Here is a 72,089-nt window from a genome sequence, read left to right as displayed (position 1 = left end):
ATGAAATGCTGTCCTACGAAGAACTCCATCTCTTGAAGACTCTGAATATTCTTCCTCCGCGGCAACGGTAAATGCCAGAGTGATCAATGATGAAGATGATGCTACTTCACCACCTCCTACTACTACTGCGCACATCGACACTGCACCAAGTTCATCTGCATCGCCACCCAACGACAACAACCCTGCTGCTTCACCTACTCATCAAGAAGACGAGTAGATGCTCTATGTCTTCAAACCTTTTTGGTCCTTACTGACAAAAGGAGGAGAAGCGTATGAGTTGATAGTCTTCAAGCGGGTTCATATGGGCGGTTGCGTTATATTTTGCCTCATGCTTACAACTCTTGCGTTTTGAAACAGTTGGTTCTCTGAGTTGTAACACTTAAACTTGATGGTCGTCTGCTACTTATTTGCATTTCCATGTGCGATGATAACTTCCGCACTTAGATCATCCTGCAGACGTCCATTTTTCATTATGCATGTCATCCTATATGCTATATCATTTCATGCATGATGAATTATCTTCATAAGTTGAAGTGGGTCTCCACAAGTACAACCTGCCATGTGCATTTGCATTCCAAAAGCAAAATTATTTATATGCACATCTTCAGGGGGAGCCCTTGCTACTTATGAAGACAAATTCCTATCCTTTACAATTTCACATACTTTATCCCCGTTGAAAACTTCAACCAGTTTGTCATCAATCACCTAAAAGGGGGAGATTGTAAGTGCATCTAGTGCCACCCCTAGTTGGTTTTGGAGTATTGATGACAAAGTTCGTTGAGGGACTAATGCGTTTGTGAGAATTGCAGGATAACGCAGGTAGTGTCCCTCATTGATTCGGTTTACCTACCGGAGATGACCCCTAAAAACGTATGAAGACATTGACAACAATGGTGGTATGAGAAGATATTCATATTGAAGACTATGACATGAGAAGACATTGCGTGAAGACTTTGGAGCACGAAGACTGTGTGGTTTCGTTGCTTCCTTTTCTTCTTTGTTGAGTCATAGGAACCACCGTACTGTTAAGTGGGGTCCAAGTGAACTAAGTCAGAGTGACTGAAGTGATGCTCAACCCAAATCCTATGTCTTCGAGCGAAGACATGGAGAGCAAATCTTATCTAGAGTTGGATGAGTCAGCTTTGCTTGTAGCCCAAGTAAAGTTGCCGTGTGTGTTTGAAATCTGACCGTTGGAACACGTGTCAGTTCCTTAGTGACCCAGGGTCATTTTGGACAAATCAGGTCGGGTTGCCTAGTGGCTATAAATAGCCCACCCCCTACACCATAAATTGGTGGCTGCTCAGAGTTAGTATATGGCATTTGTCGTTTGAGATGAACCCACCTCGAAGCATTTGAGAGAGAGAAATCCTTGCGAGGACAAAGCCCAAACACCCAGAGCCAAAGAGTGTTAGGCATCACTGAAGTCTTTCTGTCTGTGTGACCTGAAGACTTATTACACTTGAGGACTGTGTATCCTCCAGCCGGTTAGGCATCTTGTTCTGAGCATCCAAGAGTCATTGTGGATTGCCGGGTGAACGGAGTCTGTGAAGGTTTGGAAGTCTACCTTGAAGACTTACCAGAGTGATTGGGCGAGGACTAAGTGACCTTAGCTCAAGGGGAATAAGGTGAAGACACGGTCTTCTGAGTTGAATCTCAGCCTCCCTAACCAAACGTACAGTTGTCACAGCAACTGGAACTGGTCCAACAAATCCTGTGTCTTCAACAAGCATCTGGTTCTATCTCTTCCCTCCTTTACTTTGAGTTTGTCTTCGTGAAGTCATTGCTTATTGTCTTATCTGATTGACTTCATTGCGTGACTACTATTGTTGATTGGCTTCAAACTATCCTGATCCTACTACCTAGCTGCTATTAATCTTCGAACGTTAATGCTATTGCATACTTGATTATGGCTTGCTTGTTGTAGTTTATCTTCCGCTGCATATCAATTAGGTTGTTTCTAGTGTTTGTCTTTGAAACTTCCATGTTTTGAAGACTTTCATAAAACTCGCCTATTCACCCCCCATCTAGTCGATAACTAGCACTTTCACTGTGGCTGGGTCTCTGTCGAGGTTGGGTTTGGCACGACGCTTACGCCGCCGCTTTGATTGCTTTTCGAGGGAACGATCCCTCGTTGCGCCCCTTTGTTCCTCGCCGTCGTTTCTTTTATGTGTGTCCACCATGTATACATCGTGAGATGAGGTGGTTGTCCAGTGCCCTAAAGGCGTTGATTCCTGTTCATCTCCTGCATCGTCGTCCATATCGTCGATGTCTTCGGAGTCGAAGTTGAGCATGTCGGTTAAATCATAGACAGTGGCTATGAAGTGGGTGGTGGGTGGGCTTTGAATTTCTTCGTCATCCGCATCCCATCCTCACTGACCATAGTCCGGCCAGGGCTCTCCTGATAAAGAGAGAGACTTTAGTGAATTCAGAATGTCGCCGAAGGGCGAGTGCTGAAAGATGTCCACAACGGCAAACTCCATGATCGGCGCACAATCGGGTTCGGTTGGTAGGGGCGCGGAAGGTTCGGAATCTGGAGAGGAGTCCGGCACCTTGGAGTCACGAGCTTCGCAAAGGACAAGGCTGGTGTTCGGCTTGATCGCCGTATAGATTGCAGCCCCCGAGGCGGTGTCCAGCCACCCGTCCTTGATTGGTAAAGTCGGCTCCGAGCTAAGGGTCGGAGCGGACACTGGGGCGGCCTCGTGGGCACTGTTCGGCGGTAGAGCTAGATCATGCCCATCGTGACAGTGCGGCGCGCTCGGCTGTGGCTCGAACCCGTTGAAGATCAAGTCTCTGCGGACGTCAGCCATGTAGTTCAAACTTCCAAACCTCACCTGATGGCCAGGGGCGTAGCTTTCGATCTGCTCCAGATGGCCAAGCGAATTGGCCCACAGTGCAAAGCCGCCGAATACGAAGATCTGTCCGGGGCGAAAAGACTCGCCCTGGACCGCATCATTGTTGATGATCGGAGGAGCCATTGGGCCTAAATATGATGACACAGAGGAACTCTCAATGAAAGCACCAATGTCGGTGTCAAAACCGGCGGATCTCGGGTAGGGGGTCCCGAACTATGCGTCTAGGCGGATGGTAACAGGAGACAAGGACATGATGTTTTTACCCAGGTTCGGGCCCTCTCGATGGAAGTAAAACCCTACTCATGCTTGATTGATATTGATGATATGGGTAGTACAAGAGTAGATCTACCACGAGATCAGAGAGGCTAAACCCCAGAAGCTAGCCTATGGTATGATTGTCGTTCCTCCTACGAACTAAACCCTCCGGTTTATATAGACACCGGAGAGGGCTAGGGTTACACAGAGTCGGTTACAATGGGAGGAAATCTACATATCCGTATCGCCAAGCTTGCCATCCACGCCAAGGAAAGTTCCATCCGGACACGGGACGAAGTCTTCAATCTTGTATCTTCATAGTCCAGGAGTCCGGCCAAAGGTTATAGTCCGGCTATCCGGACACCCCCTAATACGGGACTCCCTCACCTATCCTAAAGTGATTTCCATAAGAGTGCCTCCTGCGGCCAAATCTAAAAGATTTCTAGAAGCAAAATTCAATCCGGCATAAATTTTTTGTATAATCATCCACAAATTCAAACCATGCGTAGGGCAATTACGTATCATCAATTTCATCCTCTCCCAAGATTGTGCAACATGCTCATGATCAAGTTGCTTAAAATTCATAATATCATTCCTAAGGGAGATGATCTTAGCGGGAGGAAAATACTTAGAGATTAAAGCATCTTTACACTTATTCCATGAATCAATACTATTTTTAGGCAAAGATTAGAACCAAGTTTTAGCATGATCTCTAACCGATAACAGAAATAGCTTTCAATTTAACAATATCATTATCCACATCTTTCTTCTTTTGCATATCACACAAGTCGATGAAATTGTTTAGATGGGATGCGACATCTTCACTAGGAAGGCTAGAAAATTGATCTTTCATAACCAGATTCAACAAAGCGGCATTAATCACAAGATTCAGCATTAGTAGAAGGAGCAATCGGAGTGCTGATAAAATCATTGTTGTTGGTGTTGGGAAAGTCACAAAATTTAGTATTATCTTGAGCCATCATGACAGAGCAATCAATCCAACACACAAGCACACAAGAAGCAAGCGAAAAGAGACAAACGGAAGAGAGGCGAAGAAAAGGCAAAGGTTTTTGAAAATCATTTTAGAAGTGGGGGAGAGGAAAATGAGAGGCGAATGGCGAATAATGTAATGCAAGGGAGAAGAGTTTATGATGGGTACTTGGTATGGCTTGACTTGACGTAGATCTCCCCAGCAACGGCGCCGGAAATCCTTATTGCTACCTCTTGAGCTTGCGTTGGTTTTCCCTTGAAGATGAAAGGGTGATGCAGCAAAGTAGAGTAAGTATTTCCCTCAGTTTTGAGAACCAAGGTATCAATCCAATAGGAGACAACACAAAAGTCACTGAATACCTGCACAAACATTCAACAACTTCCACCCAACTCGATAAAGGGGTTGTCAATCCCTTCATGGTCACTTGCAAAAGTGAGATCTGATAGAGATAGATAAACGACAAAGTAAATATTTTTGGTATTTTTGGTTTATAGAATGGAAAGTAAAGATTGCAAAATAGTAGATCGAAAACTAGCAAGATGTAAACGAGATTCAATATAATGGAAAAGAGACCCAGGGGCCATAGGTTTCACTAGTGGCTTCTCTCGAGATAGCGAATATTACAGTGGGTGAACAAATTACTACCGAGCAATTGATAGAAAAGCGCATAGTTATGAAGATATCTAAGGCAATGATCATGAACATAGGAGTCACGTCCGTGTCAAGTAGACCGACTCCTACCTGCATCTACTACTATTACTCCACACATCGACCACTATCCAGCATGCACCTAGAGTATTAAGTTCATAAAGAATGGAGTAACGCATTAAGCAAGATGACATGATGTAGAGGAATTAACTCAAGCAATATGATGAAAACCCCATCTTTTTATCCTCGATGGCAACAATACAATACGTGCCTTGCTGCCCCTACTGTCACTAGGAAAGGGCACCGCAAGATTGAACCCAAAGCTAAGCACTTCTCCCATTGCAAGAAAGATCAATCTAGTAGGCCAAACTAAATCACAAATTCGAAGAGACTTGCAAAGATAACAAATCATGCATATAAGAATTCAGAGAAGAACCAAATAATATTCATAGATAATATTGATCATAAATCCACAATTCATAGGATCTCGGCAAACACACCGCAAAAGAGTATTACATCGAACAGATCTCTAAGAACATCGAGGAGAACATGGTATTGAGAATCAAAGAGAGAGAGGAAGCCATCTAGCTAATAACTATGGAGCCAAAGGTCTGTGGTAAACTACTCATGCTTCATCGGAGAGGTGATGGTGTTGATGTAGAAGCCCTCCATGATCGAATCCCCCTCCGGCAGGATGCCGGAAAAGGTCCCTAGATGGGATCTCATGGGTACAAAAGGTTGCGGCGGTGGAAAAGTCATTTCGTGGCCCTCCTGGTTGTTTTTAGGGTATAAGAGTATATATAGGCGAAGTACTAGGTCAGGGGAGCCACCAGGGGCCCACGAGGGTGGGGGCACGCCCTCCTACCTCGTGGCTGCCTCGTTGCGTCTCCGACTTCATCTCCAAGCCTTCTGATTTGCTTTCGGTCCAAGAAAGATCATCTTGAAGGTTTCATTCCGTTTGGACTCCGTTTGGTATTCCTTTTCTGCAAAACTCTAAAATAGGCAAAAAACAGAAACTAGCACTAGGCCCTCGGTTAATAGGTTAGTCCCAAAAATAATATAAAATAGCATATAAATGCCTATTAGACATCCAAAATAGATAATATAATAGCATGGAACAACCAAAAATTATAGATACGTTGGAGACGTATCAGTCCTCATGAAGAAATCGTGGTAGTTGATAGGAATTCCATGCATGATGTTCAAGAGAAGATTCTTCATGATGCCAACAACTTCTTCATCTGAGTTGTGGCCCTCTATTGGACTGAGAGTTTTGACCAATATGCGATACACTATCCTTGGCACATATATCAATTCCTTCATGAGGAATGTGATCCTTGGAGCTTGGTCAGCCTTCAAAGGCTTCATCAGTACTTGCATCAGGTGATTTGAAAGTTCAGGTTCCTCATAAAGTTTTAGTGCACCTTCAGTGGGAGGACTGACTGGGACGGCATGAAGCAATTCAGAGGCTGGAATCTGTCATCCAGTCCAGCACCCATGAATTCACATCTTCCACATTTCCTATGAGGTGCTAAGTAGCATAGAATTGAAGAATGAGTTCTTCATTCCAATCACATATCTCAGAATAGAAGTTTAGCAAGCCAGCATCATGAAGAACACTGAGGGCAGGCTAAAAACAGAGCAGTGATTCCATGTGCACATGAGGAATTTGCTGATGTTCAAAAACCTTGTCCTTGTCAAATAGAATTGTTGAGTAGTAATTCATCTGACTTGCTGTCCAGAAGCACTTGCGATGAAGTCTTGTAGAGTCATAAGGATTGAAATCCATGAAGAAATGATGATCAACAAAGAAATCATTAGCTTTGAATTTCTGCTTCTTGGGATGAGGATTCTGTTGTTTGGGCTGAAGATTCACAGCTGAAATCTTTGCAGCCTCTTGATGCACAATTTCTGGAGCCACGGGCTGAGGAATATCAACAACAGTTTCTTTAGCAGTCTTGGCCTCCATTTCTTCGGCATTAGAAGCTAGAGCTTCTTCAGGAATGGAATGAAGAGAAGCTTGTAGTCCTTCAAAACCCATGTGAATTTCTTCAGTTTGAGCAGGGGACTGAGGAATTTGCTGCAGAGGTGTGGTCAGAGGAGAATTGGATGATGTCTTTCCCAATAATCACTGTTCAGAACTAGAGTCGTAGACCCAATGTCCACATCCTAATCTTTAGCATCTATTTCTTCAACTCTTGCCTCTTTAGCTGTGAACCGATGCACGGGCGATGATACCAGTAGTGGTGAAGGGATCACATCCACTTCAATTTCTTCATCCAACTGCTCTGACGTAGCAGCAGAGGGATTCTCTTCATCACTGTCATCAGGGATGACATATTCCTCACCAAAGGGAACAATCTCCTTTGATGGAATGCTTGACAGAGGAACATCATCAATCGGGTTGGCGAATGAGCTTGTCAAATTCTTCACTTTCTTGGGAGCTGAAGACTCTGAGGTTGCAGATGCTTTCCTTTTCTTCATGGCTGCCCTTTCTGCAGCCTTTGTCTTCATCTCTTCTGATGCAGAAGGAAGGTCGATGCTTTTTATCTGTGATGACTTTGCAGGAGGAGCATATGAAAGAGGCACAATTTCTTCAGGCACAACCGATGCAGTTGCCCTGGCAGGTTCAGTTTCTTCAGGCACAGCAGCAGATTCTTCAGCTGGCCTGGGTTGATCTTCAGGTGCAACATTGGTGGTCGCCCTGACAGTTTTATCAGGAGCTGGAATATCTTCAGCATCCCTGGCACTCTCAGTATCTTCAACAACCTGATTTTCATCAGTTGTACTGGCATGTTCTTCAGTGGGCTGAGCGGATGCTTCACCCTAAGGAATTTCTTGTTGTGCTTCAGCAGTAACATTGGTCTTGAAGCCTTTTTCCAGTCTGACGAATCTGACCTTGGCGCCTAGCCAATCTGGATGGTATGCGTCAAATTCATCACTAAGAGCTTTGATCTCAATCTGAAGAGTCACAAGTTCTTCAGGAGACATGTTTACAACATTATTCTTCAGAAATTGCTCCTTCTTGTACTAGATTTCTTCACTTTCCTGGCCTTATAAAATTTCCATTTTTCTTCGGTGATAAAGGCAGTCAACATGTGACTTTCACCAGACGAGATATTCAAATCAGGCAGAGGTGTGTTGGGATCTTTGTGCCATAGATCTATGAAGTCCAGGATCTTCTTTGGATCCAGCAAAATTGGCACAACACTGCCTTTGACACTAGCGGCCTGGTGTTGGCGGTCTCTGATGATCTCAACAAGTTCATCATCATTAGCTTCATCACCACTTGATGGAATTTAAAAGGAGACCTGCTTATTGTGAGTACTTGGCCTTGTGCCACGTCCAGAAGCAGCCTTTTTCTTCAGCAAAATTGGAGCTGTTGAGGACTGAGGCTGAGCAGAAGAACTAGCAGTGGCTCCTGAAGCAATTGAGATGCCAGTCGTCCTTTGGCATGTGGCAAGATGCACATGTGTTGAGGACTTTGCAGGTGCAGCTGAGGATTTTGCAGGAGTAGGAGCTGCACTTGAGGATGTTGCTTGAGCAGTAGGCCATGAGGGCTTTGATGAGCTTGGCCATGAGGGCATTGCAGCAGAAGAAGGTGGTTTCACAGCATACTTCTTCGGCATAGCCTTCTTGGGCTTGCTAGCAGAGGCCTCAGCAGCAGCAGCAACATAATCTTCATTGAATTTCCTCACTGCTTCTTTTGCTACCTTGGCCAATTTCCTTTGGCGCTTGGCCCACTCCTTGGGAAATTCCTCACCTCTTTTGATGCTTGTGGGATCAGCTTCTTGGCCTGGAGCCAATGGGGGTCTCGGGCATGGAGGATTGATAGCAAATTTCTTCATGTACTTGGGAGTGACATAACGATATTCTCTCCCTTCTCTTGCTCATCTGCATTCAATCCGCTGAATGCGCACCTTGCAATGATTTTTGTTCCCCTTGCCATGCTTGGTTTCGTATGGAGTACAATATTCTTCGTATATTTCTTCGGGTATTTTGAAGGCAGTGTTTGTTTCAGGCCTCTTTCCTCCCTTCTGAGGACGCTTTCCATTAGCCGTTTTCTTCACCTGAGGGTTTTGAACAATTGAAGTGTCTAAAGAGGTATGCAATTTTTCTTTGAGGAACGCTGCAAATGAGTTAAGTTGATGAGAGCCTAGTGACTCAACAGCAAACATATGTACCTATGAACAGCGTATAGGTGCGAAGAATTTGGAGAGGTCATATGTGTTCTCAGAATTTTGTTTTAAAAGGAATCATGTTTGAGGAATTTGACCAAGGGAGTCTTGTGGAATTTCACTAAGAGTTCTTATCTTAGGTTCCAGAGTTGTATATATTGTAAATCGACACGATTGAGGAATCTTGAATAAAAACACATCTTAGGGAAACAAATCAAGAACAGAAGCAACTTTGGTGTTTAGGGATATGGAAGTTGAAGAATAAACACATTTTGAAGATTTTGTGGAAATCATCAGAATCAACAAGGGCAGTAAAAGTAATTTTTCTGTACCCTTGACGAAGAACATGACGAACTGAGAGGTGAACTATAGAAAGTTTATCCGTTCAAATCTTCCACGCCCTAACTTGGCGGAGGAAGACAGCTACGGTGGCGGCGAAGGTGAAGATTTCTGCGGCCGGCACGAGTACGCCGGCGACGAGGTCGAGGCAGTGAAGCTCTTCCTCACTGGCGATGATGGAATGTAGTGGCGGCGCTAGGTCAGAGAGCTCGAGCGAGGGAGAGAGATCGAGCAGAGTAAATGAGCTCAGAGGAGGGCAAGGGGTATTTATAGTCGAAGTGAAAAACTGCTCGTCTGAGGAAATTGGACGAACGTGCCCCTGACCCTTACTATCCTAGCGACATGTGTCACCCATGTACTAAGAAGTGGATTTTGTGTTAGATCATGGGTGAATAGATTAATCCTATCAAGGGATGCGGAAGGATTTGACCGGCAAAAGCCAAAAAATTGGATATGAAAATTTTAACATTTCGTTCGCAAATTCTTCAGCTGTGACACAGTGAAGATTTTGAACGGGGTTCAAATAGAACGCACATGAAGAATTTGTGAACAGACTGGATTGAGTTTAGCATAGAGGGGGAACGGGTCGGATCACATTCAGTTAGACGAAAAAGCAACTTGAAGAATTAGCAATAAGTGAATGCTGTAGAGGACATGAAAAAAAACATAGTCGGAAAGACTGAGGAAATTGCAAAGTTGAAGAACTTGAAAAAATGAAGAAATTGCAAAAACTCAAATTCAAAGATTTCATCTTTGGTTGGTGGCGTAACCCACCGTATAAGAATGATGATTTCAGACACCGCGTACAATTGTCGTAGGGTTCTAAGAATCAAATTCTTCATTAATTTCTTCACACTTAGAGGGGTAGTCTTCATTGATTGAAGAAAAATGTTACTTTGTGTGTTACACATCTAAGTCGTCAATTTTGCATAAGTGTTAGGATGTGTGTCATTTTCAAAGAACATTCGAAGATTCTAAGATATTTAGCTCACACCACAATTTGCTAAATCTCTTCTCATCCAATGGCTTTGTGAAGATATCTGCCAGCTAATCTTCAGTATTCACGTGGTCGATGGAGATGTCGCCCTTCAACACATGATCACGAACAAAATGATGATGAATTTGGATGTGCTTTGTCTTCAAGTGCTGAAGTAGGTTGTGAGCAATCTTGATAGCACTCTCATTGTCGCAGTAGAGCTGCACATTCTTCACACTGATGCCATAGTCCTTGAGGGTTTGCTTCATCCATAGCAACTGAGCACAGAAAGAACCAGCAGCAATGTACTTAGCAGCAGTACAGAGTGATACGCAGTTCTGCTTCTTCGAGGACCAACATACCATGGATCGTCCGAGGAAATGACAAGTGCCTGATGTTGACTTGCGATCCACCTGATCACCAGCATAGTCAGAGTCAGAATATCCAATGAGATCAAAAGTCGAGCCCTTGGGATACCATAATCCAAGTGTTGGAGTGTGAGCTAGATATTGAAGAATATGCTTCACAGCCTTATGGTGTGATTCCTTCGGTATAGCTTGAAATCGGGCACACATGCAAACATTGAGTATAATATCCGGCCTAGATGCACATAGATACAATAAAGAGCCAATCATGGAGCGTTATACCTTTTGATCGAAGTCTTTACCATTTTCATCGGTGCATAGATGGCCATTTGTGGGCATAGGGATTTTGACGCCTTTGCAATCTTGCATGCCGAATTTCCTCAACACATCCTTGAGGCATTTCTCCTGGGATATGAATATGCCATTGTGTCGTTGATGAATTTGAAGACCTAAGAAGAATTTCAACTCTCCCATCATAGATATTTGATATTCCTCACTCATCATATAGGCAATTTCGTCACTGTAAGGTTGGTTAGTGCAACCAAAGATAATATCATCAACATATATTTGGCACACAAACAATTCATCATCATAAGATTTTGTGAAAAGAGTTGGGTCGAGTGAACCGGGTTTGAAGCCTTTCTTCATGAGAAATTCATTCAATGTATCATACCACGCTCGAGGAGCTTGCTTGAGGCCATAGAGGGCCTTGTTGAGTCTGAAGACATGGTCTGGAAGTTTTGGATCCTCAAAACCTGGTGGTTGAGCAACATATACTTCTTCCTCAAGCTTACCATTGAGGAATGCACTTTTCACATCCATTTGATGTAAAATGATATTATGATGGTTAGCATAAGCAAGCAATATGCGAATAGCCTCAAGCCGAGCAACGGGTGCAAAAGTTTCATCAAAATCAATTCCTTCAACATATGTGTAGCCTTGAGATACAAGACAAGCCTTATTTCTCACCACAAGGCCATTTTCATCTTGCTTGTTATGGTAGATCCATTTGGTGCCGATGATATTGTGCTTGTGTGGGTCTGGTCGCTTGACAAGATCCCACACATTATTGAGCTCGAATTGATGTAATTCCTCTTGCATAGCTTGAATACACCCAGGCTCCAGAAATTCTTCATCAACTTTGGTGGGCTTTGTGATAGAGACAAACACAAAATGCCCACAAAAGTTAGACAAATGTGAAGCTTTTGAGCGGGTGAGAGGACCTGGTGCGTTGATGTCGTTGATGATTCTCTCAATCTGCACTTCATTTGCAACGCGGGCATGAGCAGGTTGACGACTTTGATTTGGCACAACATTTTCTTCCGGGCCATTTTCTTCAGTAGCACCAGCATGATTTTCTTCATGTTCTAGAATGACTTCTTCAGCAGATTCTTCAGTGGGAATGACATCCTCAGTAGGCTTGAACTTGATGGATTCCTCAGGTGCCATTTCATCTAGCATAGGAGGTAGATGCTCTCTTTGTGAGCCATTAGTTTCATCGAACCGCACATCTACAGTTTCAACAACCTTATGATGATATGCATTGAAGACTTTGTAGGTGTGCGAGTCCTTTCCGTAACCAAGCATAAAACCCTCATGTGCTTTCGGTGCAAATTTAGAATTGTGATGAGGACCTCTAATCCAGCATTTAGCATCGAAGACTTTGAAATAACTTACATTAGGTTCTTGTCAGTGAGGAGTCCATATGAGGTCTTTTTGAAGAATTTGTGAACATATACCCTGTTGATGATATTGCACACAATATCAATAGCATCAGGCCAGAAACGAGGAGGTGTCTTGTATTCATCAAGCATAGTGCGAGCCATCTCAACAAGAGTCCTGTTCTTGCGCTCCACGACGCCATTCTGTTGAGGAGTATAAGGGGAAAATAACTCGTGAGTAATACCAAGTTCATCAAGATAGTCATCAAGACCAGTATTCTTGAACTCAGTCCCATTATCACTCATGATATGCTTGATCTTCACACCGAAGTTCGTAGATGCTCTTGAGGAAAATCATTTGAAGACTTCGTGCACTTCAGTTTTGTAAGTGATGATATGCACCCATGTGTAACGAGAATAATCATCAACAATGACAAAGCCATATAAAGATGTAGCATTAGTGAATGTGGCATAATGAGTAGGGCCAAAGAGATCCATGTGAAGTAATCAAAGGGACGAGAGGTGGTCATGATAGTCTTTGAAGGATGCTTGGCTCTGGTGATCTTTCCAGCCTCACAAGCCCCACAAAGATGATCTTTGGGGAATTTGACACCCTCGATGCCAATGACATGCTTCTTCTTCGTGAGTGTATGCAAGTTCCTCATGCCAGCATGACCAAGTCGTCGATGCCATAACCAGCCTTCTGAAGCTTTTGCAAGTAGACATATCGCAGGCTGTGGTCCTACAGAGAAATCAACAATGTACAAGTCTCCTCTCCTAAATCCTTCGAAGACTTTGGAATTGTTAGATTCCATTAGCACAACGCAATGATATTTGCCAAAGACGACAACCATATCAAGATCACAAAGCATTGAGACAGACATGAGGTTGAATCCTAAGGACTCGACAAGCATGACTTTATCCATGTGTCTATCCTTTGAGATTGCAACCCTACCTAGACCCAATACCTTTCTTTTGCCTTTGTCAGCGTAGGTGATATGCTTCAGATGAGATGGAGATAAAGCAGTGTCCATCAATAAGTTCCTATCACCGGTCATGTGATTTGTACATCCACGGTCGAGGACCCACTGAGTAGCTTTGGGTTGTTCATCCTGCAGATGAATTACTGCAACTTATGAACCCAAATACTTCATCAGCGAAGAATATGACATCAATTTCATCAGATTGAATTTCATCAACAGTATAGCAGATATAGCAATATGAGGACATGAGGAATGAGTAATTCATTTCTTCATGATTAGCTTGCGTCCATTCAAGCATATTCAGGTCTCCAGCAAATTCTTGAAACGATTAAGTTCGTTTGGAGACTTGACCCTCCATAAGAGATTAGTTCTTTTTCTTCACCACCCACATCTGGAGGGGTGGCAAAGAGTTCATCATTCTGCGAGCTCCGTAAGAGAAAGATGGCATTGAAGCCAGTGCACCTCGTTTCACGGAAGAGGGGTTATAGTAAGCATATGAATAAGCAGAGAAATTCTTCAAGGACTTATGAACATAATGATTTGAAGAATAATGCACATATTCACAGCCTTTAGACTTTCTCTGCGAAACAAAAGTGTTAGCACGATGATGTTCATATGAGGATTTGGATCCACGTGAGGAATCCGATCCAGATGAAGAATTTGGTCCATATGAGGACTTGGATCCATATGAATATTTTGATCCATATGAAGAATTTGATCTGGGGTTCCTATTCTTCATAGGTGGTGTCATGATGACATTCACCTGAAGACTTTCAAGGAACCTTTTAGGAACCCAGATTTTCTTCATAGGGGGACCGTTCCTGCAGTTAGTTCCAACATATCAAGCAAATACTTCACCATACTGATTCTTGAAAAGTTTATAGTTAGAGTCAAATGACTCATCAAAGGAATATGAAGATGCACAAGTAAAGCTAGATAAAGTAGATGGATCTACAGGAGGTCTTTTTGTAGGAACCCATGAGGTTTTGGGATACTGCTCAGGTTTCCATTAGGTCCCATCAGCATTGAGTTTCCTCTCAAAGGCAATACCCTCTTTCCTAGGGTTCCTGTTCAAGATCTGCTTTTTGAGCACATCACAAAGAGTTTGATGCCCTTTGAGGCTTTTGTATACGTCTGTCACATACAATTCCTTCAACCCTGCATTATCATCAGTGATACTTGTGGTATCCTCAGATGAGGAATTTGTGACCACAAAGACAGTTGAAGAATTTGCAGCAATAGAAGCATTTGAACATTCAGGTGAAGAATTAGCAGATTCACGCTCAATGCATTTCAAACATGGTGGAATAAATTCTTCCTGAGCGGAACTAATCTATTGAGCAAGCAATGAATCGTTTTCCTTCTGAAGATCTTCATAACTCACTTTTAACTTCTCAAGATCTTGCTTTCTCTGAAGAAATTCATAAGAAAGCTTCTCATGATCAGTTAAGAGAGAGTTATGATGACCCTGAAGATTATCAAACTTAAATTGAAGTCTCTGAAGATTATCAGTCAAAGTTTTAGTTCGATTCAATTCCTCACCCAACAGGTCATCGCTTTTGTCTAGCAGATTTTGTATATTTTCCAAAGCCTTTTGTTGTTTGACAGCAATATTAGCAAGTTAGGAATAGCTAGGTTTGAGATTTTCATCAGATTCATCCTCACTAGATTCAGAGGGGGAATGTTTGAGTACCTTGGCACCTTTTGCCATGAAGTAATAGGTGGGAGCATAGTCATCGACGCTCTTGTCAGCAGTGTTGGGGAGGTCATTTTCTTCAGCATTGAAGATGGACTTGCTGACATAAGCAGTAGCAAGGGCTAGGTTCACCACACCAGAGTCTGACTCCTCAGCTTCCTCCTCTTCCACATTTTCCTTAGATTCAGCTTCAAAGTCCATTTCCTTGCCAATAAATACCCGAGCCTTCTTGGAACTGCTCTTCTTGCGAGATGAAGACTTTGAAGATTTTGACGATGAGGACTTTGAAGATTTCTTCTTCTTCTTTGAGTCATCAAAATCGTCATCCTTGTACTTCTTCTTCTTGGATTCCTTTTCCCATTGAGGACAATCAGACATATAGTGACCAGGTTTCTTGCATTTGTGGCAAGTCCTCTTCTTGTAGTCACGGGATGAGGAATCATCACTTCTTGAAGATTTTCCAAAGCGACCACTATCGGTGTCAAAACTGGCGGATCTCGGGTAGGGGGTCCCGAACTATGCGTCTAGGCGGATGGTAACAGGAGACAAGGGACACGATGTTTTTACCCAGGTTCGGGCCCTCTCGATGGAGGTAAAATCCTACTCCTGCTTGATTAATATTGATGATATGGGTAGTACAAGAGTAGATCTACCACGAGATCAGAGAGGCTAAACCCTAGAAGCTAGCCTATGGTATGATTGTTGTTCATCCTACTGACTAAAACCCTCCGGTTTATATAGACTCCGGAGAGGGCTAGGGTTACATAGAGTCGGTTACAATGGGAGGAGATCTACATATCCGTATCGCCAAGCTTGCCTTCTGCGCCAAGGAAAGTCCCATCCGGACACGGGACGAAGTCTTCAATCTTGTATCTTCATAGTCCGGGAGTCCGGCCAAAGGTCATAGTCGGGCCATCTGGACACCCCCTAATCTAGGACTCCCTCAGTAGCCCCTGAACCAGGCTTCAATGACGATGAGTCCGGCGCGCAAATTGTCTTCGGCTTTGCAAGGCGGGTTCCTCCTCCGAATACTTCATAGAAGATGTTGAACACAAGGATAGTGTCCGGCTCTGCAAAATAATTTCCACATACCATCGTAGAGAGAATAATATTTGCACAAATCTAATCTGCTGACGTATTCCATAGCGTGACATCATGCCACAGCCAAGCCTTTATTCGAATTGTTTTACTGTCCCACCTCAGCATGTTTAGCGAGGCGGTTTCCTTGGCACATCTTGTCAAAGCAGAGATCGTGTCCCCTTATTCCAGGATTCTCATCAATACCGGCGTGGGTAACCCAACCGTGCCATTAATCATGGACCTTGGGAGATAAGCGAGTTTTACTAGGCTGGTAGGGGCACATAGTTTCGGCCGCCCATATAAGGGGATAAGGATCCACCCTTTCCATCTACGCCTTCGTCCTCCTTCGCTTATCCATTCCTGCGCACTCGAGCTCCAGCGCCCAAGTCCGCACTCCCCACCTCGACCTTCTCCAACCATGTCCGGAGCGGGAGGCAGGTGGATGGCCTCCTCCGTCACGGAGGGGCAAATCAAAAAGTTGAGGAAGGCTGGATACCTGTCTTACGACATTGCGCACCGGCTCCCAGATGAGGGGCAGCTCATCCCCACCTCCAGGCCCCATGAGAGGGTGGTGTTCCTCCCCCATTTCCTCCGTCGACTGGGCTTCCCTCTTCACCCATTTGTCTAGGGGCTCATGTTCTACTATGGCCTGGATTTCCACGATCTAGCCCCGAACTTCATCCTCAACATCTCGGCATTTATCGTCGTGTGCGAGGACTTCCTCTGCATCAAAACCCACTTCGGCTTATGGCTAAAGACCTTCAATGTCAAGCCGAAGGTTGTGGGCGGCCGGTAAGCAGAGTGCGGAGGTGCCATGGTGGGTAAGATGGCCAACGTCACATGGCTCGAGGGCGCCTTTGTGGAAACCATCAAAGGGTGGCAATCGGGGTGGTTCTACATCACCGAGTTGCGTGACCCTGAATGGGCAGCGGGCCCCGAATTCCGATCTGGCATCCCCACACGGCTCACCTCATGGAAAGAGACGGGCCTATCATGGGGTAATTCGGCACAGGTGACCGGACTCCAAACCTGCATCAAAGACCTGATCGACAAGAAGGTTAAACTTGTCACCATAGTCCAGGTCATGCTCTTCCGCCGGATCCTCCCGTATCAACGACGGGCTTTTAATTTATGGGAATTCGACCCGGCCCAGCACCTAACTTTGTCCAGGCTCTTCGACACAACGCACGAAGATGCCTGGAAGGTGCTTTTCAAGAGCTCCGAGGTTCATCCTCCCATTACCGAGGATCACGGATTCTGCGCGAAGCGCCAAGCCGGCGCGGTAAGCTTAGTTTACCCATTACAGGGTACTTGTTTTTTCATAGTTTGACTCTATGCGGGATCTAAACTCCCATTCCTTTAACAGGACTGGCAGAAGAAGGCCGGACAGATCGACTGTCCAGCTCCTTTGCCCGAAGGCCCAGCAGACGCACGCTTGACGAAGCTGCTGGTCCCGGCACCTCATGTGGTGCCGGAGAAGAAGGCCAAGAAGAAGGCCACGGGAACTCGAAGGAGCTCCCGGCGCCTGGTGGTGTCGGACTCATCGCCCGACGACCCCAAAGAGCACTCCTCCTCCGAAGATGAGGAGGAGGAAGAAGAAGCCTCTCTCCCTCCAGCGGGGGAGGAAAGAAAAGGAAGGCCGCCCCAACTGTGGAGGTCGGAGGGTCCAAGAAGGTGAAGACCCTTCTCCCGGACTACGCCTCCGACGCCGATGATGGCGGAGAGGGGTGGCCGTCCAGGGCCAAGCCCCTGGCTAAATCGTAAGTATCCGGATACCAGAATAATTCATCGCGTTCCTTTATTTGCACAGTACCTTCTGACGCCGAATATAATCATGTAGTCCGCCCAAGGCTCAGCTCGACGATTCATCGAGCGGCTCCCTGGATTCGTCAGATGTGAATAGTCTTTCACTCCCGACGGCTATCTCCCCCCGCCCTACGGACGAAGCCAAGGTGGAGTCCCAAAAGGGGCTAAGCCAGGAGGAGGTGGTCCTGGAGGCGCAGCAAGGCGACCTCCCGGACTCCAGGCCCAAAGGGGATAAAACCCTGGAGGGATCTAAATCCGGCCCTGAGCCGGACACTGTACTGAAACCTTCAATGGTTCCGGAGTCCGGCAGGCGGCCCCTTCGTAAGAAGGGCAAGCCTACGACGCCGGCGGCCTCCGTCCAACCAGAGGCGCTGGACAATTTGCTGGAAGTGCTTAACGGCACCTCCATCGACAAGGAGCACCGTACTGTTATGAGTGCGGTGATCCAGAAGGTTCAGTCCGCCAAAAGCGGGCTGACAAAAGCCTGTGCCAGCCTTTTAACAGGCTTTGAGGTGTGTATTTAAAACATGTAAAAATGTTACCGCATAGACAGTAGCCCCTGATGCTCAGTTCGGTGTTCGGAAAGAAAAGCCGGACTGAGGATCTAAAAAGATATACGCAGGAGTCTAACATAAATATGTCAATATGGGAATGCAGGTTGTGCTGCTGACCTCTACCGCACTAACTGCATAGGTCGATGCATTGAAGCAGAGCCTCGAGCAGTCCGAGAATGAGCTCGGCCTTGCCAAGAAGCAGCTCGAGGACAAGGAAGGTAGGTAGTACCTTACGTAAGTATATATAAAAATACCTGGTTGCAAATAATGACAGGACCAACGTGAATGTTACAGGGGCCACAACCAAGGTGGCGACCCTGAAGGAAGCGATGTCCAAGGCCGAAGACAATGCGGCCATGGAGCGCACCGAGCGAGAGAAACAAGAGGTGCGGGTGGCGGAGGTGCGGCAAGAGCTCAATGCTCTCGTGAAAAAACATGAGAGTTTAGAGCTTGACTCAAAGACTCGCGAGTCTGAGCTTGCGTCGGCACTTGAAAGCGCCAAATCTGCCAAGGCCGAAGCCCAAAAAGCCCTCCAGGAGATTGAGGCGATGAAAAAGATAGCGGCGGGTAAGGCATTCTTTATGCAAAGCAAGCATGTGAAAGTGAATTACGTGTTACTTACCCGAATCCGGAGCTCTCCAGGAGCATTCGCAGATCTGCCCCGTAGTGTGTCCGATGCCGCCGCATTCTACCAAGCCGAAGAAGGGAGATCAACGGAGAAGGTGTTCTGGTCCCAGTATGCTAAGGCCGGACACCCGGTGCCCTTGAGCGACCAGCTGAAGCAGCTGGTCGAGCTCCATAAGGTGGCCGAACAGGCCATGAAGGGCCTTATAGGCCGGCTGTGGCCTTGGGAGGTCCTGCCTGAGAGCTACTTTGGGATGGTGAGGCGGCTGGTGGATGTCTGTCCGTGGCTTGAAGTCATCAAGCGCTCCGTATGCATCGAAGGCGCCCGTAGGGCCCTTGCCCGTGTCAAAGTGCACTGGGGCAAGCTGGATGCTGAGAAGCTGGTGACGGAAGGACCACCGGAGGGGAAGGAGCATCGCATGCCCGAGATGTACTATGAGGGCGTTATGAAGGGTGCCCGCCTTGTGGCGAACGAATGTTCCAAGGATTTAATTTTTGAGTAAACTCGCTCGTGTTTTTATCCTGTGCGCTGAAAACTTGTTCATATGCGCTAAGCAACGCTTTTTGAATTTAAAATATTACCTTATGTGCGGCCGTTTATTAAATCTGAGAGATGCAAGTCGTCGGCTTCTGCCCCTATGCCACGAGTGCTGGGGTGTTCGGGATAAACCTGAGCGCTCTTGTTCCCATTATTGGGTCCTTCGAGGGAGGCGCTCAGCACAACGAACAAGGCAATCGAACTTATAATGCTTTATCACTCTCACTTAGCCATAGAATTCTATAATTTTAAATTTCGGCAAAGCCCCTAGTATTCGGAAGATCGAGTTTGGGGCGCTATCCACGCCTAGGCCGGACAAAGCCAGCTCCTCGCTCTAAGCGGCATAAGTCTTTAAGGACTCGAAAACCCTCTCGAACAGCGTCCGGCTCTCGCCCTATCATGACGGTCAGTTTTAGCTTTCTCTACTGAGGTGTTAACCCAGCTCAACTGGGGCACAATCGCAGTAGTTCTCCCAGCGCTACCTTAGCCGATATAGCGGAACATAAGGTACCAAAACATGGGAGCCGGGCAAACCCAACTATTGACCCAAGACATGATTCGGAGCCGATGCATATAATGCTATAAGTTCGGGGTGCCGCACTCATGAGAGTGTTCGGTCTTCTCACACCGTATTCTGGGGAACTTAAGCCCCTGGTGTATTGGCCGAACCAAAGTGTACTGTTGCATAATGTCATAACTGAATATATGTACATAAAAAATGAATGCAATAATAGACAAGAGCTATGTATTGTTTATTAAAGGGCTGCTATGAAAGCAGAACGATACAAATAGTGCGATAAGAAAGAGATGGGATTATTTGACATGTCCCCCTCCAGGGGAAAGCTGCGAGACTTTAAGTAAGACAGGTATTTAGCTCATTATAGAGACCACCTGGACGTTCGACGTGGCTTGCTGTCTCCCTGGCTGTTGCATCGTGTGTTCGGCGATTGTACTGCCGGACAGGCCTTCCTGAAAGTGGAGTCCTGAAGGTAAGAAAAGAGAAATTACAAATTCGGGAACCCCTAGTGCGGTTGAGCCGCATTCTGGGCATGCCGTGGTGGTGCCCCTCCCCTTATGCCCATGGTATTTCTAGAGCGTAATTATGTACGCGTGGTACTGGTTTCGCGAGTTTGCGAGGGCTGGGGTTGGGGCATCACTGCTATGCTAGCTCGGAACGTGCCAGACGATCTTGTTGTAGGTTACTCCGGGCGTGCTTGATGGTGTCCGGACGCTTAACAGCCGTACTGGAGAATTGCCTTGAGAGGCTACTTTGTACTTCCACTGTGAGGGCCGCCGTGTGCTCCTCTGTTCGGAGAGAGCGTTTGGTGTTTCCATTGACCGTAATGACTCCTCGAGGGCCTGGCATATTAAGCTTGAGATATGCGTAGTGCGGCACCGCATTGAACTTTGCAAATGCGGTTCGTTCGAGCAGGACGTGATAGCCACTGCTGAACGGGACTATGTCGAAGATTAACTCCTCGCTTCGGAAATTATCCGGGAATCCGAAGACCACTTCGAGTGTAACTGAGCCTATACAACTGGCCTCTACACCTGGTATGACGCCTTTAAAGGTCGTCTTTGTGGGTTTAATCCTTGAGGGATCTATGCCCATTTTCCGCACTGTATCCTGATAAAGCAGGTTCAGGCTACTGCCGCCGTCCATGAGGACTCTAGTGAGGTGAAATCCGTCAATGATTGGGTCTAGGACCAATGCGGCGAATCCGCCGTGACGAATGCTAGTGGGGTGGTCCCTTTGATCAAAAGTGATCGGGCAGGAGGACCATGGGTTGAACTTTGGGGCGACTGGCTCCATCGCATATACGTCCCTGAGCGCACGCTTCAGTTCCCTTTTGGGGACGTGGGTTGTGTATATCATTTTCACCGTCCGCACTTGTGGGGGAAAGCCCTTCTGTCCTCTGTTGTTCGGCGGCCGGGGTTCCTCCTCGTCATCGCTATGCAGCCCCTTGTCTCTGTTTTCGGTACTTAACTTGCCTGCCTGCTTGAACACCCAACAATCCCTGTTGGTGTGATTGGCTGGTTGTTTGGGGGTGTCGTGTATCTGGCACGAGCGATCGAGTATCCGGTCTAAACTGGACGGGCCCGGAGTATTTATTTTGAATGGCTTTTTCCGCTGACCAGGTTTAGAGCCTCTGAATCCGGCATTAACTGTCATATCCTCAGTATTGTCGCCGTTCATGCGGCGCTTGTGCTTGTTGCGATGCGACCTGCCATTGTTGTCCTTGGCATCCGAATTACCAGGGCTCTTGGTCATGTTATTGCTACGAGCTAGCCAGTTGTCTTCTCCCGCGCAGAAGCGGGTCATGAGTGTCATGAGGGCTGCCATAGATTTCGGCTTTTCCTATCCTAGGTGCCGGGCAAGCCATTCGTCTCGGATGTTATGCTTGAAGGCTGCGAGGGCCTATGCATCCGGACAGTCGACTATTTGATTTTTCTTGGTTAGGAACAGTGTCCAGAATTGTCTGGCCGATTCCTCTGGCTGCTGAATTATGTGGCTTAGGTCATTGGCGTCTGGTGGTCGCACATAGGTGCCCTGGAAATTGTCAAGGAATGCGGATTCCAGGTCCTCCCAGCAACCAATTGACTCTGCTGGCAAGCTGTTAAGCCAATGCCGAGCTGGTCCTTTAAGCTTCAGTTGGAGGTATTTGATAGCGTGTAGATCATCACCGCAGGCCATGTGGATATGAAGGATATAATCCTCGATCCATACCGCAGGATCTGTTGTGCCATCGTATGATTCAATGTTTACGAGTTTAAAACCCTCGGGGATTTGATGATCCATTACTTCGTCTGTGAAGCATAGTGGGTGTGCGGCGTCTCTGTACTGGGCTATATCACGACGTAGCTCGGATGAGCTTTGTCTGTTGTGTTCGGCCTGGCCGTATTTGCCATATCCGGCGTGACGGTTATCGTCACATGTCGTGGGGCGCCCACGCGATCCGTAGATCGATCTTGTTTTCCTTGCCTTGTCCTCCAATATGTCTCGCAGGTCCGGCGCGTTTCCCCGTGCCTTGGTACTTTTTAAGCGGCGTCGGGGTGCGGCTTGAGTCGATGGCCGAAAGTCCTCTCTATCATGGCCACGGGGTGGCCGGTCGGCCGCATCATACGCTGGTGATGTAGGTTTAGTTGCTTCCTCCTCTAATTGGGGTAGCAGCCTGCGCTTTGGGTAGCTCTTGGAGGGGCATTTGAGTTTGTACTCTTCGGCAGCGAGGACTTCAGTCCATTTGTCGGCTAGCAAGTCTTGGTCAGCTCTAAGCAGCTGCTGTTTTTTCTTGAGGCTGCTTGCCGTGGCCATAAGCCTGCGTTTAAAATGCTCTTGTTCGACGGGGTCCTCAGGCACGACAAATTCGTCGTTGTCGAGGCTTGCTTCGTCTTCGGAGGGAGGCATGTAATTATCATCCTCGACCTCTCTGTCTGCCGCTCTCTCATGAGGGCTGGCTTCTCCATCCTCCTGTGCTGAATCCTGCTGGAGGGGGTTGTCTTCGGCACTGTCCGGGGTGTTATTGTCTCCGGTGCCGGAATCGCTGTTTTTGCTTTGGTGGGATTTAGAGCGGCGCTGCTGACGCCGGCGCTTAGGCTGTTTCTTGGAGGGGTCATCCTCCATTGTTCCATCGCCATCCCCTTCTTTTGGGGTGTCCACCATGTATATGTCATATGACGTGGTGGCTTTCCAGTGCCCTATAGGCGCTGGTTCTTGGTCGTCTCCTTCATCAGCGTCCATACCGTCGATGTCTTCGAAGTCGAAGTCGAGCATGTCGGTTAAATCATCGACAGTGGCTACAAAGTGGGTGGTGGGTGGGCTTCGAATTTCTTCGTCATCCGCATCCCAACCTTGCTGACCATAGTCCGGCCAGAGCTCTCCTGATGAAGAGAGAGACTTTAGTGAATTCAGGATGTCACCAAAGGGCACCTCCGAATATTATTTTATAAGTGGCATAAAAATGTTCTCGGAATGGGTTGCAACTTGTCGTGCGGTCTTATTATAGTGTAGACAGGCCGCCTGCCAAGTTTCGTCGCATTTGGAGTCCATTTGATATCCCAACTGTTAAATATATAGCGGCACCGTTGCCGGTACCTACGTCGGACGTTTCGGCTTTCGAAACTGTCGCCGGGCTGCATTCTCTTCTCTTCCCTCAGCCCAACCCTCTCGTCACAGCCCACCTAGGCCTGCCTACCCCCTCCGCTCCGGACCGTCAGATGGCGATCGAACGTCTCCAAAACGGAGCAAAACACCAAAACCCTAGCCAAAATATGCTATATATGGACCTCCTAGTCCATTTTGGGCAGCCTAACCCCCTCCACCTACCTCTAGCCTCCCCCCTCCTCAATTTCCGCACCGGCCCTCTCCTCCTCTGCCACTTGGCGCTGCCCCCGCCGCCAGCCACCACCCAGCGCCGCCGCCAAGTCAGCCGCGCCGCCCCCGCGCCCACTCCCTGCCTTCCACGCGTCCCCTGCCCACTTCCCCGCCGCCGCTGGCCCGTCCAAACCCGCGCAGGGCCCGCCAAGCCCATCTGGGCCCGGGTCGGCCCGACCCCGCGCTCGCCGTCGCTACCCTTCGTCCCGAGCCGCTAGCTCGATCTGGCCTCGTCGGGAGCGTTCGCCACCGCCCTCTGGCCGAAGCCACCTCGCCGGACTACTCCAGCCGTCGCCGGAGCTGCCCTCTCCGCCGTCCCAGGTCGCCGCCCCCGCCATCTTCCTCCCTGCATCTCCTCTCTCCCTCACCCGGCTCCTCTCTCTCTCCTTGCAGGGACTGCCACCGGCCGAGGATGCTCCGCCCGTCGCCGGCTGGCCTCGCCGTCGCCGGGGACGGGTCCCCGGCCACGACCTCCACCGGATCCGGCCACCTGCGGCCCCGTTCCGGCCTCCCCGCGCCTCCCCATCACCATTGACCACCGGCCGCCGCCGCCCCTGGTCCTGCTCGCGGCCGATCTATTCCTGGAGGACGACGCCTCCATTCGCCGCGCCCGCGTGGGCCCGGCCCAGCAGCGCCCAGCGCGCCAGGCCCAGCCGAAGCTAGCCAGGCCCAGCGCCCCTTCTAGCCCGCCAGGCCTCTCCACCGACCGGCCCATGAGGCCTGGTGAGCAGCCCCGCCCCCGTGCACTGTTGGCCTAGCTAGTTTCGGCCCGTGGTGTTTTTTTCCCTGCGCTGCGATTTGTCTATTATTCCAGTGATTATCAGTTTTACAGAAAACCCCCTAGATTTCATGCATTAATAACGTCATAACCGTGCATCGGATTAAAATGTTTTATATATGTAAAATGCTCAAAAAATTGTGTAGATTAATAATATGTCATTTTCATCCCATGTTAAAATGTTTAACTTGCTGTTTATTTAAATTTTCTTATATGCCATGTTAAAATGATTTATTTCATAACTAAATAATCGTAGCTCGGATTTTAATAAACTGTATATGTAAATGGGGTGGAAAAATGCCTAGTTTAACATGGTGCACTTTGTTTTGCTGTTTAACAACATTAAAATTGTGTTTAGGGCAGAACAGTACCGAATTCATAAATATGCATATGAGGTTTTCCGGAATTGTTGTTTGTTGTTTCCGGCCTCATTTAAACTTGCCTAGATAGGTAGTTTCATTATGTTTCACCCCCTTGCCATGCTAATAACATTTAATATTGTTGGGTACATAACCGAGATCAAACTAAATAATTGTTGTGGTGTTTTGTCAATATGCAACTCGTTGCATATTGAGCTCCACTTAACTTGTAGTATTGTTTGTTGCACTTTGCCATGCCATGACTCATTAACCGGACATGCATCATACTTAATTGTGCATCATGCCATGTTTATGTGATGGGTGTTTACCATGTTGTTTGTTTCTTTCCGGTATTGCTTCTTAGTTCCGGTAATGTTGCGATTGAGAGGATTCGTTCGACTACGTCCGCTTGTCTTCTTCATGGACTCGTTCTTCTTCCTAGCTCGATTTCAGGCAAGATGACCGCTACCCTGGGTCTCACTACTATCATTGCCATGCTAGTTGTTTCGTTCTATCGCTATGCTGCGCTACCTAACCTGTTTATCAAGCCATCCCAAATTGCCATGAACCTCTAACCTTTGACACCTTTCCTATGCAAACCATTGTTTGGCTATGTTACCGCTTCTGCTCAGCCCCTCTTATAACGTTGCTAGTTGCGGGTGAAGTTGAAGATTTCTCCATGGTGGATAGGATTTTGGTTGGGATATCACAATATCTCTTATATTATTAATGCATCTATATATTTGGTAAAGGGTGGAAGGCTCGGCCTTTTGCCTGGTGTTTTGTTCCACTCTTGCCGCCCTAGTTTCCGTCATACTGGTGTTATGTTCCCGGATTTTGCGTTCCTTACGCGGTCGGGTGATTTATGGGACCCCCTCGACAGTTCGCTTTGAATAAAACTCCTCCAGCAAGGCCCAACATTGGTTTTACCATTTGCCTCACCACCACCTACTTTTCCCTTGGGAGTCGCTCTCTCGAGGGTCATCTTTATTATAGCCCCCCCCCCGGGCCAGTGCTTGTCTAAGTGTTGGTCCGAACTAGAGCCCTTTGCAGCGCCCCCTCAGGGAAACTTGAGTTCTGGTTTTAGTTGTACGGATTGCTCATCCGGTGTTGCCCTGAGAACGAGATATGTCCAGCTCCTATCAGGATTGTCGGCGCATCGGGTGGCTTTGCTGGTCTTGTTTTACCATTGTCGAAATGTCTTGTAAACCGGGATTCCGAGTCTGATCGGGTCTTCCTGGGAGAAGGTCTATTCCTTCGTTGATCGCGAGAGCTTGTCATGGGCTAAGTTGGGACACCCCTGCAGGGTATAATCTTTCGAAAGCCGTGCCTGCGGTTATGGGCAGATGGGAATTTGTTAATGTCCGGTTGTAGATAACTTGACACCAGATCCGAAATAAAACGCATCAACCGCGTGTGTAGCCGTGATGGTCTCTTCTCGGTGGAGTCCGGGAAGTGAACACGGTTTCTGGGTTATGCTTGACATAGGTAGGAGTTCAGGATCACTTCTTGATAATTGATAGCTTCACGACCGTTCCTTTTTCTCTCTTCTCGCTCTTATTTGCGTATGTTAGCCAGCATATCATGCTTAGTCGCTGCTGCAGCCTCACCACTTTACCCCTTCCATTCCCTTTAAGCTTTGCTAGTCTTGATACCCATGGTAATGGGATTGCTGAGTCCTCGTGGCTCACAGATTACTACAACAACAGTTGCAGGTACAGGTTGTGCGATGATCATGACGCGAGAGCGATGCTTGCTTGCGTTGAGTTCTTCTTCTGCTTCTTCGATCAGGGGATAGGTTCCAGGTCGGCAGCCTGGGCTAGCAGGGTGGATGTCGTTTGAGTTTCTGTTTATGTTTCATCCGTAGTTGGATGTTGCCCTTATGTATTGTGATGTTGTATTCGTGTGGCATTGTATGCCTCTTGTATGTATCCCCATCTATTATGTAATGTTGATGTAATGATATCCACCTTGCAAAAGCGTGTCAATATGCGGGTCTATCCTTGGTGGGACCTTCGAGTTCCTTTTGGATAGGGTCGCATATTGGGCGTGACAAGTTGGTATCAGAGCCTCGACCGACCATAGGAGCCCCCTTGATTGTTGGCCGTTGTTGAGTCTAGAAGAAAACTATTTTGAGTCTTAGGATTATATATATCGAAGAGTAGGATTCTTTTTACTCCTCAGTCCCTTCGTCGCTCTGGTGAGGTCTCCTGACGTAGATGTTTTGACTTTCCTCTCCTCAAATTTCACTAAAAAAATTTAGGATCACGCGGGTATCTTGGAATCGTTCCGATGGTTTTGTGACGGGAACATTGTTCTTGGTGCCTCCTGTCTATTTATGTGGCTTTGACCCGAGGAGTCGAGCTCTGAGGTGTTGTCGTCACAATTTTATCGTTGCAGTTCTGGAATACCTGAGCTTTGCCGACATCGAAAATCTCTTTTGTACAGTTGTTGGTGAGATAACCCCGATAACCCAGTACTGGGGCGAGCTCGGGAGTATTGCCATAACTCGTATAACGGATGCTTTTCGAAGGTTGAGGTACACGATTTCCGAAGGTTTCTTGGTTATGTGTTGACGGATGGATACAACTTGGATGTAGGTATTGTTAGTTTGGGTGAGATATATTGCTTCCCCTGTATCCCCAACACCAGATTGCATAACCAGAAAGTTTTGGGAGTTTTATAGGTGGGAATTCAAGTAGCTCCTAGAATATCTTTTCGACGGATGCATGATATGAGATTGGGGTTCGACGTCTAGTGGTCCGCCTTTCCACGGTTGTTTTTACAGTGGTCTCGTTGTGTCTTAAAGAACCCTTGGCTATGCTGGTTCGGGGACACTTTGTATGTCATGTGCACTGCCTTGTACATGATGGTGCTGTACACTCGAGCCCGTGTGGGCCCCACCACGAAAACTTCAGATGAAATCTCTATCATATGTTTGTTCCGGCTTATTCTGAAAGCCAATCCTTTGTTTTGTTTTGAGTTGTGGTATTCGAGTTGCTTCGATGTCAAGTGTTGATCCATACCTTTCCTAAACGGTATTCTCATATTTCTATGTGATTTCTAATCCTTCTTGATCATCGAGGTCGTCATGTTAATCCTTTTCCAACCGGTGCGCTTCTCTTCGAGATGATCCCATCATTCTCCCCATCCGCAAGATCAACTCTAAGTTTTCTCACCGGTGTTTGTTTCATCCATCCCAAGTTGTCTTTATTTTCCCGCCCTCCCACCCTTTTTCTTCAAGGACTCATATATTTTAATCAAGTATCCATTTATTCATGTGAAGTCACTTCACTCTTTTCAATCAATGTTTTGATCCGATGATCCCTCGTGAAGATGCTCAAGAGCTTCAAGTTCATCATACTTCATTGTTGTTTCTTCTCCGGTGGATCCAATTCAAGCTTTTAGTGTTGATCATATTCCTTTCCTCGTTCCTAATGCTCTCTCATGTCGATGCACCTCTTAATTGCTCACCTCTTGCTATTCATTTGATCCGGAGTGTTTGAACATATCTCAGAAGGCTCGTATTTTCATTCAAGATCCGTTCAAGCTATTTGGAGATTGTTATCTCATTCAAGCTATTTAATTCAACCGGTGCAATCTCTCCTTAAAATCATTTCCAACGGTGTTTTCTTTTGAGTGGGCCCTAACCCACAGGTCTTTTCCCAGGATCTTACCTGACTCTTCTAATTATTCCGGAGCCATTCCTAATTCTTTTCAAAGTGTGACGTAAGAATGAACTTCATCAGTCAGATGTTTTTCCAAGATCAATTTCAAATCATTTTTCATTGTTGGCTCAACCTCTTCGCTTGTCATTCTTCCGGAGTATCTCAGCAATTTTTGTGGTGTTTCTCGTCGTCATTTGAAGACCAAAGAAGAGTTTTTCCTCTAAATCTTGGCCATTCTCTTGAAGATTCATGGTTCTAGCTTCATGCCATCCTCTCATAATTGTTTTCGATTGTCATAATTCTTTTCTTACCATCCGGAGCATTTCATGAGTTGTTTCCATTTCTTTCCTCCGAAGGCCATCATGTCATAATTCTTCGTCCTCACATTTCAGCTCTCGTTATCCAAATCTTACCGGTGCATTGCTCAAGTATTCTTTAATCAGCTCGCGATCTCTTCGTTCTCTTGTATCAAATTCCCTCAAGTATCTTCATTCGTTCTCTAATTCTTACCGGTGATTCACCCCTTTACTTCGTTCATTTTCAATTCTTACGGTGGTTCGTTCAAGTTTCCTCTTCCTTCGTTACCATATCAATTCATTCGTTGTTTCCAAATTCCACAGGTGGTTCCATCTATACCTTCTCGAGTTTATGCTATATCTCTCTTAATTCTTTCAACGGGAATAAGTAGTATGCCAAATCCGTTGCTTGTCATCAATCTAAATTGGTGAAGGATATGCATGACATAAATCTTATTCTTATTTTCCTCAAGGTGATTCAATTCTTTACTTCCGGAGATTATTCATGATGAATAAATTCTTGAGTACAAGTGATTCATCTTTCTTTCCGGAGTTGGTCATCATATCACATTCTCCGTTCTAGTGTTTCATCTTTTCGTTTCCGGAATTCCAAGTTTTCTTGGTTATATCGTTGCAAAGCTCCATCTAAATCATCGCAAGGCTTCACCTTGTGTTTTCAACTTCTTTTTCTTTTCATCATCCTTTTGTTACCGGAGTTCTTCATGGAGGCTCTACATGGTGGTTCAACAAGGATTCTTTTCATTCTTCAATTGTTCTTCAAGATTTCTCTCGAGGTGATGATCCGCCAAGCTATACTCAAAATTAAACATGGTGCTAAACACATGTTTTGTTTTGGGGAGTTCAAGCATTCTTCATCTTGCATTCCGAAGTGCAATCCTTTCTACCTTATCTTTTGAGATGGTGTTATGTCACTCTTGACAATTTCCTTCAAGGTTCATGATTCATATTGTTATCAAGAATGAGGTATTTTAAATCCATCAATCTCTTTGTTGGAGTTATCTTGGGTTATATTTCACCTAAAGCCTTCCATTGGGAATGTTGCTATTTGTGGTGCTTATCATTGATCCAAGCTTTCTCCTTATCCTTCTCGGTGAAAGGGGTTTTTCATCTCTTCGTTGATCTCAAACAAGCAATTGTTTCTCGTTAGTGGCAGAATTTCACCTCAAATGTTGAGATGTTTCCATAAGCCCACTACAAGCTTATTCTTTTCGTTGTTGGTTTTCCAACAACCCCGTTGTAACCATCTTGGAAGGGTGCTTTCCAAGCTCATTTGTGGCACAAGTTGTCATTTTCTTCTCTGTCCCTTTATCCCAACAATCTAACTTCTATTATTTCGTTCCGGAGGCATTGTGATGTTGTGCTCTTCACTCATCATCTCGAATTGTGAAGATCATGTTCTTTTCGTGCTTATCCATTTAACCAGAGTGTTGTGTTCTCATTCAAGTTTTTTCATCTTATCAAGTTTTGCCTCTCTTTCCAACCTGAGTGCTGTCTGAAATCCTTCTAACCCATTATGCCATTCTTTCAATAGTTCCGGAGGCAGTGTGTTGTTGATCTCATCAAGTATCTTCCCATCTTCTCAAGTTCATGTTCTATTCCCTCCATGGTCAACCAGAGTGCTGCCCGAATTCTTCCTCTCTCATCTTGTTTTAACCGGAGTGGTTTCGAATTCTATCTTGTCCATTAACTCTTGATTCATGTCTTCGCAACCTTCAAGTTCTCGTAATGTTCCTTGTTCCTCTTTTCTAACAGATTGTTTGCAATCTTGTTCATCTTTGTTGTTTTCTTTCTTTCATATTTCTCAACCTCTCAAGGTTCGTGGTTTCACTCATTCGTCAAAGAAGCAACTTAGTTTTACCGCTTATCTTCCTCTTCCTTTTCCCTCCGGTGCCATCCTAGATCTCGGGACGAGATCCTCTCGTAGTGGTGGAGTGTTGTAACGCCCCGGATACAACTTTCCATATTCGTAACTCCGACTCTTGCCATTTCCGGCTATGTGATTTTTATTTCCTCCGTGGTTGGGTTTTTGTCTGTTGTTTTGCATTTTGTTCTGGTTATGCATCTCGTCTCATGTCATCATTCACATTGCATTGGCATCGTTTTCATAAAACTTGCATCCGTTCGGGTTCCGCCGGTTCTCTCCGTTGTCCGTTCTGAGCCCGACCACACTCGCACGTGCCCGCGGCACCTCCGAATATTATTTTATAAGTGGCATAAAAATGTTCTTGGAATGGGTTGCAACTTGTCGTGCGGTCTTATTATAGTGTAGACAGGCCGCCTGCCAAGTTTCGTCGCATTCGGAGTCCATTTGATAGCCCAACCGTTAAATATATAGCGGCACCGTTGTCGGTACCTTCGTCGGATGTTTCGGCTTTCGAAACTATCGCCGGGCTGCATTCTCTTCTCTTCCCTCAGCCCAACCATCTCGTCACAGCCCACCTAGGCCTGCCTACCCCCTCCGCTCCGGACCGTCTGATGGCGATCGAACATCTCCGAAACGGAGCAAAACCCCCAAACCCTAGCCAAAATCTGCTATATATGGACCTCCTAGTCCATTTTGGGCAGCCTAACCTCCTCCACCTACCTCTAGCCTCCCCCTCCTCAATTTCCGCACCGGCCCTCTCCTCCTCTGCCACTTGGCGCTGCCCCCGCCGCCAGCCACCACCCAGCGCCGCCACCAAGTCAGCCGCGCCGCCCCCGCGCCCACTCCCTGCCTTCCACGCGTCCCCTGCCCACTTCCCCGCCGCCGCTGGCCCGTCCAAACCCGCGCAGGGCCCGCCAAGCCCATCTGGGCCCGGGTCGGCCTGACCCCGCGCTCGCCGCCGCTACCCTTCGTCCCGAGCCGCTAGCTCGATCCGGCCTCGTCGGGAGCGTTCGCCACCGCCCTCTGGCCGAAGCCACCTCGCCGGACTACTCCAGCCGTCGCCGGAGCCGCCCTCTCTGCCGTCCCAGGTCGCCGCCCCCGCCATCTTCCTCCCTGCGTCTCCTCTCTCCCTCACCCGGCTCCTCTCTCTCTCCTCGCAGGGACTGCCACCGCCCGAGGATGCTCCGCCCGTCGCCGGCTAGCCTCGCCGTCGCCGGGAACGGGTCCCCGGCCACGACCTCCACCGGATCCGGCCACCTGCGGCCCCGTTCCGGCCTCCCAGCGCCTCCCCATCGCCGTTGACCGCCGGCCGCCGCCGCCCCTGGTCCGGCTCGCGACCGATCTATTCCTGGAGGACGACGCCTCCGTTCGCCGCGCCCGCGTGGGCCCGGCCCAGCAGCGCCCAGCGCGCCAGGCCCAGCCGAAGCTAGCCAGGCCCAGCGCCCCTTCCAGCCTGCCAGGCCTCTCCACCGACCGGCCCATGAGGCCTCGTGAGCAGCCCCGCCCCCGTGCACTGTTGGCCCAGCCAGTTTCGGCCCGTGGTGTTTTTTTTCCTGCGCTGCGATTTGTCTATTATTCCAGTGATTATCAGTTTTACAGAAAACCCCCTAGATTTCATGCATTAATAACGTCATAACCGTGCATCGGATTAAAATGTTTTATATATGTAAAATGCTCAGAAAATTGTGTAGATTAATAATATGTCATTTTCATCCCATGTTAAAATGTTTAACTTGTTGTTTATTTAAATTTGCTTATATGCCATGTTAAAATGATTTATTTCATAACTAAATAACCGTAGCTCGGATTTTAATAAACTGTATATGTAAATGGGGTGGAAAAATGCCTAGTTTAACATGGTGCACTTTGTTTTGCTGTTTAACAACATTAAAATTGTGTTTAGGGCAGAACAGTACCGGATTCATAAATATGCATATGAGGTTTTCCGGAATTGTTGTTTGTTGTTTCCGGCCTCATTTAAACTTGCCTAGATAGGTAGTTTCATTATGTTTCACCCCCTTGCCATGCTAATAAAATTTAATATTGCTGGGTACATAACCGAGATCAAACTAAATAATTGTTGTGGTGTTTTGTCAATATGCAACTCGTTGCATATTGAGCTCCATTTAACTTGTAGTATTGTTTGTTGCACTTTGCCATGCCATGACTCATTAACCGGACATGCATCATACTTAATTGTGCATCATGCCATGTTTATGTGATGGGTGTTTACCATGTTGTTGGTTTCTTTCCGGTATTGCTTCTTAGTTTCGGTAATGTTGCGATTGAGAGGATTCGTTCGACTATGTTCGCTTGTCTTCTTCATGGACTCGTTCTTCTTCCTAGCTGGATTTCAGGCAAGATGACCGCTACCCTGGGTCTCACTACTATCATTGCCATGCTAGTTGTTTCGTTCTATCGCTATGCTGCGCTACCTATCACCTGTTTATCAAGCCATCCCAAATTGCCATGAACCTCTAACCTTTGACACCTTTCCTATGCAAACCATTGTTTGGCTATGTTACCGCTTTTGCTCAGCCCCTCTTATAGCGTTCTAGTTGCAGGTGAAGTTGAAGATTTCTCCATGGTGGACAGGATTTTGGTTGGGATATCACAATATCTCTTATATTATTAATGCATCTATATATTTGGTAAAGGGTGGAAGGCTCGGCATTTTGCCTGGTGTTTTGTTCCACTCTTGCCGCCCTAGTTTCCGTCATACTGGTGTTATGTTCCCGGATTTTGCGTTCCTTACGCGGTCGGGTGATTTATGGGACCCCCTCGACAGTTCGCTTTGAATAAAACTCCTCCAGCAAGGCCCAACATTGGTTTTACCATTTGCCTCACCACCACCTACTTTTCCCTTGGGAGTCGCTCTCTCGAGGGTCATCTTTATTATAGCCCCCCCCCCGGGCCAGTGCTTGTCTAAGTGTTGGTCCGAACTAGAGCCCTTTGCAGCGCCCCCTCAGGGAAACTTGAGGTCTGGTTTTAGTTGTACGGATTGCTCATCCGGTGTTGCCCTGAGAACGAGATATGTCCACCTCCTATCAGGATTGTCGGCGCATCGGGTGGCTTTGCTGGTCTTGTTTTACCATTGTCGAAATGTCTTGTAAACCGGGATTCCGAGTCTGATCGGGTCTTCCTGGGAGAAGGTCTATTCCTTCGTTGATTGCGAGAGCTTGTCATGGGCTAAGTTGGGACACCCCTGCAGGGTATAATCTTTCGAAAGCCGTGCCTGCGGTTATGGGCAGATGGGAATTTGTTAATGTCCGGTTGTAGATAACTTGACACCAGATCCGAAATAAAACGCATCAACCGCGTGTGTAGCCGTGATGGTCTCTTCTCGGTGGAGTCCGGGAAGTGAACACGGTTTCTGGGTTATGCTTGACGTAGGTAGGAGTTCAGGATCACTTCTTGATCATTGATAGCTTCACGACCGTTCCTTTTTCTCTCTTCTCGCTCTTATTTGCGTATGTTAGCCACCATATCATGCTTAGTCGCTGCTGCAGCCTCACCACTTTACCCCTTCCATTCCCTTTAAGCTTTGCTAGTCTTGATACCCATGGTAATGGGATTGCTGAGTCCTCGTGGCTCACAGATTACTACAACAATAGTCGCAGGTACAGGTTGTGTGATGATCATGACGCGAGAGCCATGCTTGCTTGCGTTGAGTTCTTCTTCTGCTTCTTCGATCAGGGGATAGGTTCTAGGTCGGCAGCCTGGGCTAGCAGGGTGGATGTCGTTTGAGTTTCTGTTTATGTTTCATCCGTAGTCGGATGTTGCCCTTATGTATTGTGATGTTTTATTCGTGTGGCATTGTATGCCTCTTGTATGTATCCCCATCTATTATGTAATGTTGATGTAATGATATCCACCTTGCAAAAGCGTTTCAATATGCGGATCTATCCTTGGTGGGACCTTCGAGTTCCTTTTGGATAGGGTCGCATATTGGGCGTGACAGATCGCCGTAGAAATTGTAGCCCCCGAGGCGGTGTCCAACCATCCGTCCTCGATTGGCGTAGTCAGCTCCGAGCTAAGGGTCGGAGCGGACACCTGAGCGGCCTTCTGGACACTGCCCGGCGGTAGAGCTAGATAATGCCCCTCATGATAGTGCGGCGTGCTCAGCCGCGGCTCGAATCCGTCGAAGATCAAGTGTCCGCGGATGTCAGCCGTGTAGTTCAAACTTCCAAATCTGACCTGATGGCCAGGGGCGTAGCTTTCGATCTGCTCCAGATGGCCAAGTGAATTGGCCCGCAGTGCAAAGCCTCCGAATACGAAGATCTGTCCGGGGAGAAAAGTCTCACCCTGGACCGCGTCGTTGTTGATGATCAAAGAAGCCATCGGGCCTAAAGGTGACGACACAAAGGAACTCTCAATGAAAGCACCAATGTCTGTGTCAAAACCGGCGGATCTCGTGTAGGGGGTCCCGAACTATGCGTCTAGGCGGATGGTAACAGGAGACAAGGGACATGATGTTTTTACCCAGGTTCGGGCCCTCTCGATGGAGGTAAAACCCTACTCCTGCTTGATTAATATTGATGATGTGGGTAGTACAAGAGTAGATCTACCACGAGATCAGAGAGGCTAAACCCTAAAAGCTTGCCTATGGTATGATTGTTGTTCGTCCTATGGACTAAAACCCTCCGGTTTATATAGACACCGGAGAGTGCTAGGGTTAAATAGAGTCGGTTACAATGGGAGGAGATCTACATATCCGTATCGCCAAGCTTGCCTTCCACGCCAAGGAAAGTCCCATCCGGACACGGGACAAAGTCTTCAACATTGTATCTTCATAGTCCGGGAGTTCGGCCAAAGGTCATAGTCCGGCCATCCGGACACCCCCTAATCCAGGACTCCCTCAACCACGCCGAGAGAACTTCTAGAATTTCTTCAGGAGCATTGCTAGCTCCTGGCTCAGTTCTTCAGGATCACTAAGGCCGCTACCAGAATCTTCACCTTCAGATTCAGAGATTGCCTTGGCCTTCAATGCGCGTGATTTTCCATAGCTCGGCCCATAGAGGTCTCTCTTCTCAGCAAGCTGGAATTCATGAGTATTTAGCCTCTCGAGGATATCAGCAGGATCTAGTGACTTGTAATCTCCTCGTTCTTGAATCATCCGTGCAAGGGTATTGAATGAGGAATCAAGTGATCTCAACAATTTCTTCACCACCGCATGGTCGGTGATGTTAGTGACACCAAGTTCTTGAAGCTCATTTGAGATGTCAGTGAGGCGATCGAAGGTTTGCTGAACATTTTCGTTGTCGAGTCTTTTGAAGCCATTGAAGAGATTGCGAAGAACATCAACTCGGGAGTCATGTTGTTTGGAGACTCCTTCGTTGACCTTGGACAGCCTGTCCCAGATCAGCTTTGCTATTTCCAAAGCACTCACTCTGTCGTACTGTCCTTTCTCAGATGGCCACATATGATATTCTTCGCTTGAGAATCGAGTTGCTTGAATCTCTTCACATCAACAACATTCATAGATGGAGTGACAGAGGGAACACCATTTTCCACAACATACCAGAGATTGTTATTAATTGCCTCAAGATGCATGCGCATCTTATTCTTCCAGTAGGGGTAGTCCATCCCATCGAAGGTAGGACACCCAGCCAAGACCTTGATCATTCCTGCAGTCAACATAACTAAAACTCCAGGTGGTTAAACCAAAACCACATAGAACAAGGGAGTACCTTGCTCTGATACCAATTGAAAGTGTGTTATATCGACTAGAGGGGGGTGAATAAGCGATTTTTACAAATTCGTCACTGAGGAATTTCTAGGTGAAAACATTCCTAAGTAACGACACACTAGCAGCGGAATAAGTACTCAGGTAAAAGCATAATAGAGCAAAAGCATAGTCATCATGATGAAATGAAAGCAAGCACAGAGTACAGATAGCGTGAAAACAGGATAAGCAGGCTGAAGACTATGTGACTAAAGAAATAGGATTGAGGAAATAGAGAAAGTCTTCAGTCAAAGTCTTCAAACAGTAATGATCAGTTTCATCAACACATGAATGAGTAAATGAAAGGGATGAGGAAATAAAACCAGTTGGCTTGATGAAGATAATGATTTGGTAGACCAGTTCCAACTGTTGTGACAGTTGTACGTCTGGTTGGAGTGGCTGGGTATTTAAAGCTGAGGACACACAGTCCTCACTGTATTCTCCTTGAGCTAAAGTCACACAGACCTCGCCCAATCACTCGTGGTAAGTCTTCAAGTGACTTCCAAACCTTCACAGACTTGGTCACTCAGCGATCCACAATTCCTCTTGGACGCTCAGACCATGACGCCTAACCGTCTAGAGGATGCACAATCCTCAAAGGTAACAAGCGTCGGTTCCACACAGGAACAATCTCTTCAGTGATGCTCAATCACTTTGGGTTGTAGGTGTTTGGGTTTTGGTTTTTTCCTCACTTGATGATTTTCGCTCAAAGTCCTCGGAGGATGGGATGCTCTCAATAACAAGTGTCAGTTTCTTCAGAGCAGCCAACCAGCTAGTGGTTGTAGGGGCGGCTATTTATAGCCTAGGGAGCAGCCCGACATGATAAGACATAAATGCCCTTCAATGGTATGACCGTTAGGTGGGTAGATATTTTGGGATAGCTGGCGCGTAGCACAACAATGATTGGATATTTGAGGATCAAATTCTGCAGGGCTATCATGTTCCCCACTGTCGGTGTCAAAACCGACAGATCTCGGGTAGGGGGTCCCGAACTGTGCGTCTAAGGTTGATGGTAACAGGAGGCGGGGGACATGATGTTTATCCAGGTTCAGGCCCTCTCTATGGAGGTAATACCCTACTTCCTACTTGATTGATCTTGATGAATATGAGTATTACAAGAGTTGATCTACCACGAGATCGTAATGGCTAAAACCCTAGAAGTCTAGCATGTATGATTATGATTGCCTCTACGGACTAAGCCCTCCGGTTTATATAGACACCGGCGGGGACTAGGGTTGTACAACGTCGGTTACAGAAAAAGGAATCTTCGTATCGGGGCGCCAAGCTTGCCTTCCACACCAAGGAGAGTCCCATCCGGACACAGGTGAGAGTCTTCGGTCTTGTATCTTCACAGCCCATCAGTCCGGCCCATGTCAATAGGCCGGACGTCCGAGGACCCCTTAATCCAGGACTCCCTCACTCACTGTGTAGGCAATCCGCACTGGTGAATTCCTAACTCCTCAGTCAGAACAAATTCCTCAGAGACTAGAAGATCTTCATCTCTGTCACTGAAGAAATTGACTGAACTGATATGAGATTTCCAATGGCTTCACTCGAAGGGATTGGGTAGGTGTAGGATTTGAGTTGAGCATCACTTGGAAATCACTTTCCTTAGTATTACCTCGACCCCCTTTAACAGTACGGTGTTTCCTATGACTCAAGAAAGAGAAAATGAAACTACGAAAACAAAAGTCTTCACGCCTCGTAATCCTCGCATGAATATCCAAGTCTTCAAGGTTACACCAATGTCTTCACTTTCAAAGTCTTTAGGAGAACCAAAGTCTTCAGCTGAAGACATACATTTTTAGGGGTCGACTATCATCGTAAATATCAAACTCCTCATCGACTTATAGAGCCTGTGTACACTCACAAACATATTAGTCCCTTAACCTATAAGTCTTCAATAACCAAAATCACTAAGGGGCACTAGATGCACTTACAACAACACTAGCACCACTTTCGATCAAGGGACTCTATTCATCAATGCTGGGCACCATCAACGACGAATGCCAAAAGTGGCCCGGATGCTTGGAAAATGTTGGTCCTATGAACCCGAGTGGTTGTGGTGATAGTGACTTGGTAGTCCTTTGCTACTTGTGTGTGTTTTCTCTACATTGCGCAAATATTGAAATGTTCCCTAATTTGATGATGACATCTTGGTTGTTTCCTTGTAGAAAATGATTGCGCAAGGATTATTTCGAGAGGAACAACAAGGGAGAGAAGAGGAAGAAGAAAGGAAAAGCTTTCACTTTCCCTCAATGCTACAAAGAGCTCAAGGATGAGGAGAAGTGGAAAACTAGAGAAATTTATGATGCTTCAAAGAAGAAAAGTGTGGTGGTGAAGGATGATGAAGATGGCAATGGTGAGGAGAGAAGGATCCCCACTCCTCTCTCAGCGACTAAATCATATAGTGCGGATGGATGTAAAAAAGTGAAGAGATCCAGGGCCAGAGACAATGATCTTAAAGAAGGATATGACACCATTATCATTGCGATGAAAAAGTATGTCGAAGAAAAGAAATGTTGGAGTTAAAAGAAATGGATGAGAGGGGAGAAGTCGAGCGATGGAGGAGAGGGCGGTGGCCAAGGAGAGGTTGGCGACGGTCGAGGAGAGAAAGGTTGTGCTAGAGGAGAGGAAGGCGGCGGCCGAAGAGCTCAAGATGATTGAGGAAAAGTCACTCAAGTTTATGTTCATGGACACAACTAGCCTTGTTCCCAAAGCAAAGGCGTATGTCGAGCTTTGTCGCGATGAAATGATCATGAAGAAGCAAATGCTTATGAGAAGTATGATGAGAGAAGTCATAGATGAAATGGGGGGAGGAATGGGAGGTGCCATGAGTGGAATGGGAGGAGAAATGGGAGGTGCCAAAAACGGTGGAACGGGCGGCTACATGAACATGATGGGAGGTGCCATGAAAGGTGCATTTGGTGGCAACATGGATGGTGGCTTCGGTGGCATGGCCGATGGCTTTGAAGGCAACGTGGGCGGCATGGGAGGTGGCTTCGACAGCAACATGAGTGGCATGAGAGGTGACTTTGGTGGCAACATAAGCGGCATGTGAGGTGGCTTGGGTGGCAACATGAGCGACATGGGTGGTGGCTTCGGCGACAACATGAGTGGCATGGAAAGTGGCTTTGATGCAAACATGAACGACACGGGAGGTAGCAATGAAGGTGCTTCCGGTGGAGGTCACGGCACTGAGACGTCAACGCATGAAAACGTCAATAAAAAAGCCATTGATGATGATGAAGCCACCATCCACAATGTGACTAATTAGAACGGAGAGGACGAGCATTGAGTGATATGTCCAGTGTTATGCTTGTGTGCATTTTAATTTGTTGGACCAAGAACTTTGTTTGAGATGATGCACTTTTGGTTGTAGGATTTCAAACTTTATTGATATGATGTACTTTTGGTTGTAAAATTTTGAAAATATTCAAATTCTTTTTCATGTTCAGCTGCGGCTGTCGGCTGTAGAGCAACCGCTCGGCCCTCGGCCGGTTATACATCTTCAATTTGCTTTATCTACTGAAGTTTAACTTTTACATCGTCAATGTACATCATCTGTTGGAGTTGTCTCTTTTTTATTGTAAAAATGCACTTTTCATGAAGTAAATTATATAACACCTTGTTTTACATCTCTGAAATGCAACAGAAGATTCTCTAAAGATGGCACCTATTATTTCAAAAGCAATTCTGGAAGTGCACGCACCAACCCATTTGTGGAAATAAACAACAAATCACGACTTCACGTCGCTGGAAGCTTGTAGGTAACCAAACGACACGCGTATGGTGTGTTCGGAAGCACTAAGCGGCGGCGCCCAGCTGGCTGCCGGCGACGTCGATGACGAAGCGGTATCTCACGTCGTTCCTCTCCAGCCGCTCGACCGCCGTATTAACGTAGTCCATCTTGACGACCTCGACGTCGGCGGTGATGCCGTGCTTCCCCGCGAAGTCCAGCATCGCCTGGCAGCTGCCGATGCTGCCCACGAGGTTCCCGGCCACGCGCTTGCCGCCACCGATGATGGCGTAGGCAGGAAGCTCCAGCGGCGTGCTGGGCGCGCCCACCACCACCAGCTGCCCCCTCGGCTTTAGCAGCTCCAGAAGCGGCACGATCGGGTGCCCCGCCGACACCGTGTCGATGATGCCGTCCATCGTGCCGGCCGCCGCCTGCACCCGAAAACGTAGGCGCGTCAATGGCTCTCGTCCCGTGCCAAGAATCACGTGTCACACGCACGAAGGGTCAGTTAATGGAAGGAAGCAACTGAAACAAGACGTAACCTTCATTTGCTCGGGGTCCTGGCTGACCAAGAACGCGTCGGCGCCGAGCCGCTCGACGGCCTCCTCCCGCTTCCTCGGCGACGAGCTGATCACGGTGACGGTCATCCCGAACGCCTTGCCGAACTTGACGGCCATGTGGCCGAGGCCCCCGAGGCCGACCACGCCCAGGTGCTTCCCCGGCGCGTTGAGGCCGAACTCCATCATGGGGCTGTACACCGTGACGCCGGCGCAGAGCAGCGGCGCCGCCCCGTCCAGGGGAAGGCCCTCCGGGACGCGGACGACGTAGCCCTGGTCGACGACGAGGACGTTGGAGAAGCCGCCCTGGGTGGTGGCGCCGTCGTAGTCCACGGCGTTGGAGGTGAGCACGAGCGTGGGGCAGTGGTTCTCGTGCCCGCTGCCGCAGCTCACGCAGGAGCGGCAGGAGTCGACGAAGTAGCCCACGCCCACCGCGTCCCCGGCCTTGAAGTTCTTGACGCCGGGGCCAACCTCGGTGACGACGCCAACAATCTCATGCCTGCGCCGCATGACATGAATCCATCATTAGTTTGTACTACTAGAAATTTGGAGGAGGCAAATCGTCGGATGATGCTTGGTAAGGTTCACCCACCCGGGGACGACGGGGTAGAGGGCGTTGCCCCACTCGTTCTTGGCGATGTGGAGGTCGGTGTGGCAGATCCCGCAGAAGAGCACTTTGATCGTGACATCGTCGTCCTTCAGAGCCCTGCTATCATGCATCACGTAGGGGGATTCGTCAGATCGGCGCAAGAAGCAGAGGTGCATTATAGGGACTTGACTGGAATACTGGATAGAGGAAGACGACCTTCGTGAGAAGCTGTAGGGGGAGAGGACACCGGACGTGTCCCTCGCCGCCCAACCGATAGCAGGCATGCCTTTCGCCATTGATGACCGCTTGCTCTGCTTCTTCGGTCCTAGCACTTCGATTTCCTGCTCTAAAATCCGGATATTACTACCAAGCCGCGAGGTTGGGGATAAATAGGCAAGCTGACGAGTTGGATTGGACGTCAGACGCTACGTGTGTAGGGCATGGACGTCAGCTACTATGTACTCCAGCTACAGTGGTGCGGTATCAAATGGGAAACACATGCTCACATAGTTTACTCCCAAGTCCAAGTCCCAACCCTACCTTCGCCGCAGCCACCGGGAAGGGGGGCTCGTGCTGCTCAACTGTAAACCTACACACCTTTTTTTTGGAGGGACCTACTCATCAATTATTAAGCGGTCCATTCGATGTGGGGTCAATGATCGTTGGCTGGCATTTCAAAAGAAAAAGAAATGATCGTCGGCCGGCGAATGATTCGACATGTCTCGTGATAACGGACGATCCAGCGAAGACGAACCCTACCTACCACAACTTTTAGCTAACAACCCGATTCATGAGAAGAGAAAGAATATCTAAATTTATTGGTACTCCAACTGATTGTTACTGCAACTCGTTACCTAAACAGGGATGATTCGGAATCTTGCCACATGATCAGTTGAGCTTGTGAAGTAGAGTACCTATCGGTCGACTTGATTGTACTATAATCCTATCTATCCGTGATCTTATTACTATATACAGTCGCTCTGAACCTTTTTTCTTGAATCGTATTAATAAATGCATGATTCGTTTGAGGTGCTCCGAGTTGTATGGTACTCTAATGTCCCTAGTCGTAGAGGATGGGAAGTGTTAGTGTGGTGGGGGTTGTCTGAAGACTAATATTTCTAACAGCGGATGGCCACACTAACAGGTCAGTGGACAGGGAGATGTCAACAACCTAAGGGCATCTTCAACAGATCCCCTAAAACCAATTAGAGAAGTAAAAAAAACGACTTACTCCTCTAAATCAGACCTAGTCGATCCCCTAAAACCTTTAGGTGAGAAAATATTTTACTCCGAGCGGCCGCCGAGGGGTAAAATTACTCGCCCTCCGAGTCACCAAGTAAACCATCTCCTGTCCCCACTCGCCTCACCGCAAATCGCAACCCATGCCACCCAATCCCCTCCCGCGTCACACTCCACCACCTACACGCCGACGACAATGGTTCAATCCGAACGCCGCTGCTCCCTGCCGCCCATCCGTAGCACTCGGCCGACGGATCCACGCGACACCATTTCCTCTTCATGCGACGACGATAGCGACGACCCCGCCAATGATCAGAGGTTTGCGCAAAAGGGAGTGGAAGGAGCTCGTGGAAGAATCAGACTAGGTTTAAATTTCTAGCTAGAATTGTGAATTTAGTTTAAATTTATGTAAAATATTTAGAATTTGCACCGAATGTGGTTTAAGTATGTTTTATGTACTAGTTTGAACCTAATTCACAAGAAATTTGTGTTAATATGCCTTTCGAATTTATTACTTCGTTAAGTTTGGGGTTTTGCCTAGAAACAACATTTCTTAGAGGAGCAAATGTGCTCCTCTAAAGTTTACGCCGCCGTTTACTCTAAAATTTAGGGGATCGGCTAGAGTGCCCTAATAGATGTAGCTGGACTGTTGAAGTTGGGAACTCCGAGTTGGACTTGAACTATTCGAGACACAACGGGTTATGTAGTGGTGGGCGCACGGCAGATGCCAAAGGATGGCTAAAAAGAGGGACATGCTTGAGGGCACCGGTGGGCTCCAGAGGCGAGGTCTTCATGAGCGAGCGAGGGACGCAAGACATACCCAGGTTCGGGGCTCTCCGGTGAGATAATACCCCTAGTCCCGCCGAGAGTGGTTTACCAATGGAGCGTGTAATAGTACAGAGTTGCTCATGGAGCTGTTTGGGGGAGGAAGGATGGCAGGCCAATGCGTAGGCTGCTCCTTCTCCTTGTGTGTTTGAGTGTGCATGGGTGTGCTGCTAGCGGTTGTCCAGCCAAGTGCTCGCCTGTGTACGTGGAGGGCTCCTGGGGGTTTTATAGGTCAACCCCCCAAGGTTACAATGGTAAAGTTATAAGGCCATGGGGCCGGGATGTCAGCGTCTGAGAAGCCGGCGCTGGGACCCGCCGGGTACTAGGGAGTGCCGGATTCTCCGGGCGCAGGCCCCGTGCGCTGGGGGGCACTGGTGCCCATCTAGTCGTGCCTCGTGGAGTGGTTGAGCCGGCTCGGCTACAGTGGTGCGTCGCCTGGTCGCCATCGGCTTTGCGTCAGTGGAACTGGATTCCACTGTTGCCATGCCGACCTTGGTCGGCGGGGTAGGTGGGGCACTGTTGCCACGCTCGCCCTGGTCAGTGGAGTTGGTGGGCCACTTTAGCCATGCTCATCTCCCTTATAGGGACTTGATCCGTCGTACGCCCCAGATGGGACGGGAGCTGACCCACGGCTGGGTTGAGGAGGTCGTGGTCTTGGCGGGGTCGTCCGGCACGTGCCAACAGGCTCGTCCAGGCTGAGGGGCTTGGCCGGGTTGAGGAACCTGGCCAAGGACGAGCCGGATTGAGGGGCGATGCCAGCCCCGATGTATTTGAAAAGGATCCGGGTTCCGTTGCCTGCCCAGGGTTCATCCCCCGACAAGTTGTCCATCATCTTGTAGTCTCGAGTTCGATGCATATGGCATATCCTAAGACTTGAGGTCGTCGCATGATCCCAAACCAGAGCCTCAACATCCATCGTGCTTACCCCTTTATATAGCCATGGTCGCCCTCTTCCATATCCCCCCAAAACCTCGCTGGATTCCCCTAGGGCGCAGCGAATTGAGGTCGCCATTGCCTCCAATGTCGCTGTCGTGTGCCATTGATTCTGGTGAGAATCAAGGCTCCTCGAGCCATTTCTTTTTTTCATCTCATCTATGCACCCTGGTGCACAATTCTGACACCCAGTACATTCCCAAGCTGACCCTAGAGCATGTCGACAACCACACCGATTGCTAATGCCGCGACGTCGTTTCCGGCAAGGTGAGCTTTGAAGGAAATATGCCCTAGAGGCAATAATAAAGTTATTATTTATTTCCTCATATCATGATAAATGTTTATTATTCATGCTAGAATTGTATTAACCGGAAACATAATTGATGTCTACAACACAACCTTCTTCTTGTAGACGTTGTTGGGCCTCCAAGTGTAGAGGTTTGTAGGACAGTAGCAAATTTCCCTCAAGTGGATGACCTAAGGTTTATCAATGCGTGTGAGGCGTAGGATGAAGATGCTCTCTCTCGAGCAACCCTGCAACCAAATAACAAAGAGTCTCTTGTGTCCCCAACACACCCAATACAATGGCAAATTGTATAGGTGCACTAGTTCGGCGAAGAGATGGTGATACAAGTGCAATATGGATGGTAATATAGGTTTTTTGTAATCTGAAAATATAAAAACGGCAAGGTAACTAATGATAAAAGTGATCGTAAACGGTATTGCAATGGTAGGAAACAAGGCATAGGGTTCATACTTTCACTAGTGCAAGTTCTCTCAACAATAATAACATAATTGAATCATATAACTATCCCTCAACATGCAACAAAGAGTCACTCCAAAGTCACTAATAGCGGAGAACAAACAAAGAGATTATGGTAGGGTATGAAACCACCTCAAAGTTATCCTTTCTGTTCTATCTATTCAAGAGTCCATGGTAAAATAACATGAAGCTATTCTTTCCGTTCAATCTATCATAGAGTTCATACTAGAATAACACCTTAAGACACAAATCAACCAAAACCCTATTGTCACCTAGATACTCCATTGTCACCTCAAGTATCCGTGGGCATGATTATATGATATGCATCACACAATCTTAGATTCATCTATTCAACCAACACAAAGTACTTCAAAGAGTGCCCCAAAGTTTCTACCGGAGAGTCAAGACAAAAACGTGTGCCAACCCCTATGCATAAGTTAACAAGGTGAACCCGCAAGTTGATCACCAAAACATACATCAAGTGGATCATGTGAATATCCCATTGTCACCATAGATAAGCACGGCAAGACATACATCAAGTGTTCTCAAATCCTTAAAGACTGAATCCGATAAGATAACTTCAAAGGGAAAACTCAATCCATTACAAGAGAGTAGAGGGGGAGAAACATCATAAGATCCAACTATGATAGCAAAGCTCGTGATACATCAAGATCGTGCCATAGAGAGAACACGAGAGAGATTGAGATCAAACACATAGCTACTGGTACATACCCTCAGTCCCGAGGGTGAACTACTCCCTCCCTGTCATGGAGAGCGCCGGGATGATGAAGAAGGCCACCGGTGAGGGATTCCCCCTCCAGCAGGGTGCCGGAACAAGCTCCCGAGAGGTTTTTGGTGGCTACAGAGGCTTGCGGCGGCGGAACTCCCGATCTATCTTGTTCTTTGATGGTTTTAGGGTATATGGGAATATATAGGTGAAAGAAGTCGGTCGAGGGAGCCACGAGGGGCCCACGAGGGTGGAGGGCGCGCCCAGGGGGTTGGGCGTGCCCCCCTATCTCGTGGCCTCGTCGAAGCTTCCCTGGCTTGCACTCCAAGTTCTCTGGATTGCTTTAGTCCAAAAATAAGTTTCCCGAAGGTTTCATTCCGTTCGGACTCCGTTTGATATTCCTTTTCTTCGAAACACTGAAATAGGCAAGAAAACAGCAATATGCGCTGGGCCTCCGGTTAATAGGTTAGTCCCAAAAATAATATAAAAGTGTAAAGTAAAGCCCATAAACATCCAAGACGGGTAATATAATAACATGGAACAATCAAAAATTATAGATACGTTGGAGACGTATCAAGCATCCCCAAGCTTAATTCATGTTCGTCCTCGAGTAGGTAAATGATAAAAACAGATTTTTTTGATGTGGAATGCTAGCTAGCATAGTTCTCAATGTAATTTTCTTTATTGTTGCATGATTGTTCAGATCCAAATGATTCAAGATAAAAGCTTATAAAACATAAAAAATAATAATACTCGAAGCATACTAACAAATAATCATGTCTTATCAAAATAGCATAGCCAAAGAAAGCTTATCCCTACAAAATCATATAGTTAGGCCATGCTTTATTTTCATTACACAAAATACTCCCATCATGCATAGCCCCGGTTTCAGCCAAGCAATTGGTTCATACTTTTTAACACGCTTCATCTTTTTCAACTCTTACGCAATACATGAGTGCAAGCCATGGACATAGCACTCTGGTGGTAAGGTGGTGGTTGTGAGGACAAAAAAGGGAGAAGATAGTCTCACATAAACTAGGCATATCAATGGGCTATGGAGATGCCCATCAATATATATCAATGTGAGTGAGTAGGGATTGCCATGCAACGGATGCACTAGAGCTATAAATGTATGAAAGCTCAACAAAAGAAACTAAGTGCGTGTGCATCCAACTTGCTTGCCCACGAAGACCTAGGGCATTTTGAGGAAGCCCATCATTGGAATATACAAGCCAAGTTCTACAATGAAAAATTCTCACTAGTAGCTTTCCTGAAAGGGAGATCGGTCTCCTCGATCGTTCCCTCAAGTGATCGGTCTCTCCTCGTCAACCTTGTTCTGAGTTGGGCTCCTATACCAATCCAATTTCCTACAACTGGGATCTGAAACCCGGATCCATGAAAGTGACAACACAAGAGACTCTCTATCATGAAGATCATGGTGCTATTTGGAAGCACAAGTGTGGAAAAGAGATAGTAGCATTGTCCCTTCTCTATTTTTCTCTCATTTTCTTTATTTTTTTATTTGGCCTTTCTCTTTTTTTTATTTGGTGGGCTCTTTGGCCTCTTTTTTTCTCTTTTTAAGTCCAAAGTCTCATCCCGACTTGTGGGGGAATCATAGTCTTCATCATCCTTTCCTCACTTGGGACAATGCTCTAATAATGAAAATCATCACACTTTTATTAATTTACAACTCGAGAATTACAACTCAACACTTAGAACAAAATATGACTCTATATGAATGCCTCTGGTGGTGTACAGGGATATGCAATTAATCAAGAATGACATGTATGCAAATTATGATGGTGGCCTTGCCACAAATACGATGTCAACTACATGATCATGCAAAGAGCAATATGACAATGATGGAGCGTGTCATAATAACGGAACGGTGGAAAGTTGCATGGCAATATATCTCGGAATAGCTATGGAAATGCCATAATAGGCAGGTATGGTGGCTGTTTTGAGGAGGTAAATAATGGGTGCATGATACCGGCGAAAGTTGCGCGGCACAATAGAGGCTAGCAAAGTGGAAGGGTGAGTGTGCGTATATCCATGGACTCACATTAGTCATAAAGAACTCATATACTTATTGCAAAAGTCTACTTGTCCTCGAAGCAAAGTACTACTGCGCATGCTCCTAGGGGAAGGGTTGGTAGGAGTTAACCATCGCGCGATCCCGACCTCCACTCATAAGGAAGACAATTAAAAGAGCACCTCATGCAACAAATTTATCACACAACTTTTACCATACGTGCATGCTACGGGACTTGCCAACTTCAACACAAGCATTTCTCAATTTCATAATTACCCACTAGCATGACTCTAATATTACCACCTTTATATCTCAAAACAATTATCAAGCATCAAATTGATCCTAGTGTTTAATGCACTTTCTATGATAGTGTTTATTATACCCAACTTGGATGCTCATCATTCTAGGACCAAATTTATAACCATAGCAAATACCGTGCTGTTCTAAAAGACTCTCAAAATAATATAAGTGAAGCATGAGAGGTCAACAATTTCTTCAAAATTAAGCCACCGCCGTGCTCTAAAAGATATAAGTGAAGTACTAGAGCAAAAACTATCTAGCTCAAAAGATATAAGTGAAGCATATAGAGTAATCTAATAAATTCTAATCAAGTGGGCTTCTCCCAAAAGGTATGTACAGAAAGGATGATTGTGAAAAACTAAAAAAAATACTAATATCATACAAGATGCTTCAAGCAAAACACATATCATGTGGCGAATAAAAATATAGCTCCAAGTAAAGTTACCGATAAACGAAGACGAAAGAGGGGATGCCTTCCGAGGCATCCCCAAGCTTAGGCTTTTGGCTATTCTTGAATATCTTGGGGTGACATGGGCATCCCCAAGCTTAGGCTCTTGCCACTCCTTATTCCCTAGTCCATTGAATCTTTACCCAAAACTTGAAAACCTCACAACACAAAACTTAACAGAAAACTCGTAAGCTCCGTTAGTATAAGAAAATAAATCACCACTTAGGTACTGCTGTGAACTCATCCTAAATTCATATTGGTGTAATATCTACTGTATTCCAACTTCTCTATGGTTTATACCCTCTGATACTACTCATAGATTCATCAAAATAAGCAAACAACACATAGAAAACAGAATTTGTCAAAAACAGAACAGTCTGTAGTAATCTGTATCAAACGTATACTTATGGAACTACAAAAATCCTACCAAATTAGGAAGTCCTAAGAAATTGGTGTACCAATGCAGGAAGAAAGAATCAGATCAGAAGCACGTTTATGTGAATTATCAAAACTAATTTACTGGGTGCAAAAGTTTCTGATTTTCAGCAGGATCAACACAACTATCACCGTAAGCTATCCTAAAGGTCTTACTTGGCACTTTATTGAAACAAAACCTATAAAACATGATTAATACAGTAGCATAATCATGTGAAGACACAAAAACAGTAAAGGTAAATATTGTGTTGTCTCCCAACAAGCGCTTTTCTTTAATGCCTTTCTAGCTAGGCATGATGATGACAATGATGCTCACATAAAAGATAAGAATTGAAACATAACGGGAGCATCATGAAGCATATGACTAGCTCATTTAAGTCTAACCCACTTCCTATGCATAGGGATTTTGTGATCAAACAACTTATGGGAACAACAATCAACTAGCATGGGAAGGCAAAACAAGCATAGCTTCAAGATTTTAAGCACATAGAGAGGAAACTTGATATTATTGCAATTCCTACAAGCATATGTTCCTCCCTCATAATAATTTTCAGTAGCACCATGAATGAATTAAAAAATATAACCAGCACCTAAAGCATCCTTTTCATGATCTACTTGCATAGAAAATTTACTACTCTCCACATAAGCAAGATTCTTTTCATCTGAAATAGTGGGAGTATCATAAGAGACTCGAACACTAAAAATTGTTTCCACATTAAAAGAGTAATGTTCAGAAAAAGGGTAATAATAATCATGACAAGTTTTATAAATATAATAATTACTACTTCTTATAGCATAAGTTTCATTACAATATCATCATAAGTAGTAACTTTGTTCTCATCATAATTGATTGAAACATCTTCCAAGATAGTGGAATCATCACTAAATAAAGTTGACACTCTTCCAAATCCACTTTCATATTCATCACAATAAGATTCAATATACTCCAAAATAGTGGGATCATTACTTCCTAAAGTTGACACTCTTCCAAACCCACTTTCAACAATATAATCATCATAGGTAAGAGGCATGCTATCTTCATAACAACTTTGCATATCAAAACTTGGGAGGCTAAAAATATCATCTTCATTAAACATAGCATCCCAAAGCTTGGGACAAACATTAATTGCAGCAAATATATTCTCAAATATGTCATCCTCATAAAACATAGCTTCCCCAAGCTTGGGCCTTTTCATATCATAAGCATAATCACTCTCATCATTAATAGTATGGATAGCACCAATAGTATAGCAATTATCATCATCACAATAAGTAGTAGGAGCAACATCATTTGGGAGAGATACCTTTCTACCTTTGTTGCTCCTTCTTTTCCTTTTCTTTTTCACATTATGTGTGGGTTCAACCTTCTTCCTTGAGCTCCTTGTTGATGAGATTGGTTGAATAGAAGGCTCCTCCTTGTTACCTGATTCATCACAAGAAATAATAGGAGGATAATGGGAAGTCTCTTCCCTTTCATTAGTATTATCTTCATCTTCTATTTGATTTCTTTTCTTTATGTAATTGGCAATATAAATATTTTCAATGCAATTCACTGCACAATACATATAAATATCCTCTAGATCAAAATCAAGAAATCTATCAAGATTAGATTTTGGAATACCCTCAGTTATACCTTTGATTTCTTCATACCCCAAAAGAAGACTAAGCTCTTTATGATGCTCAAGGGTAATCAAGTTATCACAATTTTTGGACATGATTTGATCATGAAACAGTTTGCATTGGAGATTTAAATGACCACGTTCATTGCAAAGTTCACGAGGAGCGCGAAAAATATTGAATCTTTCAGCACACACATCTAGCATTTCTTGCAACAATTTAGTTTCTAAATGCTTATGCCTCTTGCAATATCTATCTTCTCTATTTGGTGTGTCCATGCAAACCCAATGCTCTCCACAAAAATTGACATGCTTATAGGAGATATTTTCATCATGACTAGTGCAATTATCATTAATACTATGGATATTCAAGGAGTTCATACTAGCAACATTTCAATCATGCTCATCATTCAAAGATTTAGCATCAAACATTCTATAGACTTATTCATCTAGAACTTGAGCACAATTTTCCTTTTCATCATTCTCACGAAAGATATTAAAAAGATGAAGCGTATGAGACAAACTCAAATCCATTTTTTGTAATTTTCTTTTATAGACTAAACTAGTGATAAAACAAGAAACAAAAAGATTCAATTGCAAGATCTAAAGATATACCTTCAAGCACTCACCTCCCCGACAATTGCGCCAGAAAAGAGCTTATTAATGTCTACTACACAACCTTCTTCTTGTAGACGTTGTTGGGCCTCCAAGTGCAGAGGTTTGTAGGACAATAGCAAATTTCCCTCAAGTGGATGACCTAAGATTTATCAATCCGTGCGAGGCGTAGGATGAAGATGCTCTCTCTCGAGCAACCCTGCAACCAAATAACAAAGAGTCTCTTGTGTCCCCAACACACCCAATACAATGGCAAATTGTATAGGTGCACTAGTTCGGCGAAGAGATGGTGATAAATGTGCAATATGGATGGTAGGTTTTTGTAATCTGAAAATATAAAAACATCAAGGTAACTAATGATAAAAGTGAGCGTAAACGGTATTGCAATGGTAGGAAACAAGGCATAGGGTTCATACTTTCACTAGTGCAAGTTCTCTCAACAATAATAACATAATTGGATCATATAACTATCCCTCAACATGCAACAAAGAGTCACTCCAAATTCAGTAATAGCGGAGAACAAACGAAGAGATTATGGTAGGGTACGAAACCACCTCAAAGTTATCCTTTCTGTCCTATCTATTCAAGAGTCTGTAGTAAAATAACATGAAGCTATTCTTTCCGTTCAATCTATCATAGAGTTCATACTAGAATAACACCTTAAGACACAAATCAACCAAAACCCTAATGTCACCTAGATACTCCATTGTCACCTCAAGTATCCGTGGGCATGATTATACAATATGCATCACACAATCTCAGATTCATCTATTCAACCAACACGAAGTACTTCAAAGAGTGCCCCAAAGTTTCTACCGGAGAGTCAAGACGAAAACGTGTGCCAACCCCTATGCATAAGTTCACAAGGTGAACCCGCAAGTTGATCACCAAAACATACATCAAGTGGATCACGTGAATATCCCATTGTCACCACAGATAAGCACGGCAAGACATACATCAAGTGTTCTCAAATCCTTAAAGACTCAATCCGATAAGATAACTTCAAAGGGAAAACTCAATCCATTACAAGAGAATAGAGGGGGAGAAACATCATAAGATCCAACTATAATAGCAAAGCTCGCGATACATCAAGATATTGCCATAGAGAGAACACGAGAGAGAGAGAGAGAGATCAAACACATGGCTACTGGTACATACCCTCAGCCCGAGGGTGAACTACTCCCTCCCCATCATGGAGAGCACCGGGATGATGAAGATGGCCACCAGTGAGGGATTCCCCCTCCGCCAGGGTGCCGGAACAGGCTCCCGAGAGATTTTTGGTGGCTATAGAAGCTTGCGGCGGCGGAACTCCCGATCTATCTTGTTCTTCGATGGTTTTAGGGTGTATGGGAATATATAGGTGAAATAAGTTGGTCGGGGGAGCCATGAGGGGCCCACGAGGGTGGAGGGCGCGCCCCCCTATCTCGTGGCCTCCTCGAAGCTTCCCTGGCTTGCACTCCAAGTTCCCTGGATTGCTTCTGTTCCAAAAATAAGTTTCCCAAAGATTTCATTCCGTTTGGACTCCGTTTGATATTCCTTTTCTTCGAAACACTGAAATAGGCAAGAAAATAGCAATATGGGTCGGGCCTCCGGTTAATAGGTTAGTCCCAAAAATAATATAAAAGTGTAAAGTAAAGCCCATAAACATCCAAAACGGGTAATATAATAGCATGGAGCAATAAAAAAGTATAGATACGTTGGAGATGTATCAAGCATCCCCAAGCTTAATTCCTGCTCGTCCTCGAGTAGGTAAATGATAAAAATAGAATTTTTGATGTGGAATGCTACCTAGCATAATTCTCAATGTAATTTTCTTTATTGTTGCATGATTGTTCAGATCCAAATGATTCAAGATAAAAGCTTATAAAACATAAAAAATAATAATACTCGAAGAATACTAACAAATAATCATGTATTATCAAAATAGCATAGCCAAAGAAAGCTTATCCCTACAAGATCATATAGTTAGGCCATGCTTTATTTTCATTACACAAAATACTCCCATCATGCACAACCCCAGTTTCAGCCAAGCAATTGGTTCATACTTTTTAACACGCTTCAGCTTTTTCAACTCTTACGCAATACATGAGCTCAAGCCATGGACATAGCACTATGGTGGTAAGGTGGTGGTTGTGAGGACCAAAAAAAGGGTGAAGATAGTTTCACATCAACTAGGCATATCAACAGGCTATGGAGATGCCCATCAATAGATATCAATGTGAGTGAGTAGGGATTGCCATGCAACGGATGCACTAGAGCTATAAATGTATGAAAGCTAAACAAAAGAAACTAAGTGGGTGTGCGTCCAACTTGCTTGCTCACAAAGACCTAGGGCATTTTGAGGAAGCCCATCATTGGAATATACAGGCCACGTTCTATAATGAAAAATTCCCACTAGTATATGAAAGTGACAACACAAGAGACTCTCTGTCATGAAGATCATGGTGCTATTTTGAAGCACAAGTGTGGAAAAGAGATAGTAGCATTGTCCCTTCTCTCTTTTTCTCTCATTTGATAGGAAACAAGGCATAGGGTTCATACTTTCACTACTGCAAGTTCTCTCAACAATAATAACATAATTGGATCATATAACTATCCCTCAACATGCAACAAAGAGTCACTCCAAAGTCACTAATAGTGGAGAACAAACGAAGAGATTATGGTAGGGTACGAAACCACATCAAAGTTATCCTTTCTATTCTATCTATTCAAGAGTCCGTAGTAAAATAACATGAAGCTATTCTTTCCGTTCAATCTATCATAGAGTTCATACTAGAATAACACCTTAAGACACAAATCAACCAAAACCCTAATGTCACCTAGATACTCCATTGTCACCTCAAGTATCTGTGGGCATAATTATACGATATGCATCACACAATCTCAGATTCATCTATTCAACCAACACAAAGTACTTCAAAGTGTGCCCCAAAGTTTCTACCGGAGAGTCAAGATGAAAACGTGTGCCAACCCCTATGCATAAGTTCACAAGGTGAACCCGCAAGTTGATCACCAAAACATACATCAAGTGGATCATGTGAATATCCCATTGTCACCATAGATAAGCACGGCAAGACATACATCAAGTGTTCTCAAATCCTTAAAGATTCAATCCGATAAGATAACTTCAAAGGGAAAACTCAATCCATTACAAGAGCGTAGAGGGGGAGAAACATCATAAGATCCAAATATAATAGCAAAGGTCGCGATACATCAAGATCGTGCCAGAGAGAGAGAGAGAGAGAGAGAGAGAGATCAAACACATAGCTATTGGTACATACCCTCAGCCCCAAGGGTGAACTACTCCCTCCTCGTCATGGAGAGCGCCGGGATGATGAAGATGGCCACCGGTGAGGGATTCCCCCTCCGGCAGGGTGCCGAAACGGGCTCCAGAGAGGTTTTTGGTGGCTACAGAGGCTTCTAGCGGCGGAACTCCCAATCTATCTTGTTCTTCGATGGTTTTAGGGTATATGGGAATATATAGGCGAAAGAAGTCGGTCGGGGGAGCCACGAGGAGCCCGTGAGGGTGGAGAGCGCGCCCAGGGCGTGGGCGCGCCCCCCTATCTCGTGGCCTCCTTGAAGCTTCCCTAGCTTGCACTCCAAGTTCCCTGGATTGCTTCTGTTCCAAAAATAAGTTTCTCGAAGGTTTCATTACGTTTGGACTCCGTTTGATATTCCTTTTCTTCGAAACACTGAGATAGGCAAGAAAATAGCAATATGGGTTGGGCCTCCGGTTAAGAGGTTAGTCCCAAAAATAATATAAAAGTGCATAATAAAGCCCATAAACATTCAAAACAGATAATAAAATAGCATGAATGCTTCATAAATTATAGATACGTTGGAGACGTATCAATAATACATGTGTGAATACATAGACAAACATAGTGTCACTAGTATGCCTCTACTTGACTAGCTCGTTAATCAAAGATGGTTAAGTTTCCTAACCATAGTCATGAGTTGTCATTTGATTAACGGGATCACATCATTAGGAGAATGATGTGATTGACTTGACCCATACTGTTAGCTTAGCACTTGATCGATTAGTAAGTTGCTATTGCTTTCTTCATGACTTATACATGTTACTATGACTATGAGATTATGCAACTCCCGTTTACCGGAGGAACACTTTGTGTGCTACCAAACGTCATAGTAACTGGGTGATTATAAAGGTGCTCTACAGGTGTCTCCGAAGGTACTTGTTGAGTTGGCGTATTTCGAGATTAGGATGCGTCACTCCGATTGTCGGAGAGGTATCTCTGGGCCCTCTCGGTAATGCACATCACTATAAGCCTCACAAGCAATGTGACTAATGAGTTAGTTGCGGGATGATGCATTACATAACAAGTAAAGAGACTTGTCGGTAACAAGATTGAACTAGGTATTGAGATACCGACGATCGAATCTCAGGCAAGTAACATACCGATGACAAATGGAACAACGTATGTTGTTATGCGGTTTGATCGATAAAGATCTTCGAAGAATATGTGGGAGTCAATATGAGCATCCAGGTTCCGCTATTGGTTATTGAGAGGAGACGTGTCTCGGTCATGTCTACATAGTTCTCGAACCCATAGTGTCGTGGAATTGTCACGTCAGATGTCCTTAGTGTCAGGACTTAGTCGCGAGGCCAACGCATCTATGTGGTAGCTTGAGAGGGGTTGAGTGGGACGAGAGACGCAGGGCGGATCAACACGCAAGACAAGGGTTTAGACAGCTTCGGGCCCCGGGAAACATCATCCCGTAAAAACCCTACATGCTGTTTGAGGCTAGGTCTCATTATGATCATGAGGGAGTCGCCGTAAACCGGCTCTCCTCTTTGTGTCTAGCCCTAACATTGTTTCTTCTTGCTTGTAACTTGTCCCTCTTTGGGGAGCCCTGCCCCTCCTTATATATGTTGAAGGGGCGGTTTACATGACTAGTCCTAGTTGGATTAGGATTACTCTATTACAAGTGGAGTCCTAGTCTTGCTTCCTTTGTAAGGGAATATTCCTTTTGCTTTCCTCATAAACCAGCCCACCATTAAACGTGAACCGACCTTCTGGGCCATGGGCCTCGTCATCCATCTGACCCGCCCGCCGGGTTACTAATGAACCGTCAAGACCGGGCGGGTAGCCCGTGAACCGCCAAGCTCCGGGCGGGTTACCAGTGAGTCGTCCAGTCCGGCCGGGTTATACTTCCGGCCGGTTTACGCCACGGGGTATATCCCCGACATTAGCCCCCAGTTTAATTTGGATTTTATCCATGTTAAACTGATCCTGTAAAATAAACACAAGAGCAAACTTGACAGGTTGTGCCCCGGGTTAAGAATTCTTGTAAACCGGCACCTGATCATCCTTAAGTCCTTGTCATTTCCTCCTTCTAGAAAATCCAGGTCAATAAGCCAGTGTCACACTCAATTTGCTGACATTGGTTTCTCACAGAAAAATATTGTGAAGAATAATCCACTTGAGTCGGCTTCCAAAGCGCCGGTTTAAGAAATATTTGTCTTGAAATATTCATCGGATATTCAACCGGTTTGAAGATGTAAAAATGTGCCGATTTAACATTACCAAAATGGACGGGTTATAAAAACTGATAATTCCGGGTCATGATTGTTGCCAACGCCAGTTCATGTTTATTGATGACGCCGGGTTGCAGACACAAGGTCGTAATGGTTGGTGACGCCGGGTCAATCCGGTTTGCTCAAAACAGAGAATTTGAAAATAGTTCTTCCATAATAATATAATACCTGTAGCCCCCAAGTCTTGAGTAGAACAAGGTGATGGCTTAAGACTTGTTTCAATATAAATACTGCCACTTAAGAAGAAATCCATGTTGTTCATCCCAGTCACTTAGTAAAAACTGAATACTCCATAATATGTAGCCCCCAAGTGCCGGGTCATTATGCAATAATAAGCAGGGACTTTGTAGGTATAATCATATAGATTTGAGCAATGATGTGTAGCCCCCAAGGGCCGTCTCAGTAAGATAATATTAAGCTGGGACTTGATATATACTTCAATGATAATAACATCATATGATGTAACCCCCATCATGGGACTTGAATCCACGTCCACAAGGTTAAGAGCATTGTGCTGTACCAATTGAGCAGTGGACCCTTCAATATAATGAATAAAAAGCTTTGTACCTTAAATTGTTGACAAGAGCAATTGGTAGCCCCCAAGGGCCGGCTCATTGTAATATGATGAGTCGGGTCTTCAATAAGATGAGCAAAAAATGACTTTTCATTAGCCCCCAAGTGTCATGGTGCATGCTTGCAGCGACATGAGACTTGCATTAATATAACCTTCAACTTTGAATAATGTAGCCCCCAAGTGCCGGGTCGTAAGTCTGCAGCGACTTGGGACTTTATTCCTTCTATTGCAGAATAAATCATATTCATATCCATTGCGCTAAAGCGACTTTGAAAACCTCAATCATAATATTAATAACCATAATAAAAATCCAGCCATGTGGGCTATTTGAATAATATAATCCAACGATTTATAAGCGCATGATTCCCATGGCGCAATCCAAATATATGCTGGCAACTTGTCCAAAGCCAGGGCGGTTTAATAAACACCGGATAATTTCTCATCATATACTGGCGACTTATCGTCTTAAAGCTAGGCCGGTTTAATAAACACGGGATAATTTATCATCATGCTTTATTCAACCTGTCTCTGCATACAACAAGTTTAAAGTGTCCTGGCGGTTTACCGTCGGACGGGTCATAATGCCCAACATGTAACCCAGGTTTATAACCAAGGCTGCACTTAAGAATAATCAATGAAATATATCATACCTGTGACATTGAATCACATCATTGGTTTACCAACTTTTTGTAGTAAGGGTGATAACCCCAATCTTGAGTAATGATAACTCCTTTCATACTGTGTCGGTTTATGATAAAACCGTACTGGGTTGTGATAAACACCGGTTTAACCATATATAATACTGGCGACTCGTAGTCAAACCAGACTGGGCGGATAGTCTCCGGATTATGATTTGATCATGTATTGACAATTTGTAATTGAAAGTCAAGTCGGGTTAATGAACACCGGTTTACTCCATAATAAGATGGCAACATAAAATCAAACCGGGCAGACAGTCTCCGGATTTAGGATTTGACCGTGTTCCGCCAATTTGTAATTGACAGTTTAAAACGGATTAACAATGTCGGTTTAAAAGCGCAACAAAAATCAAATAACAGTTATGAAAAAAATATGGAAGCAAAGGCAATGATAAGACCATTTGCAAAAAGAGGCTTTACTGAGCCGATCAGATGGTGTTACCATGGTCGGACACGACCAAGCTCCCAATAAGGTGTAGCTATGGTTCAAGTCAGCCAGGTCCCTAACTGAAACCATGGCATTATGCCGATCAAGTGGCGTGGCAATGGTTCGGGTTCGACCAAGCCCCCAAGTGACTCTATGGCCTTAGGCCGATCAAGAGGCGTGACTGGTTCAGACTTGACCATGTCCCCAAGTGATCTGGTGGCTTTCGCCTATCAAAAGGTGTTGCTATGGTTCGGACACGACCAAAAAGCCCCCAAGTGATGTTGTGGCATTGCGCCGATCAAGAGGTGTAGCTACGGTTTGGATACGACCAAGCCCCCAAGTGATTAATAATATGATAAGCCAATAAGGCATGATACCCATGTTTGAACCGCGCATCATGGCAGCAGGTCCTCTTTGGCACCCTTTAACTTTTTGCAAGAGATAAATCCTTCTTGAACCGGGATTTTGAACCGGATATTGAGAGCTTCAAAGCTTTGTGGGAGATTGATTTCCCTTGAACCGGATTTTAAACCGGAATCCTTCTTTTTAAGCCGGAAATTTTCTGACGACCTTTAAATTTGCACCAATATGGCGGTTTAGGGTCCTGCATTAGACAACTTTGCAGGCCAAAGTAATTGCTCTTTTAAAGAAGGCAATATATAATATTAAATATATTGGATGGATTTCACCTGATATATCATGCCAGGGGTTATTCACCGTGGAGTTGATGATCACCATGGTAAAGCTGAAATTAATGACGACCGAGTCGGCCACGGCGTTGAAAACGGCACGGACGCGGGCGAGTCGGCCGCGATTGCGGTCAACGAATCAGTTGCGTGTGTTAATGTAGCGGGGGTGGTGATTTGCTCACATATCCGTCCAGCAGTACAACATGGAAGAGCGCCGGTGCAGAATATCGCTAGTGTGCACTCCGTACCCATGGTATAAATCACCCTTGTAGTGAATGATTATCCTGCATATAAATATTGCAGATCAATGAAAAGGTAAATTGTTCTTTATGTAAATTAGCATGTGCTAATGAATGAAATGAATAGCACCTGATATTTTATGAAGTACCACCGCTTGGTTGTCTTTTTGTTTTTCCTTGAAATAATCATTGCATTGGGATATGTGTCACACCAATTGAAGCCTTTCCACAAGTAATACTAGCACATGGTTGTAAGAGTGCCATCATCAGCACTCCACATGACATCTTGACAAAATATTCCTGACGTAAGCTGATTCCCATGTCCAATATGTTCGCGGGCGCGTGGCCGGCTGACTGTTTCTCTGCAGAGATATGCACTTCCATGCCATGCGTTTACAGTTTTCAGACATTGGTATATGTCTTCCAGGGCGGCCAATTCACAATCTTATACCGGAACCCCAAAGATCCTGAGCATGGCCAAATTGCGGTGCTTGAAATCAGACACGAATTCACGGAGCAGCGGGTGTAACACTTGTAGCAAAGATAGAATCCCCATACTTGTCTTCAAAATTTCTAGTTTTGAATCGCGCAAGACCACTGAATGCATTTGGACATGTATCAAGAAAGCTCAGCAGATGACGCGTGATGCCAGCGGTGACTTGCAGAAGCACCAGCAAGGTGGTACAAGGCGGCTCGGCGCCGCACCGGCTTAAAGCCACGGCGACGGAAGGGCACCTCAGCAGAAGCGTCCCAAAGGTGTTGAGGCGGCTGACGGTTTGAGGTTACGGCCATGGCCGGAACAGCGGCTCTGCGCGTCCAAGTGACATGGACTCGCCGGCGTGTAGCGCAGCGTGGCGGTTTGAGCGGCAAGTTGTGCATGCGTCTGCTGGTAGTGGTCCGGCGTGGGAAGACACTTGAGACTGGAAGGCCCGGGCGGCGACTCTGACGGCAGGGCAACGGGGCCGGCTGGCGTGCTCGGAACTGGCGCGCATCCAGCAAGGCGGATCAATAGGCGCATCTTCCATCTCTGAAGTATAACACTACTTTCACAGCGAACAATTATCCTGATGACCTTGCACTTGTAGTAGATGGTGGACGCATGGTAGCTGAATAGTTGACCTGATGTACATGCATTAGTAGTCCACTAACAGTTCTCTGTCGTAGTTGTACAACTTGACGATGTAACTGGAGCTCATGGCGGGTCGGCGAGCGGAGGCGAGGCGACTCATGGAAACTGGTCAAACCGTGTGCAAAAGGAAACACTGGAGGCTGGGACGCCGGGCCACGCCGGGCACAGGCAAGCTCGAATGGAGAAACGGTGAGCCAGCAGGGCGCGCCGGAGCCGGCCGGAGCGGCGACTCAGTCCGGGCGCGCAGATGGCGGGGCGGAGAAGGCGCGGATGCGGCCGGGTTCAGCGCGGGCGTGCAGAGCAGCTGTTGAGCGCGGTGGCGATTCAGACGGGAAGGCGACGATGACCGCTGCAACATCCGGTTCAAGGGTAAAAACGAGACAGCACCGGCGACTCATGGCAACGGGGCGGCTCTCGCAGCAGGGGAGAGGCGGCGACGGCGACTCAAAGGAAGGCTAGGGCGGCTCCAACCGGTGCAGCAGCAGGTGGAAGACTGGCGTGGCCGGCGGAAGGCACGGTCGGCGAGTGACGACTCAAAGCCCGCCGACGCGGCGGCGCAGGGCACTGCGAGGGTGACCCGGCGGCGATTTGGCGGGGCCGCTCCATGGTGACCCGGTGGCAATTCGGCGAGGCGCTCGGCGGTGACCCGGCGGCGATTTGGCGGGGCCGCTCCGCGGATGGCGGTTCGCCGGTCGCTGGCTTGGGGTCGGAACGGTGGCGGAGGCCGGCTTGAAGCGAGGGCGCGGGCGCAGTCAATGGACGAGTCCTGGCCATGGCGAGTCACGGCGGCGGGAGGTCGCGGCGGTTTGGGCAGTTTGGAGGAAGCGGCGACCCAGCCTCGGGTTGGATCAACGGCGGGTTTGGAGAAACGCCAGTACGACAGGGGACGTGGCCGCACAGCAGTTGAGGCGCGCCTGTTGATGTCGGTTCAGAGACAGAGACAGAGGCGAGACCGACTCCATGGCCTCGTCCACTCATGCCGACAGCTATAATGGAAGCGGCCGGTTCAACAATCAAGCATGGTCCATGGCAGTTTGGCGCACGGCTCTGAACCGGCGAGGCTGCCGATTTATCGAGCCTGGGTGGCCTGGACATAGCCGAGTCAAGGCGCAGCCAAGGTAACTCGACGGCAAGGGGAGGCCGTGGCGGTTCAGTCTAAACCGCTCGAACGCTGAAACGAAGGCGGAGATGAATCTATCCGTGTTGACCTCTTCCTCCGGGTTGTGGTCACAGGCTGCGATTGAAAATGGCGTCCTGACGCATACACAAGCCCTCAGCAGCGGAACGAACCAAGATGGTGGCAAGGTCGGACGGCGGTTTGAGGAGGCCCCGGACCGGCGACCCACTGCAGAAGCCGGTGACTTTGACAAAAACTGAAGCGCAGGCGAGGCTGGTCACACAACTGGCGGCTTAGCGACGGTGCGGTCGGCGGGTTAGCAGATCTGGCGAAGTAGCATCCGGTTTACGGTGACTCAGTGGAGGCGAAGCCTTGGTGTCTCCAATTGATTGATGTATCAAGTTTTTCCAATGCCTTCACGTGAGTACTAAACCGGCCACTAGTACTGACCCTGATTTGATGTTTTGGATGTAGCGCATGGTCACAGCAACGAAGTAGCAGCATCGGGATTTGCATCATGCACACCGGCTCTCGCAGTAGGAAATGACAATTTGAATAGCGGCATACTCTAAGTCGGTCCCGGTCTCGCCGGATTGTACTGACTGTTTGATGGAAATCAACCCCGCTCAGATAGGTAAATCGACCGGCCGCGTGTGATGATGCTCACAGAACCCTATTTTCTTTTGATCTCCAAACTTCCTGACCGTGAAGACCGATTCAAACTTTTTAAATCTTGATCGATGAACTTGGAGTTGATGTAGATCTTGTCCGGCTCTTCTTTACCAGAAAATTATGAACTTCTCGATTCCTGAGAAAAAATCCCTCCAAGAACTTAACACCACCGTGCGCCAGCCCCACGGTGGGCGCCAACTGTCGTGGAATTGTCATGTCAGATGTCCTTAGTGTCAGGACTTAGTCGCGAGGCCAACGCATCTATGTGGTAGCTTGAGAGGGGTTGAGTGGGACGAGAGACGCAGGGCGGATCAACACGCAAGACAAGGGTTTAGACAGCTTTGGGCCCCAGGAAACATCATCCGGTAAAAACCCTACATGCTGTTTGTGGCTAGGTCTCATTATGATCATGAGGGAGTCGCCGTAAACCGGCTCTCCTCTTTGTGTCTAGCCCTAACATTGTTTCTTCTTGCTTGTAACTTGTCCCTCTTTGGGGAGCCCTGCCCCTCCTTATATATGTTGAAGGGGCGGTTTACATGACTAGTCCTAGTTGGATTAAGATTACTCTATTACAAGTGGAGTCCTAGTCTTGCTTCCTTTGTAAGGGAATATTCCTTGTGCTTTCCTCATAAACCGGCCCACCATTAAACGTGAACCGGCCTTCTGGGCCATGGGCCTCGTCATCCATCTGACCCGCCCGCCGGGTTACTAATGAACCGTCAAGACCGGGCGGGTAGCCCGTGAACCGCCAAGCTACGGGCGGGTTACCAGTGAGTCGTCCAGTCCGGCCGGGTTATACTTCCGGCCGGTTTATGCCACGGGGTATATCCCCGACACATAGGGTCCGCACGCTTAAAGTTTGGTGACGATCGATATTATGAGTTTTTGTGATTTGATGTACAGAAGGTAGTTTGGAGTCCCGGATATGATCACGGACATGACGAGGAGTCTCGAAATGGTCGAGACGTAAAGATCGATATATTGGATGACTATGTTCGGACACCGGAAGTATTTCGGGAGGTTTCAGACATTTACCGGAGTACCGGGGGGTTACCGGAACCCCCCCGGGGGGTTTATTGGGCCTCATGGGCCCTAGTGGAGAAGAGGAGGGGCGGCCAGGGAAGGCCGCGTGCCTCCTCCCCCTCTAGTCCAAATTGGACAAGGAGGGGGGCGGCGCCCCCCTTTCCTTCCTCTCTCTCTTCCTTTCCCCCTTCTCCTACTCCTACAAGGAAAAGGAGGAGTCCTACTCCCGGTGGGAGCAGGACTCCCCCCTTGGCGCGCCCTCCTCCTAGTCGGCCGTCTCCCCCCCTTGCTCCTTTATATACGGGGGCAGGGGGCACCTCTAGACACACAAGTTGATCTATTGATATCTCCCAGCCGTGTGCGGTGCCCCCCTCCACCATATACCACCTCGGTCATAATGTAGCGGTGCTTAGGCGAAGCTCTGCGTTGTTAGCAACATCATCACCGTCATCACGCCGTCGTGCTGACGAAACTCTCCCGTGAAGCTCTGCTGGATCGGAGTTCGCAGGACGTCATCGAGCTGAACGTGTGCTAAACTCGGAGGTGTCGTACGTTCGGTACTTGGATCTGTCGGATTGTGAAGACGTACGACTACATCAACCGCGTTGTACTAATGCTTCCGCTTTCGGTCTACGAGGGTACGTGGACAACACTCTCCCCTCTTGTTGCTATGCATCACCATGATCTTGCGTCTGCGTAGGAATTTTTTTGAAATTACTACGTTCCCCAACAGTGGCATCCGAGCCAGGTTTATGCGTAGTTGTTATATGCACGAGTAGAACACAAGTGAGTTGTGGGCGATACAAGTCATACTTGAAAGTGCAACTATCCCTAGGTGGTTTTGGTAATTCATAACAACATATAGCTCATTGAGCTAATGCTATTCCAAGACTATTATTTCAGGAAAGCTCAATGAATGGCATAGCATGGATGATGAAAGTGGATCCCTCAAAATATCAAGGATAAAGGATTGGCTCAAGCTCAAAAGCTCAAGACTCTTCATTTTATATTTCAGTGATCCAAGATCACATTGAGTCTATAGGAAAAGCCAATACTATCAAGGAGGTATGAGGTGTTGCTTAATGAGCCTCTTGCTTCATGTGCTTAGTGATATGCTCCAAAACCCTCAACTACTTTCTCACATCCACATATGACCTAAACCTAAAGCCAAAATTGGTCACACCGGTTCTTTCTATCCGGCGCCACCGAGTTCAAATGTCATAGCAACTGCCACAAACCCTAGGCAAATCGGTCTCACCGATAGGGATCTCGGTCTCACCGAGATGGGATTGTAACCTCTCTGTTTCCCTTCATAACGTTTCGGTCTAACTGAAGTGAGCAATCGGTCCCACCGAGATTGCAATGTAAACTCTCTGTTTCCCTTTGTAACATTTCGGTCTCACCGAAAAGAGCAAATCGGACCCACCGAGTTTACCTGACCAACTCTCTGGTTAGCTAATTACCAAAATCAGTCTTATCGAGTTTGTGTAATCGGTCTCACCGAGATTACGTTATGCCCTAACCCTAACCATATCGGTCCTACGGAGTTGCATTTCGGTCCCACCGAAAATCCTAACGGCCACTAGGTTTACTAAATCGGTCTGACCGAGTTTGTTAATTCGGTCCCACCGAGATTGGTAAATTGTGTGTAACGGTTAGATTTTGTGTGGAGGCTATATATACCCCTCCACCTCCTCTTCATTCGTGGAGAGAGCCATCAGAACAAACCTACACTTCCAACTTGCCAGTTCTGAGAGAGAACCACCCACTCATGTGTTGAGGCCAAGATATTCCATTCCTACCATATGAATCTTGATCTCTAGCCTTCCCCAAGTTGCTTTCCACTGAAATCTTCTTTCCACCAGATCCAAATCCTATGAGAGAGAGTTGAGTGTTAGGGAGACTATCATTTGAAGCACAAGAGCAAGGAGTTCATCATCAATGCACCATTTGTTACTTCTTGGAGAGTGGTGTCTCCTAGATTAGCTAGGTGTCACTTGGGAGCCTCCGACAAAGATTGTGGAGTTGAACCAAGGAGTTTGTAAGGGCAAGGAGATCGCCTACTTCGTGAAGATCTACCGCTAGTGAGGCAAGTCCTTCGTGGGTGACGACCATGGTGGGATAGACAAGGTTGCTTCTTCGTGGACCCTTCTTGGGTGGAGCCCTCCGTGGACTCGCGCAACCGTTACCCTTTGTGGGTTGAAGTCTCCATCAACGTGGATGTACGATAGCACCACCTATCGGAACCATGCCAAAAACATTCGTGTCTCCAACTGCGTTTGAATCCTCCAAACCCTTCCCTTTACTTTCTTGCAAGTTGCATGCTTTAATTTCCGCTGCCTATATACTCTTTGCATGCTTGCTTGATTTGTGTGATGATTGCTTGACGTGTCCAAAGATTGTTAAAATCTGCCAAACTCTAAAACTGGGAAAAGGTTAAGTTTTTAATTGGTCAAGTAGTCTAATCACCCCCCCTCTAGACATACTTCAAGGTCCTACAAGTGGTATCAGAGCTTTGGTCTCCATTTGCTTTGATTTCCATAGCTTTTGGTGGTCATGGCCTTGGTTTCACAACCTAGGAGAGTATGGCGTCTAGCGAGGGAAATTATCACTGTAGAGGTCGTTACTTTGATGGAACTAATTTTGCTAGTTGGAAGCATAAGATGAAAATGCATATTCTCGGACATAACCCCGCCGTTTGGGCTATTATTTGTATTGGCTTGCAAGGTGAATTCTTTGATGGGAGAGAGCTGAACCGTGAAGCTAATGCGGAAGAATTGAAGATGCTGCAATACAACGCTCAAGCTTGTGATATCATCTTCAACGAATTATGCCCCGAAGAATTCAACAAAATCAGCCGTCTTGAGAATGCAAAGGAAATTTGGGACACTTTGATTAATATTCATGAAGGTACCGACTCCGTCAAGGAATCCAAGTTGGATGTGCTCCAAAGTCAGCTTGACAAGTTCAAAATGAAGGATGGTGAAGGTGTCGCTGAAATGTACTCTAGGCTTGCTCTTATCACAAATGAGATTGCCGGATTAGGGAGTGAAGAGATGACCGACAGATTCATCATGAAGAAGATCCTAAGAGCATTGGATGGAAAATATGATACCGTGTGCACATTGATTCAAATGATGCCCAATTACAAGAATCTCAAGCCAACAGAGGTCATTGGTAGAATTGTTGCTCATGAGATGTCACTCAAGGATAAGGAGGAACTTCACAACAAGTCAAGTGGTGCTTACAAATCCTCATGTGAAGCCCCCACATCATCAAGTGAGAAACAAACCTTCAATGAAGAATTGAGCTTAATGGTGAAGAATTTCAACAAATTCTACAAGAGTAGAAGCAAAGAAAGAAGCTCTAAGTCAAGGTCCTACAATGACAAAAGATCTTCGAGTCGAGAGTGCAATTGCTACAATTGTGGGAGACCCGGACACTATTCCAATGAGTGTACGACACCCTACAAAAGAAGAGAAGATTCTCCAAAAAGAAGAAGTAGAAGAGAAGAATCACCGCCAAGAGAGAGAAGGAGTAGAGATGATCGTTATGAACGAAGACCCTCACGGAGAAGCAAAGATTCGGAAAGGAAGGACAAGTCATCAAAGAGCTACACAAAACAAAGACATCAAGCTCATGTTGGTGAATGGGTATCCGGTTCCGACTCTGAACATCACTCCGAGAGAAGCTATTACTCCGACTTCGAACATACTCAAGATGAAGGTGTTGCCGGTCTAGCACTTGTGTCAACCAACTCCTATGACATATTTGACTCACCAAATGAAGGAATTGGAAGATGCTTCATGGCCAAAGGTCCAAAGGTAACACATCCCGAGTATGTTGATTTCAATAGTGATGAAGATGACTTGCTAGGTGATGATGATTTACTTGTTGACAACTCTAGTGATGAATACTATGATGGAACGTCAATTAATCATGCTAAACAAGATAAAACGAATGACAATGATAAGGAGAAGATTGAGCTTCTAACTAAAGAACTGAACACTCTTAAGTTAGCTCATGAAACTATCTTCGAAAATCATCGAGAACTTTTAAGAGCTCATGAGAAGTTACGCTTTGAAAAACTCAATCTTGAGCAAGAGCAAGAGTTCTTAAAGGCAATCAATGATGATCTTCGCAAGAAAAGTTCTTCTTACATTGCCAAGCGTTCACTCTTATCTACTAACATGCCACAAGTCAAGTCTAGTAACAAGAACAAGAAAGATTCGTCCTCTAGTAGTAGCAATAACAATGCTAAATCCAATATTGTTGCTTCTAGTAGTTCTCTTGATTCCACTAATGATTCTCTTAGCCAAGTTACACTTGAGCAATAAAATAGCTTATTGAAGGTAATTATAGAGAAAGGTGTATACAAGAGCCTTGTCGGGAGTAAGCAATTCGAGGAAATTGTACGCAAGCAAGGAAGGCACCGGAAGAATCAAGGTGTTGGTTTTGAACGAAAGTTCAATGCCAATGGAGTTGAGTGGGAAGAAGATCAATACCCCAAGACGAAGTTTGTTCCTCAACAAGAGAAGTATGATCCTACTTCTTTCAAGGGAACACAAGCTCAAGATGATCTTCCACCACAAGACCATAAAGGCAAGGACAAGATTCAGGAGGAGATTGATGCATTTGAAGAAGCACCTAAGGCCTTGGTCAAGTGGGTTCCCAAGACCATGTCAAGTTCTACTTCATCAAGTACAACCACAACTCCAACGATTCCCATCAAGATGATGTGGATCCTGAAGAAGAAGAACTAGAGAGTTCTTGAGGGTGACTCCGCCAACATTCTTCACTCACATCATTACGGCAAGAGCAAGTGCAATCAACTTACACATCTTGCACTAGTTCAAGGAGTCACAAACCCTCATGTTGGTAAGGCAAGGGACAAGGTAACAAAATGATTTCATGGACATCATCTTGTGTGTGCATCACTCTATGTCTATGGATATTCTTGTTTTGTTCCTTGTGGGACTAACCCATGTAGGTATGTTGAAAGTGCAACTCACTCCAAAAGATTGCTCCAAATGATCTACATCAACTTTGAGCATTCACATCTTCAACACCTACATGAAGTCATCATCGACAAAACCCAAGGTTAGTTCATTCCTCTAAAAGGGGATCTCACATCTAGGGGGAGCTTAACTCTAAGAATTGAGTCAAAGCAACTCTAATGGTGTGAACACATCAATGCATTATGTAAAAGTGGTAACCCCACTTGAGCTTAAATGATGAGTATGACCTATGATCAAATGTTCTCATTTGACTCCTAAGTCAATATACTCATATATAGATGACCTAGTCATCGCCAATTGTTTGATAGATGCTAGAATTGGTCGTGCATGCTTTGCCACATATTTCATTTGTCACTTTATTGTGTCAGCATGCTGGTTGCATATTTTACTCATTCGAGGACATCCACTTGTTGTTTTGATTGATTGGTTTCCTTTTACTTGGCCAAGTGGATGGACAAGAATGCCTAAGAACCTTCTCTAGCTATCTATGCTTATCTCGTCTCAAACTCTATTCATGCTACATCACAAAATTTGATCAAGTTAGATTCGAACCACTCTGTGTGAGGAGCACTCGGAGTCCCCGATTCGTCAGAGACTTAAACTTCCAAAACTTCTTTGTGATTCTCGGTCTGACCGATTCCTCCAGTTCGGTCCCACCGAGATCACTAAGTCGATCTAGGTTTTCAATCTCGGTGCAACCGATATGAACTTTTCGGTCACACCGAATTGCTGTAACTGTTAACAGTTATGCATCTCGGTGCCACCGAGTTGTTCAACTCGGTCACACCGACAGTGTCGGGCTATATATAGACATGGGCAAAAATTTGGAAATTCCTCCAAACCCCTTCGCCCGCGCATAGCTCGCTCTGCCTACTAGGTCCACGGATCATCGACTTCGTCGCCAGCCGCCTCCTGTCACTGGTCTCCGCCGCCGTCAATGGATTTCTTCTCCGCCATTGCCGCCGTAGCGAGTTCACTGCCGAACTAGGGTATGAACTCGATCACAGTGCTTTCCTCATCTGATTCTCAGCACATTGTGTTTGTAATGCATCTTGCCACGATTGAGACACTCCTATCCACTCAATGCGATCCTTAGAATAGATGCAATTCAAAAAAATTAGGGTTAGGTTTCCGCCGAAACCATCTCGGACCCACCGGGTTGAAAAACTCGGTCCCACCGATTTGGCTAACGCCATTGCACTAGTAAGTCTCGGTCTGACCGAGAATTACAAATCGGTGTGACCGATTTTAGAACTTTGTGAAACCCTAGCAGACTCGGTGCCACCGAACTGTGACTCGGTCTGACTGAGTTCACTAGTTTAGGTTCCAAAACTGCTTCGGTATCACCGAGTTTGAAAATTGGTAGATCCGAAATGCTTTCTGTGGAAACTAAAACTAAGTTTTTGAATCATTCTTTTGCAAAAATCTCTGCATTTTGTGATGCTCATCCACTCTGTGTCATCTATAACTATTCACAGGGTCAGCAGTCAGTGATTTGCAGCATGTCAGACCAAAGTGATAGTCAGAACAAGTTAGTAGAGCAGATTCATATGAGTGAGGGCACTAGTCCCTCAAGTACTTCAGATGAAGGGAGCAGAAGCACTCCAAGCAATTTGCCCAAAGCAACCACAAGAGCCAAAAGGAAGAGAACCTCAGACTCAGAGGATAGGACTATGTGGTAGCAGAAGATGAGGCTACTTCCAAGAAGGTAGTGCTCAAGAAGGTGCTCAGCTCAACTGCAGTAAAGCCAGGCATGAAGATCAAAAGGCCAGCAGGAAGACAACCAATGTTCAAAGCCAAAGGATCAACTCAAGTATCTGAAATGCCTGATCCCAAAGAGCCAGCTGCATAAGGAAAGAAAAGGAAGGAAAGGGTCAAGAAGACCATGGCCAGAGTTGTTGGTCAACCTTCCATGATGGAAGAGGAAGAAGAGGTTGCTGAACCAGCACCCAAGGCAGAAAAGCTGATGGGTGATGCTATAAAGTCAGGGGCTGCAACATCAAAGCCCAAAGAAGCACCCAAAGCTGCCTCCAAGCCCAAGATTGCACCAAAGAGGAATACCAGGAGTATACCAGTAGCTAAGAAGAACAAGGCCCCAATGCGTGAGGTTGCTGCTGAGGAGGATGAAGAAGGGCAGATCTTAAGGAAGCTCAAACCCAAGATTCCAGACCACAATGATGATCATCCTGTGGCTGAGAACATGAAGATCAGGAAAGACTCAGGGTTGAGGCTATGGAGAGAGTCCGATCCATATGCCACCAGGAGAAGGACTACTGTAGATTACAGGTTCCACACCAAGGAGCAGCAGGACTTCTATGAGACAATCTTGTTGGACAAGAAGCCCATAGTGTGTGATATGAGGTGGGTAGACTGGACCTACATGAAGGAAAATGAAGGACACTATCCTGGAGTGCAAGACAGTTTCATTGCTTGTGGAGTTGAAGATTTTGTTGGGCAGAAGCTCACCAACTAGAATGATGAACTCATTATGCAATTCTACTCCATAGCACACTTCTATCCAGATGGCAGGATAGTTTGGATGTCTGAAGGAACAAGATACCAGTCAACCATTAAGGAATGGGCAAGTCTGATCAAAGCCCCAAAGGAGAGTGAAGATGACTTGGATGTATATGCCAAGAAGAAGATGGGACACAATACTATGTCACATATGTACAAAGAGATCCCAGACAAAGCCCTTGAGACTTTCTCGCTTGGGTCAGTCCATTTTCTTCTGTCAGGGCTGCCTACGATCAACTGGATCTTAAGGCACACTCTTTTGCCCAAATTAGGTGACCACAACATGATAAGAGGGCATGCAATTAACTTTCTTCACATTTTTTATGTGCCCCAGAAATTCAAGGTCATGAGCCTTATGGTTGAAACCATTAAGAGGACTGCAGTAGATCAGAAGAGAAGTTGTGGATATGCCCCACAGATTCAGGAGTTGATTAACTCAAAGATGGGGCACAAGAAAGTATCAGTTGGATAAGGAACATTTTGTTCTCTATCCAGACTTTGAGGACAATCAAGTTGTCATGAATGAGAATGAACCATCATTAGTGCAAGCTCAAGAGAAGAAGGAAAAGGCAAGGAAAGAGAAGGCTGCCAAGATGCCAACTCAAGAGGAGGCATCTGAGTATTTCTTGAAGAGCAAGCATGAGCAGCTTGGTTACTTGATAGCATCAACACTGAGGATTGAGAAGGGGTTGGCCACCCTAAGTCAAAACCAGGAGAGCCTGGAAAGGATCATGGAACAAAAATTCTATGATCTTGATGTCAAAGTAACTGAGATTCAGTCAGTTGTGGAACAACTTCAGGATGACATGCAGGAGAGGAAGGGCAAGACAACCACAGATGCATTTGCCAGAGTGCCTAGAGCTCAGAGATCAGTTGCAGTGCCTGTGACAGACACAAGAGCCACATCATCTGCACCGGCTACAGCTCCACTGCAACCAGCTCCAGCACCAACTCCTCCAGCTCCCTCTACATCGACTGA

At 46.1% G+C, this 72,089-nt stretch overlaps 1 protein-coding gene across 1 annotated transcript; it reads right to left on the bottom strand.

Moving 5' to 3' along the window:
* Positions 1-40,196: 40,196 nt before the first annotated feature.
* LOC123111968 (probable cinnamyl alcohol dehydrogenase 8D) lies at positions 40,197-42,032 on the bottom strand. The gene is made up of 4 exons (XM_044532849.1): positions 41,731-42,032; positions 41,518-41,631; positions 40,911-41,424; positions 40,197-40,799 (listed from the first exon to the last, which is right to left on the bottom strand). The coding sequence occupies exons 1-4, from the start codon at positions 41,808-41,810 to the stop codon at positions 40,437-40,439; spliced, it is 1,071 nt and encodes a 356-aa protein (XP_044388784.1). The 5' UTR covers positions 41,811-42,032; the 3' UTR covers positions 40,197-40,436.
* Between the last annotated feature and the right edge of the window lie 30,057 nt (positions 42,033-72,089).

The sequence above is a fragment of the Triticum aestivum genome, chromosome 5B (genome assembly GCF_018294505.1).
Source record: "Triticum aestivum cultivar Chinese Spring chromosome 5B, IWGSC CS RefSeq v2.1, whole genome shotgun sequence".
In the NCBI taxonomy this organism is placed as follows: domain Eukaryota; kingdom Viridiplantae; phylum Streptophyta; class Magnoliopsida; order Poales; family Poaceae; genus Triticum; species Triticum aestivum.
The sequence above is the reverse complement of the archived record's forward strand: the minus strand, read 5'-3'. Positions and strand labels throughout refer to the sequence as shown.

Excerpts from the sequence above, each read along its gene's own strand:
- LOC123111968 (XM_044532849.1), bottom strand. The coding sequence starts at position 41,810 with ATGGCGAAAGGCATGCCTGCTATCGGTTGGGCGGCGAGGGACACGTCC. Across the intron at positions 41,425-41,517 it reads CTCTACCCCGTCGTCCCCGG|GCATGAGATTGTTGGCGTCG; the intron begins GTGGGTGAACCT and ends CATGCGGCGCAG. Across the intron at positions 40,800-40,910 it reads AGGACCCCGAGCAAATGAAG|GCGGCGGCCGGCACGATGGA; the intron begins GTTACGTCTTGT and ends TTTCGGGTGCAG.